The following is a 59406-nucleotide window of genomic DNA, read 5'->3' on the forward strand; positions in this document are numbered from 1 at the left end:
TGTTCTGATTTGTAATACTGCAGCCTGTTTGGTTGAGCGCTGTACCTCATTTCCCAGAAGTCCTGCATCCCACATGACCATTGAGGCCAATCAGTGGGGATGGGGGGGCCCAGACAAATGATTTGCACAGGATCCCTATGCAGTGTTCTGGGAAACTACTGTGAAGCTGCTGTATAACAGACTTTTCAGACAGGGCTGGAGTCTCAGGCCTTCAGAAATACACTAGTATTCCTGTTCACAGGGTAGATGCACTCAGTTTATATGGACTCTGCTATTTCAGCCTATTGCTGTTGCTTGCTTCGCTTGCTTTGGTCAGAAAAGGCTATGGTCATTCTGCACTGACAGGTAATTGCACTGCTCATACTGATGTCTTCAGACCAGACTCCCAAATGGGGTGAGAAAATTCCTAATATAGTCAGTTTTCTTGCCTTAATATGACAACAAAGCATCAGGTTGCTGTGGCGTAGACTGTATTTCTGGAAGCTTGGAAAGACGCCCCCTGCAGCAGAGCTAATAGGTGTAACAGGGATTCAGTTGAGAGGAATTATCACAATGACTCAGCCATACTCAAAGCAGAGCGACATATAATATACATGAGTCATCAGCATTTGCATTAGTGAACCTTACACTGCACAATGAACACTTTGTTACATAGTGTTACAATACAAAGAAAGGTACACATGAATGCACACAATGGTACAAAACCTTTTGAAAGTAGGGACTTCTTGTCAGTCCTACACTTAAAGGGGTTGTTCCATCTCAAGGATCCTATCTATACTGGTAGCTTATGTAAACTGAAGCCTTTTTCTAAATATATTGCTTTAGAAATTCTACTTTCTTTGCCTGGTATGTGAATTTATTCCTTCCATTGTTTACACAGCATTGTTATAACCACAGACCTGAGAGATAGGACAAGTGACGTCACTTACTTAGTGCAGGGCAATCCTTCAGCTAATTGCACTTTGCTGATAAAGCTGAGTCTGTTATCTTTCTAAGTAAACACATAGATAACACTGAGTCTATGCTGTACAAGAATCTGCAGATTATCTGACCTACAGAAGTGTTCTGTGTCCCGTTCAGAGAGAGGGAGGGGGAGGGAGAGAAATACAGGAAGTGAGAAGCATTCACTGCAGGCAGCCTGGCTGAAAGGCTGAAATGGGAGAACCCCTTTAAAGAGGAAATTTTCACATCCCCATAGATGTGCAGAATTATATTCAGATAAAAAGCTGACATTGCACTGAATTCAGAACACTGTCGGCTTTTGCGGTATGCCTCCTAGTGCTGGAGATATCAAAGCCGTTAATTTTGGTACAGATATCTCTCCACGGTCAGAAAGGTGGGCCTTACAGTTCAGCATCATCACTGGGCTGTGAGGAATGCTCTCCCTGACAGTACTCTTCCATAGAGTTATACTGTCGCGTTGGTGTTTCTCACAGCCCATCGATGATGCTGAGCTGTAGGACCAGTTTTTCTGACAGTGGGGAAATATTGGCACCAATATTTCCAGCACTTGGGTCCATACTGGAAAAGTTGACAGTCCACTTTCTATCAGTATATAATACCGCAAATTTATGTGTATGTGAAAGGTCCCCTTTAAGCCTACAAGTGTGGAAGGTGACACTACACACTTACTTTACACTATCATGAAGAAAATGGATATTTATATCATGTTTCTAAAACATTACACTCTTACAGATTTCCCACCAAAGCTGGAATGCTTTGAGATTTTTCTACACTTATACACAGTTTGGTATTTTTGAACTTGTAGTACCACCCTCCAAATCAATATCTAAAGTCCTGCCATCCAGATACCATAATATCATCCTTGGGATCTAGATGTAATTTGAAGCTCCTGTGCTACAATGTAAAATCTTTCCTAAGACCCTCATGAACCATTTATAATATTAGTGTCCTCATATGATCCTGGGTGCAGTTGTTACCTCTATATCCCCTATAGCCACAATACTAGGTTCATTCATGGCAACCAATGATTATGCAAACTCACTTGCCTTGGATCCTGGATACTTGGAAGCCATTGCTATTGAAACCAGAGCTGCAGGCCCCAGTGCTGTAGCTCCACTTTCTTCTAGGCTGTAATAGAAAAAATAAATAGAAACTCTTTTAAGTAATGACAACAATAGAAAACCATTAATAATGGACAGTACTACAATTCATAACTAAGTAAAAAAGTAGAGGTCACATTACCACTGGATCTTCCCTTTCAAGGCATGCAGGGTCTCTGATAGCGGGTGCAGAATTGGTTGGTTCTCACCCTGTGATTTCAGATGATCAGGATCTAAGAGTTCAGCGCCCTGCAGCACCAGTGGCTCTTTAGTGCCATCACCATATAGCTTCACCTGGCATGAAGACATGAACATATATGTATATAGTCATATACAGAGACTAACGTGTTTAAAATCAGGGGAAAATCGGGAAACATCTGTAAATATGCCATAAATGCATTAAATGGGATTATCTCTCTTTAACCTCTTTTTCAATTTAGTCTTTTATTCTCTACCTTCCACAAGCCATAACTTTTTTATTTTTCTGTTCACAGAGCCATTTGAGAGCTTAATTTTTCAGGACAAATTGTACTTCCTAATGGCACCATCTAATATTCCATGCGAGTACTAGGAAGCTGCAAAAGAATTCTGAATGGAGTGGGATTAAACGAATTTGTGCAACTTTCTCATTGGCCGTTAATGAAACTGAAATTTTTGAGTTGCCTTATTCTGACACCCGTACCTATTTTATATTTAAGTGTAAGGGGCTGCATAAGGCATCCTTTTTTGTAGGGCAAGATGTATTTTTTATTTATGCCATTTTGGGGAATGTCTATTGTTCTTATAGCTTTTTATCCACATAGAAGGCGAAAAAGCGAAAAAACAGCAGTTCAGATCTTTTGATGTCTTTTCCTCTACAGTATTCACCATATGGGAAAAATATTTGTATAAAAGTTTGTAGACCAGATGTTTTCAGATGCAGGGATACCGAATGTGTATGTATTTCACTTTATTTATTTACTATTACCCTACCTAACTGACAGCCTTACAGGGAGTGACTAGATGTAGCCAACCACCCCATGTTCCACCATGATTAGTTAAGGTAAATTTGCATATTACAATCTAAATCTAGATTCACATCTATCTGCGCCTCCATTCTATGTGTCCCCATTCGGCTTGAAAAATACAGAGAGAAAAGTCCTGCAAGCAGGCACAAACCAAGCAGACTCCATTATATTCTATGGGGTCTGCAGATTTCTGTGGGTAACCACTTTTTAAGTTGATTGGATTTACGTTTTTTGGGTCCCCAAGCGGATCAAAGAACAGAAACCCCAATATAGATGTGAACCTAGTGTGAGAATTTATAAACTTATAACTTGACTTTTCAGCAACAGAAAGCTTAGTGAGGGATACCATAGGAAAACTTATTACTTGATTCTACACAGTATGAGGCCAGTGAAAGGGTACCTGAGTTTTCATAAAAAGTTGAAATTTGTGCAGGGTCTTGCTGGTCAGTTTGTTCTATGACTGTATAAGCCTTCATACATGATGTCCTATCAGTTCTTTCTGATACTAATAATCACATTATGGATGCAACACATTTTACATTGGTCATAGAGGCTGCGGGAGCATGCAAGGAGCATCTGACCCTCCTCTATCCTTTACTGATATTACTAGTTCCTTTATATGTAATTCTGCCAAGAGTAACTGTACAATAGAAAACACATAGTAGAGGAACACTAAGGAAAGGTAAATACATGCAGGCAGGAAGCTAAAAACAATCTGTGAGCAGTCAGGAAATCTGCTTATTATGAATAATATAAGTATAGTAGGTACCAATGAGCCAGACCTTTTAGATGCCATCATCATTATTGACAGTGGCATCTAAGGAGTCAAATGGCCACGAACAGTGTTTTCACTGATCACAACCATTACTGGAGGATCTCAGCTGTGTGTCACAGCTGAGATCCTCTCCTGATGGCACTGGCTAAGCTCCTGATGCCGGTGCCAATTTTCATCATGTACTACCATGTTAGTTTGCACAAATGGATTCCTGTCATTGATGTAATAGTATTTCACAGCGTGGGAACTAGTTAAAATCCTCTTTTCAATTGTTATATTGAATACTTGTATGTCTTGTTGTGTTGTAATGATGATGTGTCATTCTTTCTAGAAATTTATGAAAACTGACAACATTGACAGGTCATCTTTTAAAAGTATACATTCCCCTTAAAGATGACTGATTGGTGTCATGTTTAATGGTCACATTTCCAGAAGTCCATATTCTAAATGACTAAATACTTAGAATCTGCCATACATATAGTATTATTACCTCATCACTGAAGGTTACAAGTGCTACTCTCTTTTTAGAATGCTTCTCATGAAGAAAATTCAGGGTTTGATCCAACGCGGATTTGACAGCCTGAAAGCAAATTGCATTGAAAACAAGGTACTACATTATTATATCAGAGCTCAAATACTTCACATGGCAACAAAGGAAAATTTGGAATAGTGTCAAAACATAGTGAAAGGGAATGGTAGCTGCCACAGATCCATCTCCACAGCAATAACTTAGGGGCCCCACAAACCTGAACGCAGGTGTGAACCTAGTATTACTATGCAAAAAATATTGACTGTGCACAGTGCTGTTTACCTCCATTCTTGATTTGTATTCTATATTAAATTCGTTACGTTGGTCTTGTGTCACCTGCAACAGAATTTAAAATAAGATGCTTTAGCACAAGAAAGTCACATTAAGAAATGCACTTATGTTGGTTGCTGTACAGTAAACTGCTTACATAGATACAACATATACTTGTTTTAGAACCCTCACAATAAGGCAATAGGGGACACACACAGGACTCATGCAGCTTTGGTATAAACACAGACAGGTCCACAGGAAAAAAAAAAACAGGACTAAGTAAAAAAAACTCTTAGGAAAAACACTGCCAATGAAGATGCTAACCTATAAAGTAAAAATTGTGGATTCTGACTCCTCACCTCTAAAGTCACGCTCATGCTCCCTGATATATCAATGCAGAATATTATCAATGTCTCTTCACCAAACGCGTATTCATTTCCAGACTGGGAGCCTCCAGCATAGAGTTCATCTCCTTCTAGTCTTTCAAATTTCTTATTGTCGATCAAAGGATTTTCCGTGGCACAGAAAACGCAAGTCCATATCTGAAGGGAAAGCAATACATACATTAAAATGGGATAACCTTTTACTACTTTTGTTACTATACAGTTATTTTTGCAGCTGGTTTATGTCTTATCATGCCCATGATATCTGCACTCTTTCATAAGGAACAGGTGGGTGAAAGAACCTGTCTGGGGGCTAAGGGTAGAGGAAGGGGACACACATTTACTCTTTGCACATACAGGGGGAGATTTATCCTGTTGTAGGGTGTACTTGGATTTATAAGTCAAGTAATTTTGCCAAATTTTATGAAACAAAATAGTACATTTTTTTTCTGTACACTACCTCACCTATGCTGTTTTTGCTTGCCACAATATGGAAGATTTGCATTCACTATTTATGATCATAGTTCTTTTTCTAATTTCCATGTGTGGTTATCATTTCAATATATACTTTTTGATATTGTGTTTCACATGTCACTTACCTTAGAATCATCTACACTGTTGAGCTTTGAGAAGGCAGCAGGGCAGCCGCTACACAGTAAGGGGTGTTCTGTAATATGTATATCTGAGGAAACAAGAATGGTATTTATTGCAGATGACTAAATGTATCATAGCAATCTCTAATAAATATTAATGTCCAAATGTCTAAAGAAAGCAGGTCCTGTTTCCATGTCAGGTAACAGAATCACTTTGGGACCTTTGTTTACCCCAGCTGCAATTTGACAAATATAGAACATGTTTAGACAGAGGCATAACTTGGAGCTCCTAGGCTCCACTGCAAAATGTGTAATGGGACCCCTACCTACCATGTACAATTTTCAAAAATGGTATGTCTTCTGTGACAGGGGAACGTTTGGGTCCCCTTCAAGTTCCAAGGATTGGTAACAACTGCTGATTCAGCACCCCCTATAGATATGCCACTGTATTTAGCCCAAATTCCTTTGGCTTCTTCTGACACAGTGGGCTGAGCCCTAGCTGGTGCTGATGTGCCACCAAATCAACCCTCTTCCTCTGCCTGCTGCTACTGCAACCAAAGGCAGGCTTACTACATTGAGTGCATCCTACCTCAACCCACTTGCACTGCCTTAGTCGTCCACTAGAAATGTCCTCTTCCCAATAGGCTAACAACCCGGTCAATCTGACCCAGCTTTCATTTAACCTTCAGACCAAGGTTGGTTCCTGCACCTACTGCACAGAATCGGGAAGAGCTACTTACATGTGGCCCCCGACAATTTCACTAATACTATGAAATTGTAACTACATTCTTCAGCTGTCACTTCTGTCTTCCTCTATTGTCACGGTTTCCATTATGCACAAAAAAAACAACCATATCCACAGATAGGTATAAAATATAAATTTTATTGCTATCCAAACACTAAAAATCACATGGACACATAGTAACACACTACAAATAATGACAGGGAAAAACCATCAGGTTTCAAAGTGCCAGCAAGCCAAAGGGATGTTTGTGAGGTAATATACACAATTATATAGAATCAATGTTTTTACCATGGGCAGGGTAACCAGGGGTCCAAAAGACTAGTATTATGTGCTCATATGCCATATCAAGAGGTAAAAGATTGTGTCAACTAAGTACACCCACTCATAAGAGGCATAATGATCTAAAATACCAAATGACAATGGTCACCCACTCACTTATATCCTGGTAAACCCAAAATGTCACAAATATGTGTATCAGCTCACCTTAACGTCATATAGACACGTCCGCCGCGCGTTTCGCCCCTGCTACAGGGCTTCGTCATTTTTTGTAATTTTTGTAGTGTGTTACTATGTGTCCATGTGATTTTTAGTGTTTGGCTAGCAATAAAATTTATATTTTATACCTATCTGTGGATATGGTTGTTCTTTTTGTGCAATTGAGTTAAGTCCCATACCACATTATGTATTATTGGCCTCTTTATGTATTTCCGTTATCTAAAGTATCTTGCAGACATGGGCAACTAGTCACCTGACACAGAATACTCTACACCTGGCCCTCATAAACAACTCCCACCTGAATAACATCACCATGTTAAACAATCTTTAAAGTGTAACTAAACTTCTAGACAACTTTTGATTTTCTGGCAGTATTTGTGTCATTAACACATTTTGTTCTATAATTGATTTACAAATGTCTCCTTTCTGTGAAATCCTGCATTTTTTTCACTCTTTCCCTTGCTCCTATATTGAGAGTTGTTTCTGCCTCGCACTGAATGTTACGGTGTATGGAGTACAGAGCTGTGTGATATGTAGAGAAAATTAGGGGGGGATGTCACCTCAAACAGTTATATCACAGACATTATAAAACTTACAACCTTGCTGCTCTGGTGTCATATGAAGGGGGGGATTCTCTTCTTTCATATGACACTAAGATTACTGCGTTTTTAACCAGTGATATCTCTGGAAATAATATAGATAGCGTTGCAACCTTAGTGTCATATGAAAGAAACCAATCTCCTCTTTCATATGACACCAAAAGATTGCACATTTTATAATGTCTGAGATATAACTGTTTGAAGTGACCCTCCTATACCCTCATGTCCTCTACATTTTACGCAACTCGTACTACATACAATTATCAAGTGAGAAGCCAGGAGAAGTATGAAAAAATGCAGGATTTCACAGAAAGGAAAAATCAAAAGTTGTCCAAAATTTTAGTAACGCTTTAACTAGCAGGCAACTCACAGCTAACCATTACCTAAATGGCATTTTACAATAACACACTTCACACACACACAAGAACACAGTATATCTTTGCATATTGAAACAGTCCAAGTACTCCTTAAAACATGCAATGCAGCAAAAGGTACTCTGTCCCTTTATCTGGTCAATCTCCTGCTATCTTAGGGGTCGCTGTGGTCATGCCTGCCATTCTCTCCTGTACCGCAACATTCACCATCCAAGCACACTTACATTTCTAGCTACTCATGTATTAGTCTTGCAGGCAAGAATCTGTTCCTGGCCTGTCACCAGCATGTGGCTCAATGTTTTGCCCCATATGGTTTCCCAGGACAAGGGCCTAATCTGCACTCACATACCAACTAAGTCTTCTTAAAGCTGCCAGGGCTTACTAAACCTTCCCTTCTCAGAAACAGATCTAAAGCTTGCCCAGTACACTCTCTCATCAGTAATAAAGTAGCAACCCTCATAAGCAGGTCAAAAGGCTCCATTGTGTGTCAAGGCCTAAAATGGTATCATTTATATTATGTATGTACTATACATGTCTAGAACTTCATAGTGTTAGTATTTCTGTTCTCTTACCAGAATCCTGGACCATCTTTCCTATGTTTAGAAGCAGAATGTTGCAGTTTGCTGGCAAATGATCAATAGATAGTGCTACAAATAATAATAGAAATGATACAATCAATTCACTTTCTCAACAGAATGAGCAAGCTAAAACAATCAGATCTTTACACAGATGAGATATCATAGTAAGACGGACGGATGGGTAGATGGATGGATGAAGGGTGGATAGAGAGATAGATAGATAGATAGATAGATAGATAGATAGATAGATAAAACAATCTGATCTGCCAGCAAATTGTATGGATGGAAAATGTCCTTTTATTGGAAAAACAGTACACCACGTATCGTTCTCACAGGAACCTTTCTCAAGTGCACCCTTTTGCCTGGAGAGGGGTTTCTGCCGTGCAATTTATGGGACGAAATTCACATTTGCTGGTGCTGCTACAACTGCCTTTTTTTTAGATAGATAGATAGATAGATAGATAGATAGATAGATCAGTAGTACATAGGTGGTGTAAGGTTACCAGGTATAGGTATTGAAGGACGGTCTGGTACTTCCTGCATTATTCCTTCTGTAGGAAGAGCAGGCAAAACTTCCAAATAATAAGGCTCATCTGGTTTTATGGGAACACCATGGGGCAGCTCTATAAACAAGAAAATTATTGCAAAGATTACACAATGTTCATCACAGTCTGGTCTTTAAACAGATGAGATATGACAATAAGATAGATAGATAGATAGATAGATAGATAGAACAGTAGAAGATAGGTGGTGTAGGGTTACCAGGTAAAGGTGTTGTTGGACGGTCTGGAGGTTTCACTGGTTGCAATTGATTTTCCAGTTCTGAAGGAAGAGCAGGCAAAACTACCAAATAACCATCCTCGTCTATGGGAACGCCATGTGGCAGGTCTATAAACAAAAATAATAGCAAAGATTACACTAGGTTCATCCCTAACTGTAATAACAAAAAACTATACAAATACAGTGATCTTATTAGAAAGTAGTGTAAATCACAAACCTTGGATATCTGAGATTTACAGCCACAAATACAGTAGTATATTATATTTAACTTGTTGAATTCCTAGTGCTTTGTGGCTACCTAGTGGATTCATAGAGTAAAATGAAATATGTCATTGTTGTTATCTGGTTAATGCTCAGAGGTGACAGTGTTGTGCATTGACAACAGCAGTTTGTTGAGATGGCACCATCAGGATTAGGTCCAAGACCAGCAATGATGTGATGGGGTCTCCTTAGTGTTAAAGAGGACCTTTCACCAATTTGGGCACTGGCAGTTCTAAATACTGCTAGAAAGCTGACAGTGCACTGAATTCAGCGCATTGTTGGCTTTCCTAATCTGTGCCCCAGGTAAAGAGCTATCGGTCCCGGTACCCTGGCTCTTTACAGTCAGAAGGGCGTTCCTGACAGTCAGTCAGGTAAGTCCTTCTCCACAGCAGCGCCTATCGCGCTGTACAGTGAAGAGCGGCTCTTCACCCTTTCCTCAGTCCTCTGATCCTTTACAAATATCAGTCTAGGGCACTCCTGGGACCTAGTCCTCACTATTGGGGGAATGGTGGACATGGATACCTAAGTTTCCACAATGGTCAGCAGTGGAGATGTTTCATACATGATAGAATTACAAAGTCTTGGTTCTCCTAGCTTGGGATCAGAGACATGGGACTGCCTTTTAACACTAAATGACACTACCTAACCTGAAGAGCTAAAGGTGATGTGCAAGGAACTGCCCTCTCCTAACACTAACTAACAGTAAACTCCAATGTCACTAGCTTGGAACTTGTGTGTCTTAGGTTGTTTAAGTAGAAATTAAATTTTGAGTGTTAGGTCCTATGTAGCTTGGGACTTGTGTGTCTTAATCAAATGAAGAGTTTTCCACAGTAGATGTTCTAACAATACCTCCAGCTATGCCATACATTGGAGGTGCAGGCAAGAGCCACCAACCTGTTTATTGTGCAAAATTCTGCCTTAGAGGAGCTACTCTCTGATGGGGATACTAGAGATATTATTTCATTTAACTATGAACATTTTTTAGAGGCCTAACATATAAAATTTCCTTTAAATAGTCAATCAAAATGGGAGACCACGGATGAGCAATGAACCACCGTGTTGAAGTGTACACCTTTCCTGTCCCTGAGTAAGGCCCAAAAGTTTTTTCAGATATTCATGCTCCACAGGGTCTATAAGACACTAGTATGGCTGCATAGGAAAGGTGTAAGGGTAGATGATGGATGCCCCAGGTAAACTGGAGAGAGAGAGCACATCTCCTTTATATGTTGTGGAAGTGTCCCTTGTAATGAACCTTCTGCTGCATGGGCAAACCTGGTACTCCTAGCTTCCTCCAGCACCAGACAGAGCCTACACCGTACTTTTCAGGTGAAGCCATAACACATGTGAAAATAAGCACAACCCTTTTTTGGACATGATGGCACATAAAGTGTCTAAGTCACATGTAAAACGGCTTCTAGCCTGGTAATATGCGATATTTGCCTGTGGTTCTGAGAGTCTGGGATATCCCCCTTTCGGGAGCCTCGTGCATGTTTCAGGATTGCTGGCAAGAATGATCTGCACAGAGAGAAGGCTGGAAGCAAATGGTGCTGTTCTCTGTATAGTGGCAGGGCTGGGTCATTGTCATTTAGCAAGAATGGAAGCTGATCTGCAGTGAGCCATCTTGGCCTATAAGAGAACAGAGCCTTTTCTTTTTAGAAGGGAGGGGATGCCATTTTACCACTTGCCTCAGGCAGCAGTATCAGTCCTGTTCATGCTTCTATGCTCTGCAATTTACAGGTATTACAGAAACAACTAAGGGCTCGTTCACATCTGCGGCCCGGCACTCCGTACTTAGGTTTCCGTTTCCTGCCTAAAACACAGGCAGGAGACGGAAACCTGCAGGAGACTTTCTCACCCATTCATTTGAATGGGTGAGAAAGCTGTCCGGCCGTGCCCAGCAGTGAGCGTTTTGCGCTCTCCGCCGCGAAACCGGGTTTTATAATCCGGACACAGAGTCGGACATGCAGTACTCTGTGTCCGGATAAAAAAATCCAGTTTCGCGGCGGAGAGCCTAAAACGCTCACCGCCGCGCACGGCCGGACCCGGTCTATGGTTTCCGTCTTCTGGCATGCAGAAGACGGAAACCATAGAACGGAGACCCCAAACGCAGGTGTGAACCCAGCGTCAGGATTTCACAAGTCTCCCATTAACTAAAATAGAGAGAACTGCACTCAATTGCAGCTATCTCACCACAACCATATAAAATTAGATGGAGTCACCATACCTGGTATCTGACGTATTGGAGGCTTCATGTAATGTTGGACAATTCGATCATGGTCTGTGACAGGCATGTCAAACTCAGGGTACTCCGAGGGCCACATGAGTAACAAGAGGTTGTTGCGTGGGCCGCACACAGCAGCTAATAGCTAGGGCCTAGGGGACTGATCACTAATACCATGCATTAAAAAAATCCGGCATTTCTATTGCAGGCTACATAGAGTAGCCTACAATAGAAAGTATAGAATGACAGGCTGGAGCCTCACAAGGCTCCCGGCTGCCATAAAAATGCACGCAGGCCCCGAATCTTGCTCCGGGTGCCTGCGATTGCCGGTAAAATGGCACCTCAGTTAAAGCTGGCAGACACCATTATTGTGTTGGAGTGCTGGGGAAGGGGTGCTGGGGGAGGGGGGCTTCTGGATGTCTGGCCCTTCCTTGGGCCTGAGGACTGTTTTTTCCCACCCACTTGCAATTCTTGCACTTGGGGGTTAATAGGAGCACTACAGGCTGTAATGCTCCAATTAACTCCCAAGTGAAAGAATTACAAGGTGGGTGGGGAAAAAAAACTGTCCTCAAGCCCAAGGAAGGGCCAGACAGACATCAAAAAGCCCCCCCATCATCATAAATCTGGTATTTATCCCCTATCCATAGGATAGGGGATAAATACTTGAAAAATCACAATTTCTTCTGCAGAAGCTTACCTGCTTCTGCTCTTCAGCCTGCGCAGCGGTCTTGTGCGACAGCGTAGGACGCAGGCACACGTCGGTGCGGGCCTGATTACATGGCCATGTCACCCGGCGTGTGAGGAGGAGGGGGCGGAGTGGAGGGAGGAGGGGGCGGAGCGGAGACCTGCTCTCTGCAAAGGGTGAGGAGCGGCCACTGGAGCAGCGCTGCGTCCAGCAGGGCCGCCCTAATACACCGCTCACTTTCCTTGTACATCTGCGGCCCGCACAAAAGTCTCAAACTTTGTCTCTAAAGTTTAGGGACAAAGTTTGAGACTTTTGTGCGGGCCGCAGATATGCCTGTAAAGGGCCGCATGTTTGACATGCCTGGTCTGTGATATGTACAGGTGGAAAATCTACATAACGCTGGTCACTTTTAAGTGTTGCTTGAAGGTGTTAAGGTTAAAAAAAAAAGAATTAGAGGGTCAACAACCAGGGGACATAGAGCTAAGTCTAAAAAGCAATTTAGTTTGAAGACATAATAGAAGCTTATGAAGCTTCATGTGCTGATACTTGGCTTCTTGAATAAGAATTGTCAGTACACCCCAGTCACTAAAAGCGTCCAATAGCTCAGTGGTAGCCAAGTCATAGATTTCTGTCGACCAGAGGACTTCAAAGGTAAGCCATAGGTAGCCTCATTGGTGGTAAATGTAACTTGTGAATTTTTACCAGGAGATGAACTGGTGTGGGTGTCACATTATTGCTGTTGGCTAATATACATTAAAGGGTGTAAGAGGGCAAAGTAGAGGAACATCACAGTCAAGTGGGGATTTCTCTACAGCAAGTATATGAAATAGCTAACTGTAGCTGGTATCATTATTATGAGGACAATTAGGCCCCTTAATAAGGGACATATAAAGAATTAGCAATATAATCAACTCCAAGTCACATATACCTGTCTCGGCCTCTCATATTTAGAGTACCCTTAAAGTGGTTTACTAAAGTTCACTTTTTGTTAGAAGGGTTCCCCAACAATTCGCTGACCACAGAATGCCTTTCTGCTGGAGCCATCAGTGATCAGCTGCAATCTTTGAGCAAGTATCTAATACCTCTGCAGTGCCTCCAGAGGAGAAATTAGAGAAATTAAGGATTGTCCTTAAAATCAATGAGCTGTTCAGTGATTATAATGACGGTACTATTCCGTTATCGGGCCAGCAGCAGCGCAGTTCAGCAGCAGCTTTCGGGACAGCAGTTCAGCAGCGGGAATTACAATGACATCCGAGGACTGCTGGCCCGATGCTTGTGCCCAGTAACCAGTACATCGATGACCCCCCTCCCCCATCCTTCTCCTCCTGCCAGTGCTGCCCCCCAGCTCTCCTTACATCTTCCCCGTACCCTCTCCCCGCCACACGACTAGGCCTCACCTCAGCGCTAGTACCGAGACCGAAAGGAAAGACACCGGGGCTCAATCCAGGCCCTGACAAGAAACACGCCGACTATAGGAACGGTGAGCTACAGCGAGCCGGAGGGACAAACTTTCTGCAGCGTCCGGCGGCTATCTAGTAGCATTCATTGCTCAAGATTTACGGTGAGGCCTATTACAGGGAGAGGGTACGGGGCAGATGTAAGAAGAGCTGGGGGGCAGCACTGGAAGGAAGAGGAGGATGAGGGCATCGATCGATGTACTGCCTACTACACACAAGCACGGCCTCTATCATCGGGCCAGCATCGGCTTAGTCATGTGGCGGGGAGAGGGTACGGGGTAGATGTAAGGAGAGCTGGGGGGCAGCACTGGAAGGAGGAGGAGATGGAGGGGGGGTCATTGATGTACTGGCTACTGGGCACAAGCATCGGGCCAGCAGTCCTCGGATGTCATTGTAATTCCCGCTGCTGAACTGAACTGCTGTCCCGAAAGCTGGTGCTGAAATGCGCTGCTGCTGGCCCGATAACGGAATAGTACCATAATGACAATACTTAATGACTCAGAACAAGGATGCAATTAATGACAAATATGGACGAGGGAAGGACATATTGAAAACTGAATGTGCCTCCATTACTTTACTAGACATCAAAAAGCTTGCATGTCATGTGATATCACTATAATGACTTTATATGCTGTGATATTACAGTGCACACAGTGATCTTTTTGTGTGTGCATCCACCTTGTGCTATGACATCATAGTGGGCATTACTTATATATGCTGTGCTGTCACTGTGTATATTATCTCTTTACTGTGACATCATGGCGTGCATTATCCCTGTGATATTGCTGTGTGCATTATCTTGGTACTATAAAATCGCTATTTTCATTATCCCTGTGCAGTGACCCAGAGCGGCCACTGATAGTGAGTTAGGGCCCTTGTGCGCCTGTGGCCAGTAGCTTACTCCTGGGCACTGCTCCCCAGCACCTCTGTGGCACCCCTGTCAGTATTTAGGCAGATGTATCTCTTTTATATAGGTTCTGATGTACTTTGCATTATAAATGTATTGTTATGTACTGTCACTTTAAGTTTCCTGTGTCTGCTAAACATGTGAGTTGTGAGCACCAATCCCTATCCAGTCCTCTCCCTGGGAGGAGCTTCCTTCCTCTCAGGCCTGCAGTCTAGACCTAGAGTCTAGGGAAGGCAGACACCTGCCACCAGCTCTTAGCTCCTGTGTAGGCCTCAAGCCTGAGGTCTAGGCCTACTTGTTTTCTCTGAAGTTGCAGTGACACTGCAAGTCTCAGCCGAGACCCCTGACAAGCTGAAATCCGGGTCTGGAAGATATAGCCCGCCGGTACAGCTGGGCTGAAGTGCCTGCACCCCTGAAATCAACTCCTGCACCTTCTACCTCTCTGGACAGAGCCCCGCGAGCTGCGGAAACTCTACAAGGTCTCCTACCTCCCTAAAGTATTGTGCATACTGTTTGCCAGGAGGGGCAACTACTTCAAGGACCCTCCTGCCTTGCTAGTGGCCTTTCATCGGTCCCCGAGCCACTGCACCCCGACATCACCAAACGTGAGTCTTTATCCGTAACGAGCCAAGTTACGAAGCCGCAGTTATCGTTGTCTCCCACAAGGGCTGGCCTGTCCTATCATCTACCTTCCTACTGTATTTGTACACCTTCACATTGCTAATAGCAACCGTCCTCCCAACTACTGCTAAGGGACATAAGGATTGGTGATTGGTGCCTCACTTAACTCTTCAGTGCCTGTACTGGACTTTGTCACATTGCACTGTGAACCTGCTGCTGCAAAGCGCTGTAAGACTGTCGGTTTCTTCAGTAAAGTTAACCTGTTCACCTTAACCCTGTGTGGTCGACTGTTATCCTGCACATCGCACCTGGGTGAATGGAAGAGTGGAAAGGGTTGTGGATAATCAGGGATACAACGGGACACCACTCTGCCCAAACGTGACAACACTACATTGCCCGTTGCCCCTGGTTACCACAAGACCCCTTTTTCTGGCGTCACGAACAGGATTTGAACTTTGTGAAAATTGGGCCCCAATTTATTGCTGGACATTATACTCCATCATCGCTACCCCTCCTGTGGACTACCAGCCATCTCAGAGTGAGTAACGAACTGTTGTGTATAAAGGGGTACTGTGCTTTAAAACCGCCGCCATTGGTGTGTGGCCGGTGTGTCTGTGGACTGTATTGCCGCGGGCGCCAAAATCCTCAGGCTGCGCCAGAACCGCCCCCTGGATTGGCGCCAAAAGCCCCGGAGTGTCGCCGCCCCCTCCACAGACTGTGTACTTGCTTTCTGCTGACTCCTCCTCTTGTGGCCTCCGCTCCGGCCGCCCTCTTGCTGAAGCCCTGGGCTTCCCCTCTAGTGTTGGGAGGCGTGCCTTCATCTCAGCTCGCCACAGTGCACTCCTGGGAAAGGAGTGACGTCACGACCAGCCGCCGACGGCTTCGGAGCTCTGCCCAGCTACAGGGACCGCAACGGAGCGTCCACATCTGCCTCTGCAGCCGCGCAGTGAGTACGCCAGCAGCGCTGGCGAGAGGGTGAAAGCGTGAATTGGTTGACCACCCAGCGCAGTGCCGCAAGCACGAGAAAAATTTAAAGAGACAGTGCCACATTATCCTACTATCATGTCTGACGCGGACAATGCTCAATTAAATGTTATTCCTGATGATGGACCAGCTGCTGCAGCTACCAGAGTGAACATTCTTCTGGGGGCTCCGCACCTACCCAGTTATCGGGGGGACCCCCACACTTTAACAGACTTTAAGGAACAAATACTCTGGGCTTTTCACTTGTTACCTTTATCCCCAGTGCAGCAGGTGAACGTACTGCTGGGCCAGCTGGAAGGAGTCGCCTTCCAAGAAGCTCGCTCCTGGCCCACAGCTGATAAAGACTCTGTTGAAAAGATCTTCACCCGGCTCAAGCGGGAATTTGAACCAAAATCTTCTACAGAGGTGAGACTGGGATTCTTCAATAGAAGACAACAACCAGGTGAGACATTGAGAGACTATGCCTTAGCCCTGCAAACTGCTTTCCGGGCTGTACAGCAAATTGATTCCATTAGTGCGGTTGAAGCTGATAAGATGCTCAAGGACAGATTTATTGAAGGCGTAGACTCCCGGCTAGTGCAAAGCCAACTCCGCATGCTAGCGGCGCAGAATCAGGACGTTTCATTTGCAGATTTCAAGTCGCTAGCCATCCAAGTCTTAGGGACCGAGTCACCTTACAGCCCCCTCCTGTACTCTCACCCTTCCAACTTAGAAAGTGGACCGGTTGTCGCACCTACACCTCTGTTACCTGCCGCTCCAGCTGTTCCTGCTGTTACTCAGGCTGCCCAAGTTTCTACACCTGATCTGGTGGCCTGTCTGAAAGATTGCATGGACAGAATAGTTGAAAGTGCTGTTAAAAAATTAGAGGGACTGACAGTGCAAGCCGTGCCTCCCTCTAGGGAGCCTTCCCTGTCCCACTCTTCCTCACCTGAGCCACGACAGTACTATCCACGTCCCAGGCGTCCTCCACCTGACAGGCCACCACCTGCTAATAGAACTGTTTGCTCTTATTGTAAGAAATTTGGCCACCATCGCAACCAATGCTTTCAGTTAAACGGGATGCCCCCGAGGCAGAGGACCAACCCTCGGGAGGAATATACAGAGGTCCCTCCAAGGCGCCCAAATTCATTGCGCCCTGTCCGTACATCACTGTCCGAATCAATGGAGTCCCATTCGAGGCCCTTATAGACACTGGCTCTCAAGTCACTACCCTAAAGAAGTTTGCTTATGTTCAACACTGGGACCTCAGAGACCTATCCAAAGACATTGGCAGCCAAGGATTTGATCTCTTAGCAAGTAACGGTCAGCCTATTCCTCAAGTGGGTTATTGGGAACCCACCATCCAGATTGGCGACTGCCGTCTCCCTCAACAAGGTGTCATTGTCACAGGGGTAGAAGAAGAGGGCTCCGCTGCTTTAGTGCTAGGCATGAATGTCCTTAAGAACTGTTTTGATGAAATAATCAGTGCCTTGCACGTGTCTCTCTCCACTGCTTCTTCTTCCCACAGGAAAGCCATACAACACCATGTCAAGGTGCTGGTGGCACATCAACGGTTCGCTAACCGCAACGGAGAGATCTGCCGTGTCCGGATCCGGGACACTCACCCTGTGACTCTGTCTGCCAACTCTGAGACGATCGTCTGGTGCCACGCACGCCCTGGTGTAAAGAACGAAGATTATCAGGCTCTTCTGGAACCCATCCAGCTGGAGACTCAACCTCTGGTTAAAGCTGCACGCAGTCTTGTGACTGTCACCAACGGTAAGATTCCAGTACGCCCCATCAACATGAGTGACACACCTGTGAGCCTTTATAAATTCACACCGGTCGGCCAATTGCACCAGCTGTGCCCTGCAGATGTCCTTGCTGACACAGCTACGGCAAAACAACGGGCTGCTACCACCACATCTTACACAGATAGGACCAGCCCTTCACCCTGGTGGATGGAGCTTAACGTGGGAGACGCTAACACACCTCCAGAATACATCAATGGTGTCATCAACCTGGCCAAACGTCATCACCACACTTTTAGCAAACACCCCTCTGATTATGGAAAGACCTCCTTAATTCAGCATCGCATTATCACTGGCGATCATCCTCCCATCAAAGAGAGGCACCGGCCTGTTCCTCCTGCAATGTACCAACCTGTCAAGCAGCTGTTGCGGGAAATGAAAGAGGCCAATGTCATCCGAGAAAGTCAGAGCCCCTGGGCCGCTCCTCTTGTGCTAGTCAAAAAGAAGGATGGGACTATCCGATTTTGTGTGGACTATAGAAAATTGAATAATGTGACCCACAAAGATGCGTACCCTCTGCCACGTATAGAGGAGTCCTTGACTGCACTGGGCTCTGCTGCTTACTTTTCCACTCTGGACTTGACAAGTGGCTACTGGCAGGTCCCCATGGCTCCGGAGGACCGCGAAAAGACTGCCTTTACTACTCCCATGGGCCTGTATGAATTCAATAGCATGCCATTTGGGCTTTGCAACGCACCAGCCACCTTCCAGAGACTGATGGAGAGATGCTTAGGGCATGTGAACTTCCAACATGTGTTGCTCTACTTGGATGACGTCATCATCTATTCCAAGTCTTACAAAGACCATCTACATCACCTTGCTGAAGTGTTCCAGGTGCTCACAGAGCACGGTCTCAAGATTAAACCCTCCAAGTGTCACCTCCTGAAACCTCGTGTCAACTACCTAGGCCATATCGTCAGCGCAGAAGGCGTATCACCTGACCCGGACAAAGTCTCCGCTGTCACGGATTGGAAGACACCCTCTACTGTCAAAGAAGTCAGAAGTTTTCTGGGTTTCGCTGGCTATTATCGCCGCTTCATCCCCCACTTCGCACAGATTGCCGAGCCTCTGACAGAGCTGCTTCGGGGGTGCCCCAAAGAAAGTTACAACAGAAAGCTGCCAGTAGAGTGGTCCCAGAGACAAGAAACCGCCTTCCAGGCGCTGAAGGCCTTGCTCACCCAGCCTCCTATCCTAGCTTACCTAGACTACAGTCAACCCTTCCGGCTGTATACTGATGCTAGTTTCCAAGGACTTGGTGCTGTGCTGTCTCAGGTGCAAGACAACCGTGAAAGGGTGATCGGCTATGCCAGTCGAAGTCTCCGAGGAGCTGAGAAAAACGATAACAATTATAGCTCCTTCAAGCTCGAACTCCTGGCTCTTGTGTGGGCTATCACTGAAAAATTCAAGGACTATCTTGCTGCATCGTCCTTCGTAGTCTACACTGACAACAATCCCCTGGCGCACCTGAACACCGCACGGCTTGGTGCACTTGAACAAAGATGGGCTTCTAGGCTGGCAAACTACTCCTTCACTATAAAATATAGAAGCGGAAAGACGAACACAAACGCAGATGCCCTGTCACGACTCCAAAATGGAGAACAGTCTGCTGTCCCAGATGAATGGGAAGAAGTCGAGATGCCACCTTTCTATAACAGATTCGCCCAGCAAAACGTCATTACCGCTGCTGTAGAAGCAGAAACGTCACCATCTAACTCAATTGATCCTCTACAGGAACCTTCCAAGTGGCTGCTGTTGCAGCAAGAGAGCCGCAGCCTAGGTGAGATACACGACTACCTACTCACCGGAAGAACTCCTGTCCGCCTACGTCAATCTTGTCCAGACCTCGAACTCCTTCGTTTGTGGCGGCAAAGAAAGCGTCTCTTCCTCCAAAAGGGGCTGATCCTCCGAAACACCCTAGATCCAGTGTCCAACCAACGACTTCATCAAATTATTATCCCCAGGAGAGACGCCAACATGGTGCTGGATGCCTACCATGACCAGTCTGGTCACTTCGGGGTCTATAAGACCGAAGCTACAATCCGCCGCCGATTCTATTGGATTGGGATGAGATTCGACATCGAGAAGTGGTGCCAGGAGTGCACCGCCTGCAACTTGACCAAGGCAGGAAGAAGAGACCAGCGTGCACCACTTCACCCCATCCAGACTCAAAGGCCTAACGAACTCGTTGCCCTGGACCATGTAAAATTGGCCCCTACTAGGTCTGGCTACTCCCACGCTCTTACAATGGTAGACCACTTCTCCAAATGGACCGCAGTTGTCCCTGTCAAGGACCTTACCGCCCGCACAACAGCTGCTATCTTCTACCATGAGTACGTGAAGCACTATGGCTGCCCGGAGAAAGTCCTGACAGATCGTGGTTCTGCCTTTGAATCCCAGCTGTTCCAGGAGTTATGCCAGTACCATGAGTGCAAGAAGTTACGGACAACTGCCTACCATCCCCAAGGCAATGGGCTGTGCGAAAAGGTTAACCAGGTGTTCATCAACATGCTGCGCACAGCCTCAGTGGCAAAACAACAAGAGTGGCCTAATCTTCTTGCTGAGCTGTTGGAAATCTATAACAACACCGTCCACTGTTCCACTGGCTTCACGCCCTTCTACCTGATGTTCGGGCGACAAGGACAACTCCCAAAAGACCGAGCTCTTGGGATACAGATACCCGACTCTACAAATCCCCTGCCAAGGGATGACTGGGTTACGGAACATCAGAGGAGAATAACAGAGGCACAAGAAATTGTTAATCTCCGAATGGAAGAAGCTCGCCGACGTCAGGAGGAAGATTTCAACCAGCGAGCGCATGCTGTTCCCCTCCAGATTGGAGACAAGGTCTGGCTGAAGAAGGAGCACCGTAGCCACAAGCTAGAACCTCTGTGGGAACCAGAACCATATATCCTCACAGCTGTGCCTTACCCTGATGTATGTGAGATCTTTAAAGAAGGAAGAGCTCCCCAAGTCGTTCACCGAAACCGGCTAAAGCCCTGTCACAGGGAAGAACTGTACATTGCACCGGTGCTGCCACCGAGTGAAGCTCCTATCAGGTACCCTCTTCCTGCTCCAGAGGTACCTCCTCCTCATCCTCCTTCTACCGCCTTCAGAACTATCATTCCCATCAGTGAGCTGTGTCAGGAAACCCCTTTTCTCCTGACAGGGTACTACCCATCTGTTCTACAGCCTGCAGCCATGCCTCCAGCTGCACCAACCTTGCCGGCTACACAGCCACTTCTGCCTGCTGCAGAACCTCACGGACTTCCCCCTGCTGCGGAGATTGCTCTCAGGAGGTCTGAGAGAAGCACAAGAGGTGTGCCTCCTGCCCGCTACAAGGATTAAATTCTTTATCTCCTGCACGGACTCTAATGCATCTGAGCCTGCAAAGACTTGCCCTTGTTATGGACTGTTTCTTTGTTATGCAACGTTTAAGCTGTGTGCCTGGCTCTGCCATGAACGTCATACATCTACTTACCTTGCCCCCTTTTACATGGACTCTAAAGACTATGAGCCCCCTTGGATCGGCACTTTGATTTTTATGCTTTTATGTATTTTTCTATTGTTTACACATCTATGCCAATAGGTATATTTTTGATATTTAAAGATGTATACCTTGTTTGCACTACAACTGTTTACATGTATTGGAGTGCCTAACTTCTTCCTTCCTCAGGTTCTCTTAGGCCTAGCCTGCAGGACCCCTAGGGGCCTGATGGTTGCAGTAAATCCTGAGCCGAGGTGACCCAGAACCCCTGCCTTCTAGTTTGGGGACTAGACTGTCCACCAGTCGCCCTCGAGCCCTGCGCCGAGGCCGGCTTTTGTCAAAGCCCGGGGGTGTGCAGTGACCCAGAGCGGCCACTGATAGTGAGTTAGGGCCCTTGTGCGCCTGTGGCCAGTAGCTTACTCCTGGGCACTGCTCCCCAGCACCTCTGTGGCACCCCTGTCAGTATTTAGGCAGATGTATCTCTTTTATATAGGTTCTGATGTACTTTGCATTATAAATGTATTGTTATGTACTGTCACTTTAAGTTTCCTGTGTCTGCTAAACATGTGAATTGTGAGCACCAATCCCTATCCAGTCCTCTCCCTGGGAGGAGCTTCCTTCCTCTCAGGCCTGCAGTCTAGACCTAGAGTCTAGGGAAGGCAGACACCTGCCACCAGCTCTTAGCTCCTGTGTAGGCCTCAAGCCTGAGGTCTAGGCCTACTTGTTTTCTCTGAAGTTGCAGTGACACTGCAAGTCTCAGCCGAGACCCCTGACAAGCTGAAATCCGGGTCTGGAAGATATAGCCCGCCGGTACAGCTGGGCTGAAGTGCCTGCACCCCTGAAATCAACTCCTGCACCTTCTACCTCTCTGGACAGAGCCCCGCGAGCTGCGGAAACTCTACAAGGTCTCCTACCTCCCTAAAGTATTGTGCATACTGTTTGCCAGGAGGGGCAACTACTTCAAGGACCCTCCTGCCTTGCTAGTGGCCTTTCATCGGTCCCCGAGCCACTGCACCCCGACATCACCAAACGTGAGTCTTTATCCGTAACGAGCCAAGTTACGAAGCCGCAGTTATCGTTGTCTCCCACAAGGGCTGGCCTGTCCTATCATCTACCTTCCTACTGTATTTGTACACCTTCACATTGCTAATGGCAACCGTCCTCCCAACTACTGCTAAGGGACATAAGGATTGGTGATTGGTGCCTCACTTAACTCTTCAGTGCCTGTACTGGACTTTGTCACATTGCACTGTGAACCTGCTGCTGCAAAGCACTGTAAGACTGTCGGTTTCTTCAGTAAAGTTAACCTGTTCACCTTAACCCTGTGTGGTCGACTGTTATCCTGCACATCGCACCTGGGTGAATGGAAGAGTAGAAAGGGTTGTGGATAATCAGGGATACAACGGGACACCACTCTGCCCAAACGTGACAACACTACATTGCCCGTTGCCCCTGGTTACCACACCTGTGTGTGATGAAGACCAAATGAATGACATATTTTGTCATTACTAAACTTGCTGCAGAAGACAGTCAGGGAAGAGTGGGGTTCCTATTGCTAGTCTTGCTATAGTTAACAGTTACAGTTTATATACTGAGTACCTTCACATGGTGACTGTGACTTTATATCATCTTATACAGTATCTTTCTATTTTAGTATTAGTTTGTCCATACCGCATGACGTTGCTTCTTCACAGGTGGCATAGTCATATTGAAGTATTTCACACTGAGTCATAACTACGAAAAAAGAAAATTTAGATAAGTAATACATATACCTTTTTTTTAACCATAGCAGTGAGCAAGGGTATGGTAAAGACACATGGTCCTTGTGCAAAAAGTTCAGCTTAATCCTTTAAGGATGAAAAGTAGTTTAGATAATATTTGGCAACTTTTTTCATATTTTCCATATTTTTCATATAGTTCAAGTCCATACATAGGTTTCTAGTTCATGACACCACTGCAAATGAAGGTGACAGTGGCAGCTTAGCAAAGCCAGGACATGTAATGGGCACCATGACAGCAAATTTCCTTCTGCTAGGTGCCTGGAAATACAACAGAGAAAGTGTTGTGTAATGAACGAACCATCTGTGTCTGGATGGTGGACAAGGAAGCTGTGGAAGCTTATTGACAAATCAAATAATTCTCTGTTCTGGTGTTCTGTCTGGACCATGCAGAACCAGTTCACCTGTTCATGTATGCAGCCCTCATGTAGCCAACTCCTACTAACAGCTAGGCAGGGGCGGATCCAGGGCCGGGCGAGCCGGGCAACCGCCCGGGGCCCCGTGCTTAGTGGGGCCCCGCGGCCCGGCCCTAACAAAATGGTCCCGGTCAGCCTCGGAGTCGGCATAGTCGGGCAAGTGCTGGGGCCCACAGAGCCTCTGGGGGCCCCCGGCACTTGCCTGTCACGATTTCAGCTCATCGGCGTCCGTCCACCGATGAGCTGGAATACATACGCGATGCAGGAGCTGTGACCTCAGCTCCTGCTTTAAAGCTCCGTCCCGGCTTGCGTGTGTAGGCGCGATGACGTCATCACATCACGCTTACACACGCAAGCCGGGCCGGAGCTAAGCAGGAGCTGAGGTCACAGCTCCTGCATCGCGTATGTGTCTGCACTGGAGTGAGAGAGAGGAGCGTCGGGGGAACGATGGAAGGTGAGTGTAAGTGTTTGTTTTGTATTAAATATTAAGGTGGAACATAATGAAGGGGGCCCATGAAACTGGGGGGCAAATGAAGGGGAGGGGGGGAACAGCATGACACTGGGGACAGAGATGGAGGGGGCCCAAAGAAACTGGGGGGCAAATGAAGGGGAGGGGGAACAGCATGGCACTGGGGCAGATGGAGGGGGAGAACAGCATGACCCTGGGGCAGATGGAGGGGGGGGAGAACAGCATGACACTGGGGCAGATGGAGGGGGGGAGAACAGCATGACATTGGGGCAGATGGAGGGGGAGAACAACATGACACTGGGGCAGATGGAGGGGGGAGAACAGCATGACATTGGGGCAGATGGAGGGGGGGAGAACAGCATGACATTGGGGCAGATGGAGGGGGAGAGAACAGCATGACATTGGGGCAGATGGAGGGGGGCAGAACAGCATGACACTGGGGCAGATGGAGGGGGAGAACAGCATGACATTGGGGCAGATGGAGGGGGAGAGAACAGCATGACATTGGGGCAGATGGAGGGGGGCAGAACAGCATGACACTGGGGCAGATGAAGGGGGGAGAACAGCATGACATTGGGGCAGATGGAGGGGGAGAGAACAGCATGACATTGGGGCAGATGGAGGGGGGCAGAACAGCATGACACTGGGGCAGATGAAGGGGGGAGAACAGCATGACATTGGGGCAGATGGAGGGGGGAGAACAGCATGACATTGGGGCAGATGGAGGGGGGGAGAACAGCATGACATTGGGGCAGATGGAGGGGGGGAGAACAGCATGACACTGGGGCAGATGGATGGGGGAGAACAGCATGACACTGGGGCAGATGGAGGGGGGAGAACAGCATGACATTGGGGCAGATGGAGGGGGGGAGAACAGCATGACATTGGGGCAGATGGAGGGGGGAGAACAGCATGACATTGGGGCAGATGGAGGGGGGAGAACAGCCTGACACTGGGGCAGATGGAGGGGGGAGAACGGCATGACACTAGGGCAGATGGAGGGGGGGAGAACAGCATGACACTGGGGCAGATGGAGGGGGGAGAACAGCATGACATTGGGGCAGATGGAGGGGGGGGAGAACAGCATGACACTGGGGCAGATGGAGGAGGGGAGAACAGCATGACACTGGGGCAGATGGAGGGGGGAGAACGGCATGACACTGGGGCAGATGGAGGGGGGGAGAACGGCATGACACTGGGGAAGATGGAGGGGGGGAGAACGGCATGACACTGGGGCAGATGGAGGGGGGAGAACGGCATGACACTGGGGCAGATGGAGGGGGGAGAACGGCATGACACTGGGGCAGATGGAGGGGGGGAGAACGGCACGACACTGGGGCAGATGGAGGGGGGGAGAACAGCATGACACTGGGGCAGATGAAGGGGGGAGAACGGCATGACACTGGGGCAGATGGAGGGGGAGAACAGCATGACACTGGGGCAGATGAAGGGGGGGAGAACGGCATGACACTGGGGCAGATGAAGGGAGAGAGAACGGCATGACACTTTGGCAAATGAAGGGGGGGAGAATGGCATGACACTGAGGCAGATGAAGGGTCGAGAACAGCATGACACTGGGGCAGATGAAGGGGCGAGAATGGCATGACACTGGGGCAAATGAAGGGGGAGAGAACGGCATGACACTGGGGCAAATGAAGGGGGGGAGAACAGCATGACACTGAGGTAGATGAAGGGGGGAGAATGGCATGATACTGGGGCAGATTAAGGGGGGAGAACAGCATGACACTGGGGCAGAGACGGGGGGGACATGAAACTGTGGGCAGATAAAGGGGGAGAATGGCATGAAACTGGGGACAGAGATAGAGGGGGGGACATGAAACTAGGGGTAGATGAAGGGTGTATATGAAAATGGGGAGAGATGGAGGGGGAACATATAATTTACGGGTGACTGTAGGAGGATTATACTGTGTGGAATCACATGAAAAATGAATGAGAATGGGCGGAGTCAACATAAAGTGGGCGGGGCCTAATTTGCTGCGGCACGCTGCGCGTAGGGCCCCGCCAAAGTCAATTGCCCAGGGCCCCGCAAACCCTGGATCCGCCACTGCAGCTAGGTCAGGATGCCTAGATAGCAGGCAATTTGACAAAATGACCATTCATTATGGTCACAATCTTTAAGAAATACCACCATAATTCTGTAGACCTATAACACTGTGGACAAGAATTGTCATAGAAATATCCACTATGATAAAACGTTGAACATAGAGAGGAATTTCTATTTTCCTAAGCCATTTTACCAGGTTTCTTCTTGCGGTCTGGAATAGGTGGTGGGCTGTTTTCTGTGGTAGAAGGGATGATGGGTATTGGCTGCTCATATTGGTCTTCACTGGTGGTGTGATCCACAGTATTAAATGAGCTTGTGCTTGATAATCCTGAAAGAAATGGAATCAGACCACAGCTTGTCTAATGCACATTATAATTCATTATACATTTTAAACAAATGAGACCAAATTGGTAAATGTGACCATGAGTAAAACCTACAATACATGGTGACCAGCTTTCTAAATATGGTGCGAGTATAGTTTCAGCTAGTTCCAAGCGCTGGTACATATCATGGACCTTTAAAGGGCCTTTTATAGCGCAGTGGGAGAAGCACTTTTGCATCCTATTATGGTAAGACGTAGTGTCTAGTTAGACCACACCTTTAATAATTTAGATATCTACATGAAATATAACTGCATATATCTCTCTGCAAATAGAGCAGAGAGCAGGGTGGGAGGGAGTGGATTTAGGACACACAGGTTGCCAGGCATAAACGTAAGGTGCAGTGTGTGGAGCCTTTTGAACTCCCGGCTTATGGGAATGGTCAAAACTCCAACCACTACAACCCCTATAGCTATGTCAATAACAGAGGATTATGATGGTAAATATAAAACACAAACATTATATAAAGAGTAATTAAACTACCCAACAAATGGTGATGTACTCCGTATAGTGCTAGAGCTGGGTCACTGTTATTTAACATCTATTCATCAAAATGGAAGCCGATCTGCAGTGAGCCATCTTGACCTCTAAGAGAACAGAGCCTTTTTTTGAAGGGTGGGGGTGCCATTTTAATGTTTGCTTCAGGCAGCAGTAAGCATAGCAGCAATCCTGTGCATGTTTCTATTCTTTGCAAATTACAGGTACAGGTAGTCCTCGGGTTACGACGTTTAGTGGTTACGACTAGAGCTGAGCTAAAAAGTAAAGCTCCCTCGTAACAGAAAGCTGCCAGCACTCCCGACTAGCAAGGACGAGCCTGTGGCAAATCAACGCTGGTTCTGCAGCAGGTTCGTCCTTGCTAGTCGCAAGAGAGTTGGCAGCTTGCTGTTACAAGGGAGCTTACTTTTTCTCATAGGAATGAATTGACCAGCGTTGATTGGCCAGTGTACAGCATTTGGCCAATCAACGCTGGTTCTGCCAGAGGCTCGTCTGTGAGGAGGCATAGTCTAAGATCGGACCACAGTCTTCATTGTGGTCCGATATTAGACTCCGCCTCCTGGCCAGCGTTGATTGCCCGAATGCTGTACACTGGCCAATCAACGCTGGCCAATGAATTCCTATGAGAAAAAGTAAGCTCCCGCATAAACACAAGCTGCCAGCTCTCCCTGTACAGTACGTGATTTAGTGTGCAGCGGCACGGAACCAAGGAAGACTGTACTGTACTATACTGTATATGGTACAGTCTTCCTCAGTTCCGAGCCGCTGCACACTAAATCACGTTGATCAGTTCCTACACGTAAGAACGGATCAACGTCATAAGTCGAGGACTACCTGTATTACAGAAACAACTAAGGATTTTAAAAGTCTTCCATTAACTAAAATAGAGAGAACTACACTCAAGTGCAGCCATCTCACCACCACCACCACCTTATAAAATTAGATGGAGTCACCATACCTGGCATCTGATGTATTGGAGGCTTTTTCATGCAATGTTGGTCTGTGATATGTACAGGTGGAAAATCCACATAACTCTGGTCACTTTTTAGTATTGCTTGAAAATCATAAAGTAAAAACAAAAAAAAAAAAAAAGAATTTTAGGGTCAACAACCCTGTAGGGGGCATAGAGCTAAGTCTAGAACACAAATAGAATTTGAAGACATAATAGAAGCTTATGAAGCTTCATGTGCAGATACTTGGCTTCTTGAAAAAGAATTGTCAGTACACCCAAGTCACTGCAAGCGTCTTATAGCTCTATGGTAGCCAAGTCATAGATTTCTGTCTACCAGAAGACCTCAAAGGTAGGCCACAGGTAGCCTCATTGGTGATAAATGATAATAGTAACTTGTGAACTTTGGGCAGGAGATAAATTGGTGAGGGTGTCACATTAATGCTGTTGGCTAATATACACTAAAGGATGGAAGAGGGCAAAGTAAAAGAACATCACAGTCAAGTCGGGCCCCTTAATAAGGGACATGCAAAGAATTAGCAATATAATCCACTCCAAGTCATATAAAAATGGATCACTAAAGTTTACTTTTTGTTAGAAGGGTTCCCCAACAATTGGCTGACCACAGAACACCTTTCCGCTGGAGCCATCAGTAATCAGTTGTAATCTTTGGGAGAACCTCACAGCAAAAATCTACTAACTCTGCAGTGCCTCCAGAGGAGAAATTAAGTATTGTCATTACAATCAATGAGCTGTTCATTCCATGTACAGACACGCTGGACCCTCTAGAGCAGCGGTCAGCAACCTCCAGCACCTGTGCTGGGGTCAGCACTTCAGGTATATTTACTCTTCACAGGGATTTCTCTAATGTATAAAACACTGCTGCTTTAGGTAACCCCTCTCTTTCATGGACCATGGATTTAGCAACATAATCAACTCTAAGTCACATATACCTGTCCCTGGTCCTCTGGTAGATACCATACTTAATATGTCTCGACCTCTCATATTTAGAATACGCTTAAAGTGGTTCATTGAAGTTTACTTTTTGTTAGAAGGGTTCCCCATCAATTCGCTGACCACAGAATGCTTTGCTGTTGGAGCCATCAGTGATCAGCTGCAATCTTTGAGAGGACATCACAGCAAGTATCTAATACCTCTACAGTGCCTCCAGAGGAGAAATTAAGTATTGTCATTACAATCAATGAGCTGTTCGTTCTATGTACAGACATGCTGGACCCTCTAGAGCAGCAGTCAGCAACCTCCAGTACCTGCGCTGAGGTCGGCACTTCAGGTATATTCTCTGCACAGGGATTTCTCTAATGTATAAGACACTGTTGCTCTAGGTAACCCCTCTCTCTCATGGACCATGTAAACACCATTAAAGTATAGGAAGCACTATAGGGGAAAGCATGAGACATGGCATCCTAGTGTCTGGGTTGTGAGCTAGTCTAGTCAGAGGGAAGCAATTGCCTGTGCAATTCAATTTTGTACCATGAAGCATGTACCATGGGTTTATGTAGCAAAAAAAGTCCAGGTTATGTAAGGGACATTGTCTGCTCCACAAAGCCACATTACTGCAGATCCCTGTGAGTACCAACCAAAAGTCATATCCACCAGAGAAGAATCATCTTTGCACATAAAACATCTTGGACAAGGATCATAGCCAAGTTAGTTGGTTACTATTATGGTGTGCATTATATTGTTGCTATAAGGACACCAAATGAATGATATATTCTTCATTTCTAAGCTTGCTGCATAAGGCAGTCAGGGAAGAGTAGGTTTACTACTGCTAGTCTTGTCATTGCGCACCAAGGTTATATGTTACACCTTGGACAGTTCCATAGAAAACAGAAGTATAAATGTTCCAAAAGTAATAATACTGTGAAGCCCTTTATATCATGACTATCTTATACAGTATCTTTCTATTTTACTATTAGTTTGTCCATACCACAAGGCCTTGGTACTTCACAGGTTACATAGTCATATTCAAGTATTTCAGGCTGAGTTACAACTACGAAAAAGGAAAACTTAGATTTAGCAAAAAATATGCCTTTTTTTCATAGCAGTGAGCAAGTAAATGGTAAAGACATGATGAATATTTTTATTATTGTTTTTACTAATCTTTTATAATGTTTTACCGCTTTTACTAAATTGAAGGTAATATTTCAAAACTGGAAAATTTGCTTGGGGTCATTGTATTCTGAGGTCTATAACTTTTTTATTGTTTGTTGATGGCAGAGCAAAGTTATAGTTCTTATTGGCACCAATTTTCGGTATGTATGACTTTTTGATGACTTTTTATTTGCTAATTGAAGTACCATATTTTTCGGACTATAAGACGCACCTAGGTTTTAGAGGAGGAAAATAGGGAAAAAAAATTTTGAAGCAAAAAATGGTAAAATATTTAATATATGGGAGTTGTAGTTTTGCAACAGCTGCAAGGCCACATTGACAGGTAAACCCTGCAGCTGTACGGGGACACACAGTGTGTTTTTTTGTTGCGGGGCCAGATGTACTTTTTAGTTATACCATTTTGGGGAATATCTATTGCTTAGATCACCTTTTATTGAAAAAAAACCTGGCGGTTTAGCAATTGTGATATTGACGTTCACCGTACAGGAAAACTATTAGTAGACCGGGCATTTTTGGACACAGGATACCTAATTTGTATGTGTTTGACATGATTTTCTACTGTTATATATATTCTAGGGAAAGGAGGGATTTAGAACTTTTACTTATTTAATTTTTTTATTATATATTTTTAAAGCTTTTTTTTTTAACTATTTAACTATTTAACTGGCTTCATGCAGGGCAGGGCAGCGATGTCTCAGGCCCCGGCACCTGTGCCGGCATCTATCCCTCGCCGGCATCCGCCTCTCTATTACAGCGGATGCTGGGTCTGTATTGGCGGCCCCTTCTCCCCCGGGGCCGGTCCCCACCGGCCCCATACCTGTAAAGTTGCAGGCCAGCTCCTGCGCGGCGATATCGCAGGAGCAGACCTGTTCGGGTGACAGCCGGGAGCTTAATGAAGGCTCCCACGCCTGTCACTGCTATATTAGTATTACGGCTGGGTCTATGACCAGCCGTAATAGTAATATACAGAATGTCCCATAGACGGCAATACAGTTGTATTGCCGTCTATGGGACTTGCAATCAAATGACTGCAGGTTCAAGCCCCCGAAAAATACGGTGTGTATATATATACATACGGTTACAACTGAAAAAAATAAATAAATAAATAAATAAATACATATATATATATATATATATATATATATATATATATATATATATATATGTATGTATTTATTTATTTATTTATTTATTTATTTTTTTCAGTTGTAACCGTATGGTATAAATACACTACATTTTCATAGTGCGGACTAGAATACCTAACATGTTTGTTTATTTTTTTTATTGTGCATTTATATTTTATTATATATATATATATATATATATATATATATGTATATTTTATCTTGATCACGGCATCTGATGGGTCTGGTATCTGAAATCAATGTAATTTCCAACTCTGATGGCTACTACCAGGTCTCGACTGTATAATACAGCCCAGACTAAGAAGTCATGCCACAGGCAAGGCACCTGTGCCTACATCATAAAAGCGTGTAACTATATGCTCAACAAGACTTAAAGAAGTTAATTATATGGGGTGTCAACCCAGCAGTGTATTAGGGGCTCTCCACCCACTACATCAGTTACAAACATTATAATTGGTCTAGTTGTATTTATAGAGTCCTATTGCTTGGTTTTTATGGTGGGGACACGAAAGGAATAAAAAAATTTAATAGAAAGAAATAAAAGTCATGTTTTAGCGTTATCACTTTGACAAAGGGGTACCCTTTTTGATTTCAGCCTTCACACGGAGTAAACGCTCCGCTCATTCTGAACGTTGTGAGGGGAAAATATCTGGGTAAAGAGAGAGATTAGCATTCATTCCGTCATCTTGATTTGAAAATCTGCATTCTGTCTGTCTTTTAGTTTGCTTAAAACCTTGAGATTTGCAGTTCTGCTCTTTTGTCTTATTTAGACTTGCAATTGTGCTTTCTTATCATATTTAGGAAAAGGTTGGAATGTTCCTCAGTTTCTCATAACTGTTACTTAGGTTCTCAAAACAAATGCAGAATGTCCATTAGGTATTAGATCAGTATACCGTATATACTCGAGTATAAGCCGACTTTTTCAGCACATTTTTCATGCTGAGAAAGCTCTCCTCGGCTTATACACGAGTCAGGGTCCACGGAGCACAGAAAACTGGAAGGACCTGGAAGGGGGAGGTCCTTTAGTGCTACTGCTCTGTGATTGGCTTGTCATGAGGTCATGTGACTGTGATGTCAGCAAAGGTCCTGTAGCCACTGGTATGTAACATCTGCAGATAAGGTGGAGTCTAAATCGTAGTAGCTCCGCCCACACCAGAGTCCGATCACATGGTCATGACGTCATCAGAGGTCCTTTAGCACACTAGGATTTAGCATCCACCCTGCAGATGAGTGGCCAGGATTCATTGTGTCTTATGGAAGATGTCTGTTGTATGGAGGAGAGGAAGCTACAGTAAGGTGACACACACAGGGACCTTCCTTTAGTTACTCTGCCTATTAATGTCAGGCATTGGGTTATTAATTTAGTTTCAGTAACTCCATGTGCCTCACATTAATAGCAGTTAACCCCATCATGTCCCTCATATTAACCCCTGTGTGCCCCATATAAGGGTTACTAATATGTGAAACACATGAGGGTACTAATGAAGGACCTTAATTATGAAGATACCTAATTATTACCTCCATATGTTCCACATATCAGTAACTCTTATGTGAGGCACACAGGGGGTTAATGTGAGGGACATGATGGGGTTAACTGCTATTACTATGATCCCCATGGAGTTACTAAGCTGCATTCTGTCTGTCTTTTAGTTTGCTTAAAACCTTGTCTGCACATGACCAGACTTTTTATCTGCAATGGTGGACTTCCCAACCCCCCCTAGGCTTATACTCAAGTCAATAAATTTTCCCAGTTTTTTGTGGTAAAATTAGGGGTCTCGACTTATATTCGGGTTGGCTTATACTCGAGTGTATACGATAAACAAATTCTAAAGATGAAGGACGAGAGCATCCATTTTGATGTTTTGTGCTAATACTTTTGTAAAACTAAAATGGATGACACGGACAACCATGTGTTAACTCATGAACTGCTTATGCACGTATTTATTAGTTGTAAACACCCATTACCAATGATACCATCACCCTGACCAATGATAATTCATATTTCTATGTGAAGTAGTTTGTTATGCCTAAATTAGCATACAGCCATTATTCCTCTATAAAAGCTAATGTGTAATAAACTTTAGAACATTTTTTATATACATCTGAGTATGTACAGTATGGCTTTGTGCTCTCCCGAGCTCGGCAACCATTTTGTTTTAATTTGGAACCGACAGCATGTGGTCCTAGGGGTGTTTCCCCCAACAACGTAAAACTCGTTCAGAGTGAGCGGCGTTTAAACAGATCCCATTGATTTCTATGGGTGCCGGCATACGTGCGCTACCCATTAAAATCAATGGGAGGCTTTTTTGCTATTGCTTTCAATGCGATACACGCATATCACATTGAAAGCAATAGGTAAAAAAGCCTCCCATTGATTTGAAGGGAGAGCGCGCATATGCCGGCACCCATAGAAATCAATGGGATCTGTTTTAAAGCCGCTCACTTTGAACGAGTTTTACGTTCAGAATGAGCGGAGCGTTTACTCCGTGTGAAGGCTCCCAAAGGGTCCATTCACACAGAGGAAATTGGTGAGGAATTTGGTGTGGAATTTGGTGTTGACTTCAATGGGTGGTGCTAGCTTTTCTTTCCACTAGCGGAATTTTCCGCTAGTGGAAAATAAAGCTAGCGAGACCCAGTGAAAAAGGAACCCATTGAAGTCAATTGGAGGTTTTTTTTTTTCATCGCTGAAATTCCACACCAAATTCCTCACCATTTTCCCCTGTGTGAATGGAACCTTAAGTGACCCATCGAGCACTTGCAGCCAGGTTTTTTGCTAGGGTATTAAAAAATTAGTGGTACAAACCCCAAGGTATAAATTTTGCCCTTTCTTCTCCCACTATACGCTCAGTGACAAAAGAGATAACACAGCAAGAAATGGTTAGAACCAAATGTAACTTTCTAGGTGAAATGCATTAATGATACAGTATATGGATAAGGATAAGTTTACTGTACAATTGAGGAATGGCTCTAGTTCCCTTTTGGACCGCCTCTAGTCTGACTACAAGATGCGTGTCCATCATATCACTACTAGATGTGACCCACTGTCTTATGCAAAGCCTCCCAGGATCATTACGCCAGCAGTTTGTCACGCTATAGCAAAGGTAGGATTAAAGCGTTCCCCACAAGGCCCCCTAAGTAACAAAGACCGTTGTATGATTCCAAGCAGAAAAAGGATTTGATGGTAAAGACAATACGGTTCTAGTCCATAGATAAGCTTCTTGTTCATGACACCACTGCAAATGAAGGTGACAGTGGCAGCTTAGCAAAGCCAGGACATGTAATGGGCACCATGACAGCAAATTTCCTTCTGCTAGGTGCCTGGAAATACAACAGAGAAAGGGTTGTGTAATGAACGAACCATCTGTGTCTGGATGGTGGACAAGGAAGCTGTGGAAGCTTATTGACAGATCAAATAATTCTCTGTCCTGGTGTTCTGTCTGGACCATGCAGAACCAGTTCACTTGTTCGTGTATGCAGCCCTCATGTAGCCAACTCCTACTAACAGCTAGGTCAAGACGCATAGGTGGCAAGCAATTTAACAAAATAACCACTTATTACTCTCACAATCTTTAAGAAATACCACCATAGTTCTGTAGACCTATACTACTGTGGACAAGAATTGCCAGACAAATATACACTATAATAAAATAAAATGTTGAACATAGAGAGGAATTGCTATTTTCCTAAGTCATTTTACCATTCCTTTTACCAGGTTTCTTCTTGCGGTCTGGAATAGGTGGTGGGCTGTTTTCTGTGGTAGAAGGGATGATGGGTATTGGCTGCTCATAGTGGCCTTCATTGGTGGCGTAATCCACAGTATTAAGTGAGGTGCTTGATAATCCTGAAACAAGTGGAATCAGAAGAACACAGCTTGTCTAATGCACATTATAATCCATCACAAATTTTAAACAAATGAGACCAAATTGATAAATGTGCGTGAACATGATATCAATACATGGTGACCAGCTTTCTAAACATGGGGCGAATACAGTTTCATCTGGTGTCAAGCACTGGTGCATATCATGGACATTTTATAGTTGGACCTTATCATGGACCTTAAAGGGGCTTTTATAGCGCAGTGGGGGAAGCACTTTTACACCCAATTATTGTTAGACCCAGTGTCTAGTCAGACCACACCTGTAATAATTTACATATTTACATGAAACGTAACTGCATATATCTCTCTGCATATAGTGAAAAAAGCGGGGCAATGGGGGCGTATTTAGGACACATAGGCTGCTAGGCATCAAAGGAGATCAAAGGAACACAATCAGCCTAAATGTGGTGTATAGAACCCCTTGGGACCCCTGGCTTATGGGCCCGGTCACAACTGCAACCACTACAAACCCTATGGCTATTCCACTAGCAGAGGATCATGATGATGAATATGAAACACAGACATTATATAAAGACTGATTAAAACACCCAAGAAGTTTAAGACTAGCACTAGAAACACTTCATGCAAAGAGTATCAAGTTTGTTACAAATAATCAGTGTAGGGATGAAGACTATCATTTAGAAGTGACAAAGATACACTGGGTCAATAAAATGTTGAACATAGAGAGGAATTTCTATTTTCCAAAGTCATTTTACCAGGTTTCTTCTTGCGGTCTGGAATAGGTGGTGGGCTGTTTTCTGTGGTAGAAGGGATGATGGGTATTGGCTGCTCATATTGGCCTTCATTGGTGGCGTAATCCACAGTATTAAGTGAGCTTGTGCTTGATAATCCTGAAACAAGTGGAATCAGAAGACCACAGCGTGTCTAATGCACATTACAATCCATCACAAATTTTAAACAAATGAGACCAAATTGATAAATGTGACAATATCATCAACACTTGGTGACCAGCTTTCTAAACATGGGGCGAATACAGTTTCAGCTGGTGTCAAGCACTGTTGCATATCATGGACCGTTTACAGATGGACTCTATTATAAGCCTAATCTTTGAGCAAAAAGAACATTGTTTGGTTATCCTATAAATGTGAAAAGTTTGTATGTTTGTTACTCAAACACACAAAAACAGCTAAACGGATTTGGATGAAATTTGGCACATAGATAGTTTGTAACCTGGATTAACACATAGGCTACTTTTTATCCCAGTAAATCATGGCTTCATGACTGTTATGAATTTTTGTTAATATACTATGTTAAACTGCAGGACAATTCAGCTAATTTCAGTTTGCTGATAAAGCCTGGTCTATCTCTCTATGTGTACACACAGATAAGACTGAGTCCATTCTGTACAAGCATTTGCATATTATCTGATATGTATAAGTGTTCTGTGTCCTGTTCAGCCAGAGGGAGGAGGGAGGCAGCATGCTGAGATACTGAGATGGGAAACCACGTTAATCCAAATTGGCAGTTTCCCAATTTTAAACATGCCAGGAAAAGGAAAATCTAATGTGTCGCAAAATTCTCAAAAAACGAGAGCTATGACAGTAGCCAGAAGTCAACAGACTTCTCCTCAAATGGAGCTGAGGAGGATTGAGCAAGCTAGGTGTCAAGTGGCTCTTAGAGCAGCCGAAACACTGGAGCAGGTGGATCTTCCACGCCAACAACATGCTCATTATATGGTCTTCCAGTGAGCTGCTGAGATGCTGGAATAATCACAGGCACGGCGTGAGGCACAAGTTCAGCGGCAGGTCAGCTTGAGAACTGCTGAAATGCCGGAGCAGACAAATTTTTTTTATTTCTCACACATTTTTCATTTCTCTCTGGGCCCAATTCTGAAGTCCACACAAATGAAGTCACGAGTTAGTTTAATGTAAAATCATTGGGGATTACTGGGTATCAAATCCGTCTTCATAACCCCATCACTGTCAGAGGGTACACCTCATTTACGCCTAGATGTATACATAAATGAGGTGCCAGATTGGAAAATGTACACCAGTTCATAGCAATCTTTGTGCAAATATCTCCCACTGTACCTGAGTCTGTAGGTATGTTTTTGCGACGAGGAACAGGCGGAGGTGTCCTCCTGCCATCTAAATGCACAGGAGTTGCTGGTTGCAAGAGATAAAGCCTAGGTTGCAGCTCCTCCGATCCTAAAAAAAACAAAACAAAAAAAACCCCACAAGCTAAATATGCAAAATCTATTACATACCTGCATGTGAGACTAGCAATGTGGTAGTCATTATAGTTTCCACAGGGGGGCTACTGATCATTCAATAGAAGTTCTGTCCACTATTCGTGCTTTAATAGTCTTTTGCACACCTATAACTGTGCACATCATACATCATTTAATACTTTCTGGTGTTTTTATTCTTAAAATCAGTTCACCAGTTCTAAAGATATTGCCCCTGAAAGATTATATGTATTTGTATTTTTCATAGAACATAAAGAGTTCCCACCCACTTGAGGAATAAGAGCTAATTTGCATGTAATATTCCTGGGGCCGTATCTTGTTGTTTTTTTTATAAATTAATTTTATTCGTAGAAAAGGAAAACATTGCAGAATGATGTTACAAAGAAAAGTACTCATAATTGCATGATGCAACAGCCTAAAATGGGATTCTCTCCAAGACTTGCTAGGAACAGCTCTTTTATCTGTAGCCCACCCCTCCAGCAATTTTTTAGTAAGGTCATCTCCTGGGAAGTATTTGTTCCAACCGCTAAATGATTTCTCAATGCTAGAGCAATCTCAGATAGATTTTATGGTCACATATAATGAGAAGAGGGTATGGTCAGGGCCAATCAAATTATCCATGGGGTTATTATTCTCAGTGGGTCTCCCCAAGGTGATGCAAACAATTGCAATGATTTGGAAATCTCATTAACCATATTTTATTCATAATAGAACAGTGGTTCTTAACCTTGTTTGAGGTACTGAACCCACCAGTTTCATTTGCACATTCACCGAACCATTCTTTAGTGATAAATCAAATATGATTTTTTTCCAAATTCAAGACATAGGTATATGTTTTTTTTACTGGTACACAAAATGAACCGTGCATATGGCCTAGGGTTCCATCGAACCCTGGTTAAGAACCACTGCACTAGAACGTAAAACACATATCATATGTTCAAACTCATTTAGAGGTGAGTATGATTTTTTTTATTATTTTTTTTTTTAAATGTCACCTCCTCAGTCATTTAAAAATAATTTATTTGCCCGGACAAACACTTTAAAAATTGCATTAAAAGTATATTATTGATATTAGTAGCCAGTACTGAACAACACATTAGAGCAAACTGCAGAGACATTAGTGGATGTAAATACTAAATACTAATTTTCCTATAGGGCCACATGAGAAATTGTAGCGGTTCTAGAGGGCCATGCACGCCATGGCAAATTTAGCTCCACCCACTTCTATGCTGACTCCACCTAGTATCGATCATTTTTCCATGTGCCCCCACAAAGTATAATCCTCCTACAGTTACCCGTACATTATATGTCCCCACATTATAATGTTCCCCTCCAAATGTCCCACAGTATTAAGTCCCTCTCCTGATGCCCCAGTATAAACTGGGGGAAACTAGAGGGGGACATTAAAATGGGGCAGCTGGAGGGGGACATTAAAGGGATCCTATCACTCACACACAATTTTTTGTAGGTACCACTTTGGAATAGCCTTAAGAAAGGCTATTCTTCTCCTACCTTTCGTCGTCTTCTCCGCGCCGCCATTCGCCTACAATTCCGGGTTTTCTCAGTATGTAAATTAGCTCTCCCGCATGCTGTCCTCGGGCTTCCTGTTGGAACCCTTCATGATCTCAAATGGTACGTGACAGGGCTGCCCCCTTTCCCCCATCATATTCGCTCTAGTTATGGAGCCCCTTGCAGAACTTATTAAAGTGAATGATGCTATTACAGTTATAACGGTTGGCCGTCATCAGCACAGAATTGGATTATATGCTGATGATATCATCCTGTCCCTAACATGCCCTGATGCCTCCCTGCGAGCTGCCTCAGCGGCCCTTGGTGCATTTGGGAAAATTTCCTATTACAAGGTGAACTCTTCCAATTTCCAGATTCTTCCTATTATAGTTTCTCCCACTCTGAAAGCTACCTTGTGTGTTTCCTTCCCTTACCAATGGAAAGATGACTATATTACTTACTTCGGTATTTCCCTGACACCATCCAGCTCCGGCTTGTTTTCCTCGAATTACCCCCCTCTCCTATCTAAGGTATCCTCCCTCCTGACTAATTTCTCAAAACCTATGCTCTCCTGGGCAAGTAGAATCACTGTGGTTAAAATGATGGTGTTGTCTATCATATTGTATATGTTCCGCACAGTGGTTATCCCTATCCCTAATTCATTGTTAGCTAAGTTCCAACGCATCTTGTCTCACTTTATTTGCGAAGGTAAGAGATCTAGGGTCCGTTTCCAAACCATCACCAGACCTTGGGCTAGGGGTGGGGCCGGACTCCCAGACATCCGGAAGTATTACATGGCTACAGTTTTAGAGCAGCTTAGGACTTGGTGGGACGGCACTTCTGCTTGGTGTTGGGCGGAGATTGAGTAGGGTATGTTAGGCGCCCCGCTTATCAGTTTATTACGCCCCCGAGACCTTGGCCCTCCTGTTGGGCCGATTCCCTTCTTAAGCGTCCAGACCTCTATTTGGGCATGGCGGTATTTGTTATTACATACCCCACTAGAAGACCTGGCTCCCTTGCTGAAACTACCACTACTCTACTTGGTCACATTCATTCCTCATCTGGAGATTCGGGGATGGGTATCGAGAGGATGCTATAAAATTGCTCAGTTATATGAGGACATCCACCTAAAATCTTTTTCCATGCTGAGGGAAGAGTTTTGGACTCTGTAAGAATGACTTCTTTAAATATTTGCAAATAAGACATTTCTTGAACAAATATGATGTTACGAGGCTTATATTCCCCAGGGTGGCTCTATGCCTGTGGAAACAGCTAACCCCCACAAAAGGTGGTACGTCAACGTTTTATAGCTTCCTCTCTGTTCCATCCGGGCAATCTGTTGAGATGGGAATCTGACCTAGCAAGACCTATCTCCCTCCAGGAGTGGTTTGAAGCAAATGGTTTCGTAAGGCGTGTATCCCAAGGTGCGGCTCATTGGGAGACAGCTCTGAAAATCTCACTGTGCTGGTATAGAACCCCCTCACCAGTTGGCGCATGTAAACCCCGCATCCTCAAGGCTTTGTTGGCGAGGTTGTGGTCAGTAGGCTCCCTTCTACATATGTGGTGGGATTGCCCCCCGGTGCGGGCCTTCTGGGCGACTGTATTCCAACTCATGTCCTCCGTGGTTGACCTCACCATCTCGCCATCGCACAGACTAGCGCTTTTTTTTTTAGACACTGGCTCGTTCCCAACTGGATCTCACTCTGTTTTGGGTCAGATCGTGCTTGCGGCCAGGTCCATGATTGCTCCCAAGTGGCGGACTGTGCCCTGTCTGACTGTGAATGTGTTGATTCAACATTTTAATATTGCCTGTACTCTTGAAAGGATGTTGGCCTCCAAGAATCATTCTTTCAACAAATTCCGCTCCAAGTGGGCCCTCTGGCTTTCCATAATGGATGATGGGACACTGTCCGCCCATATCCCCATGTTCTGCTCCCCCTGCTGGCCTTTGATCTTTGTCTTGTACAGGGACTGGCGATTCTCGAATGGACACATGTTTAAATCAATACAGGTCATGTTGTGATGGTACGCTGAGCTATGCACTATACATTTCTTTATATTGGTTGTACGTACTTTGTTTATTTTCAATGTTTCCCTGTTTCCCCTTTTCCTTTTGTTAGCTCCACTGCAGACTGTCATATTAGCCGGCACATGCATCCTCCCCATTGGCTATGTTTGCAGTACACTTTATGTATTACTGTCGTCTTCTTTTTTGCGATTTGTATCAAGGAGTAGGCTAGCTTACGCTTATGTATCTATCCTGGTGGTGTTTTTTCTCTGTATGTTGTTTGGTTTTGTTATTTCCTATGCCTTTAAAATTCATTAATAAAAAACAAATTTAAAATAAATTAGCTCTCCCGCAACACTGGGGGCAGGCCCCAGTGCTCAGACAGCACTGGGGGCGTCCCCAATGCTGCGAGAGAACGCTCTCCAGTGCCGCCTCCTCTTCTTCAGCAGCGTCATCTTCAGCATCTTCTTCTTCTGGCGGCTTGTAACTTCTAGGGCCTCGGGCCTTGGGCAGAGCAGACTGCGCATGCCCACAAGCCACGAGAAAATGGCCGCTTGCACAGTATTGCAAAAAATTGTGTGTGACTGATAGGATCCATTTAAACTGTGGGGATAGTTGGAGGGGGACATTAAACTGAGGGCAACTAGAGCCAGACATGTCCCCCTCCAACTACCCCAGTTTAATGTCACCCTCCATCTGCCCCCTAGTTTAATGTCCCCCCCATGTGTATTCAGTTTAACTGCCCCCCCTACATCTGCCCCTAGGTCCCCCTCTTGTTTACACATGTTGTCTCTTCTCTCTCCTTTATTATCCAGCAGCCTCCATTACTGGTGGCTTGCAACAAGAACACAGTCCCGTGTGGCTCCGCCCACTAACAAGTCATAGCCTATCCTGGTGATAGGTCCTTGAACAAACTTCTAAAAGCTATGCGGGCTGGACAGAAGCAGTCAGAGGGCTGGATGTGGCCCGCAGGCTGTACATTGCCCAGGTCTGTACTAAATGAAATAACTGTACCTGGTGGTGCAGACACTTGGGGTTTTTTCACTCCACGTGGAATAGGTTGAGGCGACCTTTTAGTTTTTAACTGCATGGGAGATGTTGGACGCATGGGAGATGTTGGACGAATGGGAGATGTTGGACGAATGGGAGATGTTGGACGCAAGCCCTGATGTACATTCAATTCAACTGTGCAATGTTGTAACTCTATTAAGAAAACACAACAGACAAACTAGAAATGTAAATAACATTAGGGTGACCTCAGCATTGGTCTAACATGTTTAGTCATATATCTATCTATTATAGATAGCTATCTGTCTGTCTATATTTCTATCAGTGGTTCTTATCCATTATGGATAGATTAGTTTCAAACAGTGATATGCACAGATGTGTTCTCCCTTATCTGTTTTCATGGCTGCATATGTCTAGATATGTATATCATAAGTTAAGCAGCTTTTCGAAATAACATGATTATAAGACAAGATATCGTAGTAATACTCTAAGTATCCGATGTATGTGCACCCACTGGGTAATGTTGAATTGCACCATTTAAAACATTTTGTTATTGATAATTGGAATCAAATTGGGGATCAGTTAAGTGCGGGTACATGTATACATGTGTGTGTAATATGGCTTGTCAACAATCCCAACAGTATATAACTATTAAATATGTAATTATAGGTGGTCAATGTTAAACATGTACTTTAGCTTAATCTACTGCATACCCTTACCATTAACTTCTGCATCAGTTTTAGGTTCTTGTACACCACGAAAGTTGTCATAAAAAGCTGGGTCACCTATAATCACAAGAGAAGAGGAAAGTACGTTGATAATTATTTGAAGCCAAACTGCAATGCATCTGTGCGCATCCCTATGCGTATTGCCCTGTTGCATTAGATCACCGCGCTTATCTCTGTACTTTTACTGGGTTTATGTTCCATGTGATGGGGGATTGGAGATGTTGGTTGCAAGCCCTGATATACGAGATTTTGGTGAGACTGTACAATGTTATAATGCTGTAAAAAGAATACAGATATGCAACAGATAAACAAAATATGCAAATAACATTGGCGATAAGTGGACCCTTTGTGGTGTAATTTACATGGCAGCAGTGTTTTCGACCCAGCAAAAAACACCCAAAATTGGACAGTAGAACAGAGGATAAAAATAGATAGAACTGTATATAAATGTAATACAGTGGAGGTATATAAGCGTCTAGGCTCTGTTCAGACATCGGAAAGTGAAGAGGAATGTGAGATAGAAAGCCTATTATACTAAATTGGCAAATGAACCATCAGTTTGAGAGAACGATTTAGCTACAGAAATGGAGGACAGCCATGGGCAAGCAATTTGCCCATTTTTATATGGGGGAATTTGAGAATTCTTGTATTCATAACAAACAATGACAGTCACAGATTGTCCTACATTGTTGATACTATATATTGACAATCTTATCTTTATCTGGCAAGAAGATTGCATAAAGGTTTGAACACAGATCAAATACCAATTGTTGGTGTAAGTATCGAGATAGAAGCAGTAATGGCTGCCACAGGGATCGGGACCTTAGGGCAAGTTTAATGAGAAAATAAAGTGTATAAGATGCAAGAACTGCAGAAAAGCAGCTGCTGCAAAAAATGTGGTGAAAAAATGTGAAGATAAAAAACAACACCTGTGAAAATATATATGAAAAAATGTTATTATAACACTCAATATAGCAATGAAGACAAGTGAAAAATAAATATTTAAAAAAAAAACTTAAATCAAATCTAATGTAATCAGATCGTTCTTTATTATAGTCCTCATAAAAGATGATCAAGAAGTGTGGAAATGCAGCAGCTAGGCATAAAAATTCCCACAATAGTGCCGTGTCATATATAAAGATGGAAACACACAGAAATCGATGTTGCCCAAAGATGTGCTCCTCTTTTCATCCACTTCCCACCAAGAGAATCTGGTGAAAAAGGTGAAGTGCAGTAGAAACAAACAACAACAAAAAAGACCACCATGAAAAAACACAATGAAAAATAAATACATAATAAAATGCATAATAAAAATGTACAAACACTGGGGTTAGAGAAAGGGTGTAAAATTGACCACCTTGTTAAGACCGAAGGGGGAGGCTGTATTAAGTGCACCTAACCTCCTTCTGTAATAATGCCCTTTTGACATCACCACCTCTTGCCCCTAATCGGACCCTATCGATCCCTAAGGCTTTAAAGCCCCTGGGATTGCAATTGTGGTATTCCTTGAAATGGCGTGGTATAGCTTGCAGTCTATCCACATCTTTAACTGTAGCAACTGTCTGAATTTTGCTAGGTTCCGAGATGCGGACGTTAACCCTTCTGGTGGTCATACCAATATAAATAATCCCACAAGAACATGTAGCCTGGTAGATCACAGCTTGTGTATTGCAGGTAATGTGTAAGATCTTAAATGTTTTTTTTCCCATGGAATCACAACAGTGTGTGGACCTTAACATACGGCAGCACATGCTACAATGTCCACATAGAAAGAAACCCAACCTAGGACCCCTACTACCAAGCACGTTTCTTGTGGGTTTAGGGACATAATGAATACGTGTCAAAATGTCACAGAGATTCTTAGATCTCCGCCAGGTTATACTTGGAAATTCTGTCAAAAAGGGAACTAGATCACTATCTGTCAAGAGAATAGACAAATATTTATCCAACACCTGGCATATCTCTTACCATCTAGAATTGTATGTTATGTCAGGAAGGTAGCTCGGTAGCAGCATTGGGGCGGACCCAACCAGTCAGAGACAAGGACAGATGTCTGGAGCAAACAGGTTTATTTTAAAAAAAAACTGCTAAATAAATAAACCTTCATGCCAGACACACAAATCTGTACCATTAATCTGTACCATTATTATTAAATTTCTTTAAATTCCTTTATAATTTTTTATAATAATAATCAAAGCTGACTTTTTCCATTTCTATACATATAGATGAAGAAAAAAAAAACAACAAAAAATACAATTTGAGACCACTTCTGTTTTCATATCAAGCACAAATACAACGTGACAGGACACAGTATTTCTGAGGTGCCTTCCTCTTTAGGTATACTTCATGCTCCTGTCAAAATATAGTATTCATTTTCCCTACCATTAACTTGTAAATCACTTCTGCTCCCCACTGTACACGGTTTGTTGTCATAAAAAGCTGGGACAGGAACAGCACCTATAATCACAAAAAACGAAGAAGTGCACTGAGAATTATTGAGTCTGTTGAGCTGTGTATCTGTCTCTCTTTCCATGCAAACTTTTTTTTTTTCTCTTTTTTCTCTTGTCACCTCTTTTGATGAATGACCCATTTCTGTAGTTGATATGTTAGCTTGCTTTGCCATAAAAATAATTTTTCATCTAACACTAAGTGTTTGTAGCTTGCAAATATTATCAGAAAGAGGACTGGAACCTCCGCAACATTGTGCGGAGTCCACTGGCCCTCTCTTATCCAACACCTGGCATATCTCTTGCCATCTAGAATTGTATGTTATGTCAGGAAGGTAGCTCGGTAGCAGCATTGGTGCGGACCCAACCAGTCAGAGACAAGGACAGATGTCTGGAGCAAACAGGTTTATTTAAAAAAAAAAACAAACCTGCTAAATAAATAAACCTTCATGCCAGACACACAAATCTGTACCATTAATCTGTACCATTATTATTAAATTTCTTTAAATTCCTTTATAATTTTTTATAATAATAATCAAAGCTGACACTTTCCATTTCTATACATATAGATGAAGAAAAAAAAACAACCAAAAATACAATTTGAGGCCACTTCTGTTTTCATATCAAGCACAAATACAACGTGACAGGACACAGTATTTCTGAGGTGCCTTCCTCTTTAGGTATACTTCATGCTCCTGTCAAAATATAGTATTCATTTTCCCTACCATTAACTTGTAAATCACTTCTGCTCCCCACTGTACACGGTTTGTTGTCATAAAAAGCTGGGACAGGAACAGCACCTATAATCACAAAAAACGAAGAAGTGCACTGAGAATTATTGAGTCTGTGGAGCTGTGTATCTGTCTCTCTTTCCATGCAAACTTTCTCTTTTTTCTCTTGTCACCTCTTTTGATGAATGGCCCATTTCTGTAGTTGATATGTTAGCTTGCTTTGCCATAAAAATAATTTTTCATCTAACACTAAGTGTTTGTAGCATGCAAATATTATCAGAAAGAGGACTGGAACCTCCGCAACATTGTGCGGAGTCCACTGGCCCTCTCTTAGCCAACACCTGGCATATCTCTTGCCATCTAGAATTGTATGTTATGTCAGGAAGGTAGCTCGGTAGCAGCATTGGTGCGGACCCAACCAGTCAGAGACAAGGACAGATGTCTGGAGCAAACAGGTTTATTTAAAAAAAAAAAAAAACCTTCTAAATAAATAAACCTTCATGCCAGGCACACAAATAAGCAAAATAAAATACAGCCTTAGGGAGCGTTCACACTACCGTCGGTGTCCGACATGTAGTGTCCGCTCCTAGTGTCCGCTCAAAATCTGTCACGGACACTAGGAGCAGACACTAGATGTGTCCGTGACAGCTGTCATTCACTTGAATGGGCATCGGGTGCGTTCTTTTGCACTCCGTGCCCGTCCTTTCCTGTCCGCAAGAGAAGATGTCCGACTTCTCAAGCAGACAGAAAAACCCTGCATGCACCCGATGCCCATTCAAGTGAATGACAGGTGTCACGGACACATCTAGTGTCCGCTCCTAATGTCCGTGACAGATTTTGAGCGGACACTAGGAGCGGACACTACATGTTGGACACCGACGGTAGTGTGAACGCTCCCTTATCTTCAAGGAAAAGGCAAAACAAAATTCCTGCTCGTCCAAGATCTAACTAGTACAAAATGAGGCTAACTATATGTGTGGCTTACTTTGGAACATATTAGCAAAATTCATACAGCTGCTACAGTCCAAGATATGGATTGACTACAAACTATGACACACAACTTCAAGGAACATCACAAATGCAATTCCAGGAGCTTTAAAAGCTTTTGGGATTCATAGGGTCCGATCAGGGGCAAGAGGTGGTGACGTCAAAAGGGCATTATTACAGAAAGAGGTTATTGAGGATTGTTACACTTAATAGACTCCCCCTTCGGTCTTAACAAGGCGGTCAACTTTAAACCTTTCCTCGAACCCCAGTGTTTGTGCTTTTGTTTTTAAATTAATGCAGGGTTTATCTCATTTTATTATTTATTTATTTACTTTTCATTGTGTTTTGTCTATTTACTTATCAATCCTGGCAGGGGCCGGGACCGGTAAATGAGGCTGCGGGCTTCACAATCAATATTATTATACTCGGGGGTCTTTTCAAACCCCTGACTATAATGATCGGAGGCCCAGGGTTGGTGAGGGAACATAAAAAAACAGTGTTGCTCACCTCTCTGGGCTCCAGACAGGCTTTGGGCCCAGGCTTCGGGCGTAGTTGTGTGATGTCCCTGATGTCACATGACCAGGGCCTGCGTCCTGGGTCATATAACGTCCCGGACGTCATTGAAGATGGCCAACACCACCAAGGAGTGCAGCAGAGCTAGGGATAGGTAAGTAACGGTGTTTCTTATGTTGGTATCCCCCTCTTGGTTCTCTAATTATTATACTCTGGGGTCTGAAAAGACCCCAGAGTATAATAATTTTTCATAGGTGTCTACAATGGGGCATAATACTGTGTGCAGGGGCCACTATATTGCATAATACTGTGTGCAGGAGCCACTATGGGGTATAATACTGTGTGTGTGAGCCACTACGGGGCATAATACTGTGTTTAAGGGCCACTAGGGGATATAATACTGTGTGCAGGGGCCAATATTGGGTATAATAGTGTGTGCAGGAATGCGATGCGGGGGGAAGAGGGGGACGGTCAGTCGGGGGGGGGGGCATGTCAAAAGATCACCATGGGGCCCCGCCATTCCTAGTTATGCAACTATGTACCTGTATATATATATATATATATATATGCACACACAAAACACAGAACAATATACACACACAGAAGACAGAACATGTATTTGGAGCCAAGGCAGAGATTGATTACATTGAGATGCCACAGCCCAATGTAATCGATCAGCCTGTTGTCCCTTGCAGTACAAGACTCCAGGAGGAGGAGGGAGCTGTCAGCCTGCAGGGACAATTTTGTGTTGTAAAGATCAAGTGAGGGAAACAAAGTGGGGCAGTCAGCACCCAGCAGCCCTGTGCATCTCCTCCTTCCCAGGAGTTTGAGGCCCCAGGTTTGCCAAGTGATGACACCAGCCCTGATATTACTATCTATCGATCAATCTATCTATTTATCTATCTAATTAATTATGATTAGGTTGGTTTGGTGTACATTAACATTCCAGCAATTCCAACAACAACAATACCTTAATATGAGCTGCCAAGGTTGCACACGTTTTCTAAGTTAAAGGGAGTCTACCACCCCAAGCAACTGCCTGCTGTGCACAAGACTTCAAAGTTTGTTTCCTCCAAATCTACAACACATACATAACCAAGGTATATTGCCTACCACTGTAATGTGCTCTGCCACATGATGGTGACAACTGAATATGCTTGGGACAGGTGGTAGACTCCCTTTAATCTGTACCATTATTATTACATTTCTTTAAATTCCTTTATAATTTTTTATAATAATAATCAAAGCTGACTTCTTCCATTTCTATACATATAGATGAAGAAAAAAAAAACAACAAAAAATACAATTTGAGGCCACTTCTGTTTTCATATGAAGCACAAATACAACGTGACAGGACACAGTATTTCTGAGGTGCCTTCCTCTTTAGGTATACTTCATGCTCCTGTCAAAATATAGTATTCATTTTCCCTACCATTAACTTTAACTTGTGGATCACTTCTGCTCCCCACTGTACACGGTTTGTTGTCATAAAAAGCTGGGACAGGAACAGCACCTATAATCACAAAAAACGAAGAAGTGCACTGAGGATTATTGAGTCTGTTGAGCTGTGTATCTGTCTCTCTTTCCATGCAAACTTTTTTTTTTCTCTTTTTTCTCTTGTCACCTCTTTTGATGAATGGCCCATTTCTGTAGTTGATATGTTAGCTTGCTTTGCCATAAAAATAATTTTTCATCTAACACTAAGTGTTTGTAGCATGCAAATATTATCAGAAAGAGGACTGGAACCTCCGCAACATTGTGCGGAGTCCACTGGCCCTCTCACCGCTGCACTTACAACAGCTTACTGTGTAAAAGGCCACGAGACAATGGCCGCGGGCATGTGCAGTCGGCTCTGCCCAAAGCCCAATGGAAGAGCCCTACTGTGTATGCCTAGAAGTTTGAAACCCAGGACGGAAGAAGGCATGGAGAGAGGCATTCCAGACAAAGATAGAGGTGTTGCTGGAGATTTCTCTCGCAGCATTGGGGATGCCCCCAATTCTGTTTGAGCACTGGGGACCGCCCCCAATGCTGCAAGAGAACTCATTTGCATACAGAAAAAAACGGGATTTCTACCAAACGGCAGAGTGGAGAAGACTTCTAAAGGTAGGAGAAGAATAACCTTTCTTAAGGCTATTCTTACGTTTTAGGAAGAAAAAATGGGATTCCAACGATTTAATCCCTTTAATCAGTATATCTAGTGCTGGTTCTTACTTTGTCTCTGAACTGCATCCTAAGGCCTCGTTCACATCAGCATTTCTATTCCATTCAGGGGAGTCTGCATGAGGACCCCACAAATAGAATACCGAACGCAACTGCAAGCGGTGAGCCAGTGAAAGCATAGACTATAATGGGGTCCATGTGCTTGCCGCGAGATTTCTGCAGGGGTCATGTGGACAGGAAAGTAGTTTACAATCTACTTTCCTGTCTGCATGATTCGTACAGGTGGCGCACCACCAGCACACGGACCCCATTATAGACCCCATTATATACAAGTTGATGACCCTGATAAAAACACTCCAGGAGGGGTTGAATTTGTCACACGGGTTTATGGCCTTCTACAGGAATCACTGATCAAAAGCAGCCATAAACACCACTCTTTGAACTGATAAGGGCCTTGTGAACGGATGAATTGTTTACTTGTATGTACCAATTACCATCCACCCTCCCACCTTATATTCTATTCCTATGTGTCTTCTTTTGCATAAATATGCATCCTTCAGAAATTGTTTTTAAACTATATCTGTCATCATTATTAGTTACGCTAGGTTCACACCTGCGTTCGGGTCTCCGTTCAGGTCCGGCCGTGAGCGGCGGTGAGCGTTTTATGCTCTCCGCCGCGAAACCAGATTTTTTAATCCGGACACAGAGTACTGCATGTCCGACTCTGTGTCTGGATTAAAAAACCCGGTTTTGCGGCAGAGAACGCAAAATGCTCACTGGTGCTCACGGCCGGACATCTCTCACACCCATTCAAATGAATGGGTGAGAAAGAATTGTGCAGGTTTCCGTCTCCTGCCTCTGTTTTATGCAGGAAACGGAAACCTGCAGAACGGACACCTGGGCGCAAATGTGAACGAGCCCTTAGCCATTACAAAAGGTATCAACTACTGAAGACTCTCGAATTTTTGCTTTATATTTTAAAACCCATTGAAATGAAGGGTTTTCATCTAGACCGTTTTAACTCAGAAGATGTCAAATACTAATTTCGAATGGAATGGCCAAATGCAGATGCAAACCAGGCGTCAAATCTTTACAGTCTAAGGCCTCGTTCACATCTGCATTGGTATTCCGTCCAGGGGAGTCCACATGAGAACCCCCCCCCGAATGGAATACCGAATGCAACTGTAAGCGGTGTGCCGTGAAAGAACACATGGGGGTCCGTGTGCTTGCCACCAGATCTCCACAGGGATCATGTGGACAAGAAAGTAGTTCACAATCCACTTTTCTGCCCGCATGATTCGTGTGGGCAGTTCGCAACAAGCACACGGACCCCATTATAGTCTATGGGGTCCGTGTGTTTTCACTGCACAGCACTTGCAGTTGCGTTTGATATTCCATTCGGGGGGTCCCACTGCAGACTTCCCGAACGAAATACCGAACGCAGATGTGAATGAAGGGTTACTCTGTCTTTAGGAGTCACAAGATGTGGCACAAGTACCTACGAGTATTCTCTATAATGAAACTGATCTGTACGTATCTTTGTAAGAAATGTGGCCACACTTATGATTGATGTGAACGCCAAACATTAACCGTTAAGTTATTCTCAAATTTTACCAGAAACATTGCACTACCAAAAGCTAATGTGAAGCCCTAGCCTGAATGTTGTAGGTTATTTATATGTACTTACCATTCTCAGATTTTGGTGCCATTACGGGAGACAACTCGCTTTTTTGTTGCACATTATTTTGACCTTTGGACTCATCTACATAAATGTATCTACAGGCAAACTCCATGTCACAAACCTGAAATAAAAGTTATTTTGTAACTTATTTCATAGAAAAACAAAAGCATCATTTTAATATCAACATATCATTGTATGTGATGTCAGTCAGGATTTTATTGCAAACATATTGTTAAAAATATTTGGTGCATTTTTTTTTTTCCAAGCCACATAAAAAAAAGAATTATACTGAGCTCAGCTTTGTTGTGTAGACTGGAACACCATCAGCAGAGAGTATGGGATTCAGTGACGATATTAAAGTTTTCTGCTGGATAACGTGAGGTAGGATTGAAATACTGTATATGTCCATTTTTAGACCAGTGGGAGTTCATGAGGACATGTCCTATTTTTGTCAGGCATAGATGGACAAACCAATACAAGTCAATAGGTCCAGTTTTAATGTCTTCCAAAACTGGTATGCCTCCATGTGACTGCCATAAAAAAAAAAGATTGGGTTTGGTCAAACATAAATGACCAATGAAGTTCATCCATGTTTTTGCTAAATATATCACCAAGAACCTATAAAACACCAAAAAATTAATCACTGAAGTGATGGACGAAAGGTAAAAATAATACTTCATTAGGTATGCTTTAAACAATAAGATTCCAAATATAAAATTTCCATTAATATAACATCTATAGCCCCAACACCTTGTATTAGGTCTTATTAATGGGATTCCATACAAAGAATAGAAAAGGGGAGGGGTAGACAACAGGGTTCGAGTTAATTGTTTAGATCACTGCATATACTCCAGTATGAGCCTTCTCTTATGTGGTCAATCAAGTTTAGGTTCCAGTTATTTATTGGGAGCTTCTTTGTAAGAATTATAATAGTAACACAATAGATAAGGTTGAATAAAGTCAAAGCAAAAAAATAATGAGGCTGATGCCAATTGGCCCATGTCAGGGGAACAAATTCCTTCCTAAATGTGACAATCAGTATAAAACCCTGGATCAACTTGTCTTTACCATATATCTAATACCTGTAATATTTTTCCATTCAATAAAGGCGCCCAGGCCCATTTTACACTATGAATTCGCCATCACAAGGTTCCATAGCCTCATTGCGCTTACAGTAAAGAATTCCAGTTTGTGATGTAGATGAAATGTTTTTTTCCTCTAGGTATAGAGGATGTCCCCTTGTCACTGTCACCAGATTGGGGGTGAAAATATCATTAGAAAGTTCTTTGTGTTGTCCCTTCATGTATTTGTACATTGTTATTAGATCTCCCCGTAGACATTTTTTTTTCTAAATTGAATAACCCACATTTCTTTATCTGTTATTGTATTCCAATACACCCCTAATAAATTTTGGTCACCCTTTTCTGCGCTCTTTTTAGTTCAGTTATGTCTTTCTTGTACACTGTGGCCCAAAATTGCGCATAATAATGTAAGTGGTTTGCCAAGTCCCCGCCAATTCTTCCAGCTTCCTTAGATCCCCCTGTAATATTCTACTATCCACCTCATTTGTTATTACTTTACAGAGTTTAATTTCATCTGTAAATATGGACACCCTGCTTTGTAAACCCTCTACCAGGTCATTAATAATGATATTAAACAAGAGAGGACCTAATACTGACCCCTGCGGCACCCCACTGGTGACTGTGACCCAGTCTGAATATTTACAATTAGCAAGTACCCTCTGTTTCCTATCAGTGAGCCAGTTGTAAACCTAAATGCATAGTTTTCCCCCAGTCCCAACATACTCATTTAGTATACCAGCATTTTATGTGGTACAGTATCAAAAGCCTTTGAAAGGTTTATTGCAGTTTTTATGCTTAATAGGGTTTTATTAAAGATTTTTCAATAAAATACAAAACAATCAAAAAGGAAAAAGTCGAGCAACAATGAAACACTATAGAAATCAGCGGGCTGGGAAGCCAAAAAGACCCCCCTCCGCACGAATCAAATACAGCCCAACAAAAAGAGGAAAGGGAATAAGGAGTAGACAAGAAACAGACCAACAAACACAAGACGAAGACAAAGAAACCACAAGCAAGAAGAAAGAAGCAAGAAAGAGAAAGGAGAAGAAAACAGACGGCCATGTTACACTCATGCAAAAGCAGTAGAGAAGGCAGACGATTCCTGGAACAGGACCCAGGGACGCCACCGAAGTTCAAATTTGGAATAAGCGGGAGAGTCTTCCGCCACAAAGGTCTCCATCCGCTGAATAAGAAGGAACTCCTGAAGGAACTCGAGCAGAGAGGGAGGGGTGGGGCTGCGCCAATGTCTTGGAATAACAGCCCTGGCGGCCATGAGAAAGTGCCCCAGGAGGTCCTTCTTAATCTCCGACAACCTGCCAGGGATGACCGACAGAAGTGCCAGCTGGGGAGAAATAGCGACCGAGCGCCCGCTGACCCTGGAATACAAAGAAAACACCGCGTCCCAGAAGGGGCGCAGAACGTCACAATCCCACCAAATGTGCAGCATAGTGCCCCTAGCGGAGCCACAGCGCCAACATAAGTCTGAAACTGCAGGAAAAATCCTATGAAGAAGCACTGGACACCTATACCACCGGGACAGAATCTTATAATTTCTCTCCTGAGCACTACACGGGAGGGCCAACTTGTGGGAAAGCAGGAAAGACCGATCCCAATCCGCAGATGACAGACCCACAGGGAGATCGGCATTCCAGGCAGCAACGTAGGGAGGGAATTCCGTAGCGACATCCGAAAGGAGAACATCATACAGTAGGGAAAGAGCACGAGGGGGGGGAGTCTGTCGCCCAATATAAGACTCTAAGGCTAAGGATGGAGAAGAGAGACGAGAGGCGAGCGAGAACCGCTTCAAAAAGGACTGGAGTTGGGCGTACTCCAACCACGACAGGCGCAGATCAGGGTGAGAACTACAGAGCTGGGCAAAAGGAAGAAGCGGAGAATCACCCGCCACCTCCTGAAGACGAGTACCACTCCCACTGTCCCAACAGAGGAACCGGTCAACAGAGTGTCCAGGGGGGAACATAGGGTTGTCAAAAAGGGGGGTCAAAGGGCCCGGGACACGGGCCAAGCGGCCAGAAGAGCAGACCAGATCCCACACCTTCAGGAAGTGCGAGGGGAGAACGTAAAGGCCAGGGGATTTGGGATGAAAGTGCGGCGGAATCCACGGCCAAGAGGATAGCGAAGATGATATCAGATCGAATTCAATGGAGACCCACTGCTTATCATGGCGAAGGAATTGCCAATCAAACAGGCGAAGCAGAACCGAGGCACGATAGTAAAGGCGCACATCAGGGAGGCCAACGCCTTCCCTGGATTTACGCCTGACAAGAGTACGGACCCCAAGTCTGCTCCGAGAGGAGCCCCATACAAACCTCCCAAACAAGGACTGTACCCGGGCCAAAAAAGCGCGTGGGAGAGGGATGGGAAGGGCCTGGAATAAGTACAGGAACCGGGGAAGGACATCCATCTTAAGGGCATGAATTCGGCCAAACCAGGAGGGGAGACGAGCACCATAAGAACGTAGGTCAGTAGTAATGGTTTCCAGAAGTGGGAGGTAATTAAGTTGGAAAAGGGAAGCAGGATCAGGGGAAATGTGGATCCCTAAGTATTTAAAGGAGGAAGGTTGCCACCTAAAAGGGTTATTGCAGTTTTTAAAGGGGTATTCCCATGTACATAATCATATCTATATTTGTAGATAATTAAAAGTTAAACATTTTTGCAAATATAAGTAATTAAAAATTCTGCAGAGTTTTAAAGATTTTCTCTAACTTTCTTAGTGGTGACAGTCTTTAATCTTGATCGGTTGCCATGGATACAACCACTAATGCAGAATCTTTCTATGGTCTGGGACTTGTCAGGAACTCAGCTATGATTTTCTTATTGTAGCTGGGTTATCAGGCAGGGACACTACATGTATCAGAAGATATCCCGGCCACAATAAAGAAATCATGGCTGATTTTCTGACCTTAGAAAGTTTCTGCATTAGTGGTCGTATCCATGGCAACCGATCAAGATAACAGACTGTCACCACTAAGAAAGTTAGAGAAAATCTGAGAGAAAACGCTGCAGAATTTTTAATTACTTACATTTGCAAAAATGTTTAACTTTTAATCATCTACAAATTAAAAAATAATTATGTTGATGGGAATACCCCTTTAAATGTTATATATAAAGGTCTATCACTGGGGTAAATACCATCAGTGGTTTTTTTTTAGACCCCTCTGTATTTCCTCTTGGGTTAAGCAGTGATAATGATAATATGACAGATCCATCCCTGTCAGGAAGAGAACAGTGATACTGAAATCCTGCTAATACATGAAGACAGCCTTATTTGTGTCCTGCAGAGTTGTCATCTTAGCTTCAGTATTTTACCATAGTCACCCAGAATCATGAAGATTCTTTTTTAATTCCTTTAGGATGCAATACAGAGCAGAATAGAAAAGTATTGTGATAAGTACTGAAAATAATTTGTTTGCATATTTTTTCACTTATATTCTTACTAGCACCTGCCCGCAATTTTGTCCGCGGGTTAGTGTTGGTGGAGAGCCGGTGATAGTAAAGCATGAGCAGCTGCTTCTGATCCGCCGTGTGCTGCCACGCCTACTCTTGTGCGCCTCGGCCACATATGCTCCAAGGCCGCCCCAGCGGCCTCTGCACCGAACGGCGGCCCCTTGCTACTCCCATGCCACCGACGCCATGGCCTGCGGCCCCATCTCCTTCTCGGACCCTTTTGTGGCACCTCTGTACCCCTCTTCCTCCTGGGGGCCCCCTGCCTCTAGCTACAAAGCATCCCCCCTGCCATGGCCCCCACCGGACTGTCAATCCCCGGACCCCCAAACAACCTCCCCCATCTTTCAGCAATCCCCACTGCCTAAAGTCCTCTAACTCCCTTGCTGTGACATCCCCGGTGCTGCATACGAATGACACAGAGCACTCACCACACCTTGGGCCGCGACACTGTGACAGAGCACAGATATGGAGAACAGGAAGGAATCAGTTGCGGAGCAGTTAGCCCGCAGCTGGCGTAGGACAACATGCCGAACAGGCACTGCAGACAGCGTAGCAGGCAAACCCCATGCCGTCCGCAGCAGATCAGTGCGGTCACGGGATGGCCGATGCACTGCTGGCTGACCCACAGTACGGCCGCTTGTTCCGAACACTGTGCAGTTCTCTGAGACGCCACGTTGTTGTAGACACTGGGCGGCCAATAGTTCCACCCACAATGAAGTGGCAGCCAACCGGGTGAGCGGCTGAAGGGCTTGGGATGACGTCATCTCAGGTCCTTCAGCGAATTCAGAACTGCAAATTAGCGGGTGCGGCCGTGAATTCCACAGGGTTTACGGCCACAGCATGTAGCCTTTGTTTCAATCCGGGACCCCAGGTACGTGTGTGCCAAATTTAAGCCAAATCCCTTGGCCCGGCTAGGCGTGAAAGCGGAACAAACATCCAAACACACAAACATCCAAACACACAAACTTTCACATTGATAACATTAGTAGGATATCCTTTAGGCAGCTTTACTAAAGGGCAAAGAGATTTGGTTATTTACCATTCACTACAGAGTACGGTAAGTTTACATATGTTTATTCTTTGTAATAGGTATGTTCCCATGGATGAAAGAATTCATGCAATGTTGTGTGTTTACTTATTAGGATGGGATTTCTTATCCTGCTGGCCAGGGTTACTATGAATAACAGGTAACATAATATATCCATTACACTGTATGTGGACCTTGCACTTATACATTAGATTCACTTTCTGTAAGAAATGATCTACATATAGTACTGAGTTTATAATTAAAGATTTGATAAGGAAAGGACATTGTTTCAGATATTTTCCATTCACGAGTTGCATTTTATTTTACATGGACCCATTGATTTCTGGTGTAAGGTCTCTGACAAGTCTGTGATGTTTTAAATGATTCACAATGGACGATACCTATATTTTTTATTTTCTCATGTAACCCCCACTGTCCTCCTATTTACCTAACAGTGACTTTGCAGCATCTCAGTGGACACTGCTTAAACTATATTATTTTATTTTATTTTATATTCTGTGCCATTGTATTATATATATATATATATATATATATATATATATATATATATATATATTGTACTGCTTACATATTTTTACACCCTTGATTGTATTATTGTGTCGTAGATTTCCTTATATTTCATGTGCCCCTTGTTGGATCTTTCCACTGTGTCTGGCTACCCCTCTGTATTAGAGGACTTGGTACATTCCTGGCCAATCACTGGCCACTGGGTAGAGGGTGGAGATTGTAAGTCACTTGTTGTGAGCCCTCTGCACCCCCTGAGGAGAGGGCAGTTATCCACTATTCAGCGGTAACCAGCTATAGCCATGAGACAGGGAAGATATTGCTGTCATCCCCATAGAGAGAAAAAGAATGATAACTTTTGGTGAAAGTTGTGGTTTATAGAACCAATCAACTAGGACCCATTCATTTCCAAGTATCTGGGATCATGTGACTTCATATAATTCAGCCACCATAGCTATAGGGATTGAGGCAAGACTTTATATGTTTGGAGTGGAGAAAGGCACCATACCACCATGTTGATATTAGACATCCCTCACTCCAAGGAATAGCTATTACAGTGAAAGTCCAAACCACAAGTCCCATCATGAAGCTGCATGAGTTATTGGTTACTACAGTAAAGTTACATCTGGATTCAATTGTACTACTGCTTACAGATTCTGGGGATAATATTACTCCTTGAGGAGAGAGCATCATCACAGGCGTATGGAGACTTACAAAGCCATTTTCGCTCCACTGGGGGATTATGGGAAATATGCAAATATATTTTCCAGGATGTCATTAGGAAAACAATGCCTCTACTTGCTGCCCTCTAGGCACAGCCTCTTTAAACATCATGCATGACTTTTTCAACAAGCCTTAATACTATTGTGGGGGGACAATGATATCTTTGGAAAAATTAAAGTATAAAAAGGTGGGGGCTTATGCTGTTATATCTCTCTATCTCATTATCCATCTCAGTTCCACTGGGAACCGGTTAAACTGGTCATGTGTTGTGTATTTGTTGAATACACAAAGAGAAAAAGAGTCAGGAAGAGAATGGGCATTGATAGGATTGTTGGACATAAAAGATCAAAGAAGAGAAGCCCTTTGTTAAGGTGATAAGGAAATAGAATGGTAACACTAATTGTCTCCAACAAGGATGTCTATTGTCTGTAGAATACCATGAGATAGACATCTAGGGTGTGTATTTGAGACATGTGCTGATGGCTGCCATTTTGTGAAACCATAAGGCCACCATGCGGTCACAGACTCCATTCTCCGGGGGGGGGGGGGGTGACCTCTCTCCAGTTTCTTATCCAATAGATATGCATCAGGGCTATTGTTACAAACTTCTCCACCAATGGATGTTATGCTAATTATACTAGCCAATCCTGTTCTGTCTATGCCATGTGAAATATACTGTTGTTCTAGCCACCATTAAACAGAATCCATTTGAAACACCAACCACCATGTGTCTCTGTTGATTCTCCAGGCCTAAGATGGCTGTAGCCGATCTTGGCCTGTTAATTAATTTTCCTTTACAGACAGCATATCTCTGGGGGTATTATGACCTCAACAGAAATTGGCACCCAACGTGGGGCATCAATGACCGTTTGATGTGTAGCCGATAGTATACTGACCCACGCATCGACCAATATGGAGATGGACACGGAGGACCTCAGAGGAATAAATCAGCGCTGAGAAAGGTAAGCCTTTGTTTTACCATATAATTAATCTGAGTTCCTACGTGTCCCAGATCCTATGTGTTGATGAGTGAGGTTAGTAAGCTGCATGTCTCTTTGCAAACAATTGATGCCATTTATATATAGTACGGAAGAACCTAAAAGAATATATATTGTCTGTAAAGGAGGTGGGAAATGTTATACCTCATTCTTTGTATACTGTCCATGCTGTGATTTGATTGATACATCTGTTATAAAGTGTATAAGGTGGTACAGGATGGAGAGTCAGTCTCTATCCTTAATCCATAGAAAAGTACTGGGTGATTGAAAAGTCCTTGTTTAAGAACACTAGCCTCC

At 43.9% G+C, this 59406-nt stretch overlaps 1 protein-coding gene and 1 long non-coding RNA gene across 2 annotated transcripts; both read right to left on the reverse strand.

Moving 5' to 3' along the window:
* Nucleotides 1-2008: 2008 nt before the first annotated feature.
* Nucleotides 2009-4427, reverse strand: LOC142210816 (uncharacterized). Its single transcript, XR_012716998.1, has 3 exons — nucleotides 4336-4427; nucleotides 2206-2357; nucleotides 2009-2091 (listed from the first exon to the last, which is right to left on the reverse strand). It is a non-coding gene; the product is annotated as an uncharacterized LOC142210816 (long non-coding RNA).
* Nucleotides 4428-4517: 90 nt separating this feature from the next.
* Nucleotides 4518-45360, reverse strand: LOC142209123 (uncharacterized). Its single transcript, XM_075278063.1, has 17 exons — nucleotides 45340-45360; nucleotides 45153-45227; nucleotides 42950-43046; nucleotides 42762-42827; nucleotides 42049-42237; nucleotides 37360-37476; nucleotides 36025-36159; nucleotides 35129-35272; nucleotides 26523-26657; nucleotides 23273-23335; nucleotides 9174-9299; nucleotides 8915-9034; nucleotides 8406-8480; nucleotides 5627-5709; nucleotides 5004-5186; nucleotides 4657-4710; nucleotides 4518-4544 (listed from the first exon to the last, which is right to left on the reverse strand). Exons 1-17 carry the CDS (start codon nucleotides 45358-45360, stop codon nucleotides 4518-4520), a joined length of 1710 nt encoding a protein of 569 aa, XP_075134164.1.
* Nucleotides 45361-59406: the final 14046 nt, after the last annotated feature.

The sequence above is a fragment of the Leptodactylus fuscus genome, chromosome 6, assembly GCF_031893055.1.
Source record: "Leptodactylus fuscus isolate aLepFus1 chromosome 6, aLepFus1.hap2, whole genome shotgun sequence".
Taxonomy (NCBI): domain Eukaryota; kingdom Metazoa; phylum Chordata; class Amphibia; order Anura; family Leptodactylidae; genus Leptodactylus; species Leptodactylus fuscus.

Excerpts from the sequence above, each read along its gene's own strand:
- LOC142209123 (XM_075278063.1), bottom strand. The coding sequence starts at position 45,360 with ATGGGTCATTCATCAAAAGAG. Across the intron at positions 37,477-42,048 it reads CCAAGTGTCTGCACCACCAG|GATCGGAGGAGCTGCAACCT; the intron begins GTACAGTTATTT and ends TGTTTTTTTTAG. Across the intron at positions 4,545-4,656 it reads AATACAAATCAAGAATGGAG|CTACCATTCCCTTTCACTAT; the intron begins GTAAACAGCACT and ends GATCTGTGGCAG.